The 60,948-nt window shown below is 38.0% G+C and overlaps 1 protein-coding gene and 1 long non-coding RNA gene across 2 annotated transcripts in view; both read left to right on the plus strand.

Moving 5' to 3' along the window:
- LOC124281332 overlaps positions 1 to 27,920 on the plus strand; it is a 165,385-nt gene extending 137,465 nt beyond the window's left edge. The window contains exons 4-5 of the long non-coding RNA XR_006899904.1: positions 18,554 to 18,748; positions 27,738 to 27,920. This is a non-coding gene — a long non-coding RNA (uncharacterized LOC124281332). The remainder of the gene's footprint in view (positions 1 to 18,553; positions 18,749 to 27,737) is intronic.
- A 3,177-nt stretch (positions 27,921 to 31,097) lies between these two features.
- LOC124281312 lies at positions 31,098 to 55,937 on the plus strand. Its single transcript, XM_046717335.1, has 6 exons — positions 31,098 to 31,112; positions 31,843 to 31,958; positions 36,554 to 36,648; positions 38,836 to 38,953; positions 45,290 to 45,339; positions 51,376 to 55,937. The coding sequence occupies exons 1-6, from the start codon at positions 31,098 to 31,100 to the stop codon at positions 51,471 to 51,473; spliced, it is 492 nt and encodes a 163-aa protein (XP_046573291.1). The 3' UTR covers positions 51,474 to 55,937.
- The last annotated feature ends 5,011 nt before the right edge of the window (positions 55,938 to 60,948 follow it).

Genomic DNA, 60,948 nt, shown 5'->3' on the forward strand with positions numbered 1-60,948 from the left:
CCTGTTAGGAATCGAACTACGACCCTTCTGCGTGTCTGCTGTAGCCTACCGTGGGGCCACGGCCAAGTCCGATCCAGATGTTCGTTGGGGTGCTGTTTAACGCCGCACTCAGCAATATTCAAGCTATATGGTGGCAGTCTGTAAATATGGTCCTATGATCGTCCTAGAAGGAGATTAAATAGATCGGGTGGTCAGTTTCAGTAATGAGGTGGCTCCCTACCCCAATGCCATATTGGTCACAATATTAATCATCGGACTGTCTGATCCATTCTCTATTATTTACACTCCGCCACTACATAGTTGCAATAAAAACAACAAACAACAAAAATGGAGGTTGAGGGTTAAAATATCTCCACGCCAGCCCAAAGAAACAAAGTAACCACGAAGCCCACCATCCGTCCATGTAATATTGTCCGGTGAGAACCCACGGGCAATATCATTTTGTGTCCCCCCTCCACACCCACGTGTAAATTTGTAATACGGGGACACACCAAGCACAGTCATGAGGTGGTGTGGCAGGAACGACCCGTCGTGTAAAGCACAGCTTGTTAAAATATGGCCGTCTGTTTGGGCAATTATGGATATTATATCTGACCTCGAATGCGCCATCCGTGCAGGCACCCTTTGATCTCGTGTCGTAAAAGGCGACTGCAATAGCCGCGCACTCTGGAAACTAGGTTTTAATGGACGAGGAAGCTCCATTGAATCGTCATAAGAGCAACCTGAAGACTTTACGTTTATGTAACGTCAATATTCAACCAAGCGTTCATTAACTTCTAACGTCTAAGGGAGACAACTCGTATAACGTTACGTTTGGATTCTCAGAATTTCCAAAATGGCGGTCAGAGGTAAATATAGAACCTGATTTTACACTTTATTAAGAACTGGTGCTGTTATGATATGGACGCCGACGCTTGGGCTCAAAACGCGCATGAATACAGTTTTGACCGTGTAGCTGAACGAAATCTCAATAACCGTGGTCTCGGGTTGAAAGGTAATTAATTCTGTTAATCGATGTCCCCTGTTGGCTTTGTTTAGAATCAAAACATGTCGGCAAATATGTTTGACCATGTGGTATGTCCATAAAAAACTAACTTTGTTTTGTTAGTGGGTTTGAAGTATTATGGTTGAAATTTGATATGTTGGTGGAAACAATGTTTTACCGCCTCGTAGATAGACGCTGACACATACACGTATTTATTTAAGGTGTGATGACGGTAACATTACCATCATCCGGCTGGGATGGACGCATAAATGTTGGGATATTGTAATTACTTTTCAAACTGGTGTAAGTGATAGCTAGGATATATTAATCATATAGTTGTTTCACTTTCGTGTTCGTGTGTTAGTAGTGTTACGCTATATTACGTGTCGGTATTTAATGTCATCAGTATATGTATACAGTACATACTCATACACCAAATGAATAATTTGAACTTACCCGTCTGTAGGTATCACATAAATTGATGTTACTTGATTGGTATGCAGCCATAACTTGTGGCAGAGGTTTATGTGTCATCTTTATCAGTAGGACTGAACTTTAATGTATGCAGTCCTTGTGACAGGAGACGTGCGTCTGGTATGAGAGTGTATAGAGAGAGAGAGAGAGAGAGAGAGGGGGAGGGGAGGAGAGAGAGAGTGTGTGTGTGTGAGAGAGAGGGGGAGAGAGTGTGTGTGTGTGTGTGTGAGTGAGAGAGAGAGAAAGAGAGAGAGAGTATGTGTGTGTGTGTGTGTGTGTGAGAGAGAGAAAGAGAGAGACGTACACATGTGTACCCTGTATGTAGATAACGTATGCACTTATCATTCTCCACACTTCATTGTTTGACTTTTACGCTGGAGTTAGCAAATACGATCGAGTCAGACAAGCGAGCTACTGAGGGTTTGAACAACATCCCACCGAACGCAGTCAACTTGACCAGTTTACACGTCTGTTTGGTGTCTTACCGGAGGTGGCCGCATTACACCTTCAGTTTAAGTATGCTACGCCTTCCTTCACAAGCGTATGAATACAAGATGGCTACAGGCTTAACAAACATAGATCATTCACTAGGCCCCATGCGTAATACTTTTAACACAATTCATGCTCAACCTTAAATGGTAGTACCAGTAAATGGTAGACCCTTTAAAACTCCAATCATTCAGAAATCACTACCGACTTCTTTGAAAACGCTGAAAATGTCCAGTGGAACACGAATGTTGAACCTGAACAGCCTACACGAAAACACGATGACGTCGATAATGACGTCATCGCTCTACCTCTCCTACAACTAGCTAAGCACATTATGTCTCACGGTCAAGAGAATACTTTCATTGGGTAGCGTTATTAACTTGACTCCAAATCAAAGCAATGGGTCCTGTATATACCAAATACAATGAAGATGTGGCACCCTAAGATGGAATATCACGGATCCAACCAAAGATAAGCCACATTCCCGGATTGTCTGAATCAAAATCTCTGCCCATATGTCCATCTATGAATGGTGTTGAAAACTTTGAAAGTCCATCTGAGTACATTGTCCTACCCACCGGGAAAACTCGTCCTAACAATGACAATGTAGTACCCTGAGTTAAACCAAACACCAAACGGTTAAACCAGAGGTAAGCCTCACTCCCGGATTGTCTCAATCCCTGCCCATATGTCCATCTATCCATGATGTTGAAAACTTTGAAAGTCCATCCGAGTACATTGCTCTGCCCAGCGAGACAACTCGTTGGAACAAAGTGCTCATTAATTAACCATCCCTCCCAATGCCCAACTGTTAACATTCCCTGTTCTGGATGTCCGCCTCTCTTTCATGTCCTTATAGACTTTATGACAACAAGGGCAGGTTGCACCATCTCTGGCGCTCACGATGAAATAGATCCATGTAAATTACAAAATGATTAGCCAATAAAGTCGCGTGCTGCCGTCAGCTGGTGGTTCGGGAGCCGCGGAGTATCTTCTATAGCTTCATTAATTAACAGGCACTTCTTCCGCTCGGACCAGCCACACACTGGGAGCTGGGCTCTCGTTTAAGGTAGGTAAAAGTTGGATTTGGTGGTCACTTGAGGATCCTGAGAGCTGGACACGGGGTTCAGATTGGTAACAGTTGCTTCCTTGTTCTGGGAGCAGCAGGAATTGATCGTAAGCGACTTCATAAAGATGGACTGTTTGTCATCTGAGTACATGTAGTTTTGTTGCGTCTTTTGAACTGTATCAGTTACAGATATTGGCGAGGTCATGCAGAATGTCGGAAACGTTGGGCAATTAAGTATGTCGTTCCTTAACGGTATCACTTACAGGTTGGCCAGTTCTTGTCCAAATTGCGAATGTTTGGTGTTTAGTCTTTTGAACAATATCAATTTGGAATTGGGAAGTCTGTGCAGAAAATTGGAAATGTTTGGCATTGATGGAACACGTTGTTTATAATATTTGACACTTCATCTACACAGGTACACATTAGTGTTTCCTTTGTTCGACTATATCAGGTTACTTGTATTGTTCCTCATTAATTGTTTCGTCTCTTGAATGTCATCTATTTGAAGGTTGTTTTAGGAAGAATGTTTGCCATGTTTCGTCTTCCCAACCTTTTCATAGAGTTATGTATCCATTTGAAAATATTTGTTGAGACTTTTCTCTTTTTAATACATCCATTACCGATTCATGTTTATGCAGATGTTTGCCATTTAAGCGTGTCCTCTGTTAAAACATATCAACTGACTAATCGTGTTTACGAAAATGCTTGTCATTTTGTGTTTCTTCTGTTAAAAATACACACTTGATGCATCACTATTTTTGTTTTTGAAAAATTGTTTGTAACTTCATTGTTTAATTCACTGGAATTTATTAAAAGAAAATTGGAGAGTTTACATGAGAGATCTGTGAATGTTTCGGTTTTACTGTTTCAGTTTTTTCCACAACACCATCAGGTTAATGAAACGTTGTTTTGCGCCCAGTGTAAGCAGGTTCGCGGATAATCGAGACTGGTCCTTCTCTGGCACTGACGCCCAAATGTCTAGCATTGTAGTGCTTTATTTTATGAATTAAATCAGACTACTGGAGAGTTACCTTTATATACGAGGGAGTGGGTGGCATCTCTCTGATAGTTCTCTGAGCTATATACTTACTGAATTAGGCATTGCTATACCAAACGTCCACTTGCCCGTTGTTTCACTGACTGACTGACTGAGTTTGGTTTTACGACGCTTTTAGCAATATTCCAGCAACATCACGGCGGGGAACTGCAGAAATGGACTTCACACATTGTACCCATGAGGGGATTCGAACCCGGGTCTTCGGCGTGACGAGCCAACGCTTTAACCACTAGGCTACCCCACCGCCCCTCGCCCTCAGTTTGCATTGTCTGGATATAAGAATGACACGCTACGTTGAAGTGGAAAGGCAGAACTTTCAAACGAATGATTTTGTCCTGAGAACACCTGACAACCAATAAATACGTCTTGGGGAGGTGGTTTTATTTCAAATCGAGAAGAGGGGGTATCTATTTGATTTATTCATAATTGAAGGAGTTGCATATTTACTATTGACCGATGTGATTCGCGTGAAGCATGTATGGGTTTTTTCGTCAAGTAAAAAACAGAAACTATCACGTGGAACACTTTTCTTTGTCTTTGGGTACTGAAAGACAATATAATCAGGACAAGGTTGAAATCCAATGCTAAATCTATCATGACCCCTGTTAAAAGTTTCAATTTCAACGTAAGAAGTAAACTGTTTAGGGGTGTAAGAGGTTCCGAATGGAAACCGCTATAGAACACGTGTAGATAAGTAGAACATGTAGAACCCGTTAGTGTTTAGATCTATAAATTGATTGGACGTTACACAGCTGTACCGGTGCGATATTTACCGATGGGGAAATTCCCCACTTTAATATTTTCAAAAATGGGGACGTCCTTTGACTGTTCTTTGACCACCATATTAGATGGTACATGTTTTATTCTCAGGACCACCCTCATCGTCCACATCATCAGGGTCTTTTAGAAGATATTTCAATTATATTTCTGTTCGGTTACCATGGAGAGACGTTAGCACCATGTCGAGGCACTGGCCTCTAAGACTGTTATACTGAAGTTCAGAAGGGGCATTGCTTGAGTGTTGGAACTAAATTGATTAAAATATACCTCGTGTGATACCGACACTTCGAATTGGATTTTGATTGACAGTAAAGCAGTTATTCTAATATGGCTTTGATAAGACTTTATTCTATAACAAGCATTAGAAGCTGCGTGTATGATGACGAGGGGCCATGGGGCATGTGCCTCTGCTCCGGAAGGTTGACACTGTTGACGTCCCTCACTATTTTTTGACGAGTGAGTGAGGTATTATGGATGAAATGGCAAGTGGAAGGTGAGGGAAAGTTGTATTTTATCGATGCTGTCCCATATAGTCATAATTTGAATTTTTTAACACAATCTACACATTTCTGTTTTTATCATATTTGAACAGGCCTGTCGAAGTCGTAAACTGTTAACGTGGCCCCAAAGAAACACGTTCTTGACAGTGACGTAAAGTCTTTATTTGCGTAGGATACATATATTGAATACTGCAAAGGCGTTGATCATGTTAAATAGCTTACATTATTGGGTATTTCGCAGTCATACTCAAATAGCGTTGGCCACATCTGTTTGTTCAGCAATTTATTTGTGTCTTTTGGGCAGATTACACCAGTGGAAAAGATTTGAGTTATTTGCATTTTTGTGATAGTTTGCATTTTCTGATTTTCAGATAAAATTGAATAAAGATCAACAACTTAGCCCAAGAAAATCACAACGCATGTTTTAAAAATAAAAATAAAAATATAAATTACACAGAGTCCGAACAATGGATTTGAATATTTTTATATGAAACTGTCCACGAAATGTATGTCATCAAAATAGAAATCTCAAATCTGAAACTGAAGCGCTTAGGTATTGTAATGAAACATCTGTCACGGGTGTGTTGGGGATATTTGATCTAGAAACTTACAATATCGTCACGTTGGCAAATATTAGCATCGATTATACACTCAAACACTGAGCAAGCCGTCTCGATCCATATGTCCAGTCTGATGTAATATTGCATAGTACACCAACCACAAGTTGTCCGCCATCAGCCACACGATCCAGCCGTCATGATGACGTCATCATTTTAATGGCGGAGTTACATAATCCAGACCAGCTGAGATTATCTCAAGCACCAGACTCCCGGACGCGCTCCCTGCGTCCTAAGTCCGCTTTTATTCTCGGATCAATTATAGTCTCCCTAGGGAGACGGCTCTGTGTCTCTTGCCTGCCTCGGACACGGCAAAAACATGGCCGGGCTGCATAGAGGGCGCTGTTTGTATTGATGGTCACGTGGTGTGCAAACATGGCGGAGTGGTTCATGGATGGTGTTTGGACTCCAGCTATGACTCCCCAAACTTGCCCTCTTCAAATTGAGCGATATTAATGATTTCAGCGTGTTGGAGACCGCGAGGTGCCTTCGAGGTGTCTGACCGTGAACGGTGTGTTGGTGACCAGCAGAGAGCGTGTAATACAACGATATGTCACATCAGAGATCGCGTGCACTAATGCTGAAGGGGTCGTTGCCGGCACAGGCACTACAGATACGTTTCTGTATACAGATATGTACCCTAAACAAAGTGAAAATACAGAAACGTACCCGGTACCCTAAAAGGCGGACGAGTCCATATTCCGCAATCCAAAAGCGAAACCGTATGTAGTTGTTCCCGTTCAACTGATTCCGAGTGGTATTCATGTGCATCGCGAAATATCCGTTACTGTGTATTCTCATTACTTACGATCAAATGTATTTAATACAACAGTATGACAGTTCCGATCAAGAATACGACACAGTGGGAATGGAATCGTCCTAGGGTACGTTTCTGTATTCTCATTATGGCCAGGGTACGTTTCTGTATATATATCTGTAGTACCCTTGCCGACAACGACCCCTTGAGCTGCAGATGGTGTTAAGGAGAACCATGACCCATTATGATACACGTTATGATCCACGTTATGATACACGTTATGATCCACAGTATGATCCTTATCCTTGTATACGAAATAGCAGCGAGACATCTACAACAATCATGGGTATGTTCCACCAGTGTACGATTCCGATTAGTCATGCGCATGCGCTGATGAATCACTGTCCAACAGTGAAGACTCCCGCAGACTCCAGCATTCAGCGTATCTAGACCCATAGGTTGTACCTGTCAACCATGCCCAGTCAGTGTCATAACCTTGCAATACAGAATAAGTATTTACTGAAGATTGACATTGACATTGAAAATCAAGTCATTGAAAAATTAAAGGACGTCTAAATATATTCAAAATGTAGTCAAAATGTTCACAGGACGTAGAAATAGACGTTCGAATCTGGTTTCTCACATCGCCACGTTATTGTCTCGCGAGACTGCTTCAACGAAGCTCGGGTCTCTCTCTCTCTCTCTCTCTCTCTCTCTCTCTCTCTCTCTCTCTCTCTCTCTCTCCTCCCAAATTATCTCTGACCACGCCGATACCAGAAAATGAAGCCTAACAATTAAGTTAGGTGTGGATGTAAGCTTAGACCTTGATAGACTAACGCTTAGTCTCTGAAAATATATAATAGTCATAGAAATCGGCAAAGTCATAGAAATAAAGAAAGAACTCCATTTAATCGGAAAAGGAGACCCAAAGAAGGGGAAGATTCGGAACTTGAGGAAAATCTATTCTGGCTTCATTTAATGGTTTTGCGTTAGAGTATAGGGCTGGGTGGAACTGAAACATATGGTTCAGGGACTGCGAGACAGGCTGTTTCCAGTCTTCTGCAAACGGACACAGGTTGATAGTGTATCCCAGTCAATGAAGCGTTCGCTCGTCACACCGAAGGCCTGGGTTCAATTCCCCACATGGCAACGACATCGTGATATTCCTCTAATAATGTTTACTGCTAAACGCAGCGCCAAACCCAGCGCAATCACTCACAAGCGGTTACAGATATCTGATTTCCAGCGGAAAATGACAACTGTCTTTGAATCATGCTCATCGTTTCTTTAAGTCGTTTTGAAAAGGTTTGATTTACTGATGTATTTACGCTCTAAAGCCCTGGTAATATTTATCTTCAGCTTTCCCCCATTTCATGTTGCCCTGATGTACCGATTCATTTTAAATTGGATGATAAACTGTTTTAGCTATGTTCTTGCACGACCTTAAATTGATATTTAAGTCCGCAGTTCACAAAGGAGATGTAAATTGTTTCTCGTCAAAAATAGATCCAAGAAGGGTTAGTTTTGTTAACAATTGTGCGGAAGAATTGGAAGAATTTTCAAATGTCGCATGTAATGTGTTATAATTGGCAGACACGTGATTGTTATTTGGCGGAATGGTTATGTATTCCAACTCTGACGGAACTTAATATTTCCGTTTGAAAACATCATTTTGAAGAAAAGGTACTGTCATGAAGAGTATTTCACTGAAAAGACTCGAAATTGGAATATGTCTACCATATTCTTTCCTCTTCAACTCCCTTTCATCTCTCTCCGAGAATTCCTCTCACAGAAGGTTCCTGGAGTAGGAAGGTCATTACTGCCTTGCGTTTATTGAGCACCTTAAGAGAAGCGCGTTCCATGCAAAAATTGACCACTCAAAAACTCCCCTTCGGAATAAACGCTAAGCCTCGTGGCGAAGCACGTGCCGAAAGTGATATTGTCTGTTGAAATGCAACAAAGGCAGGGCGAAAGGTTAAAAACTTAATTTTAAGGTCTCATTTCAGTGTAGCGAGTGCCTGTCGACATGTTGAATGTGGCAGTCTTTAAGGGAGAACAGATGTATCGTACATATCTACACGTGTTTATTTACTTATTCTTATCATCAATCTCAGACCACGCTGATATGACTTGCCATTGTTTAGAGTAGCAGCATTTTGTGTATATAGCTAAATGTAAGGGTATACAAAAATACTCTTCCGTTGGAGCGCTGGCGTTTTTTACGTTAAAAACACCGTGCACTTCGTGTTACCCAGAAACTCTTTCTTTCTTCTCCATATGGGATTATAACAAATCTTTCCTCCGGCGAGGTGCAGTATAATATTTGCCTGCTATAAACGTGTATTTGAAATTATTATTAAAGGAAAAAATCGTCCAAGAGTGAATTGCCAAATTCATTAGACATGGAAATCCGTTTGTTTCGAAAGTGATCATATATGTTCAATTGATTGAGAAAGTTATATTTTTCGATTTCTGAAAAAAGAAACGCCGGGGTAGGGCTTGACAAACGCTTAGTCATATGAACATATATAATTTTTGATAGAAACAAATAATTAAATTGAAAAGGCGCCCGAGTGAGATGGACATTCAGAACCTAGGGAATATCTCGGCTTCATTAAGAGCCATAGTATCACAGTAAGGGCTGAATGGAAGGTAAAATAATATAATATAATAGGGACTATGACAAACTGATGTAAAACTTACAGGTGAGGAAAAGGTGATCTTCCCGAAACAAACTAATAGCAGCCTTTGACACAGCAGATTTTCTTTTCAAAAGAGATTTTATTCAGAGATTGTACACGTATGGTGAACCTTTCATCATAGAGACATTGGTGTCCCAACAGTGACATCGGCCCTTGTCGTTCAATAATTCCAGTTTGCTTTTACCCTTGACTTGTTCTTAGTTCAGATATTACGAAGAACTAAAGTCATAGTTAATCAGATAAAACCCGATAAGGTAATAAACTTCAATGGCATATCCATGAATTAAAATGTACTGTTTTCAGACACTGAAGATTCCTGGTTAAAGTATGAAAGTAGTCGTCCATTTCAATATCTTTGTCACATATCAGCAATAGTTCAACTATATTACCCCACACTGTACATAATCGAGTCTGGATATTGCAGTATAGTGAGTTTGTTTTACGCCGCACTCAGCAATATTCCAGCTATATGGCGGCGGTCAGTAAATAATCGAGTCTGGACCAGACAATCCAGTGATCAACAGCATGAGCATCGATCTACGCAACTGGGACACGATGACATGCGTCAACCAAGTCACCGAACCTGCACACCCGATCCCATTAGTCCACTGTCTCGACAAGCATGGGTTTCTGAAGACCAGTTCTATAACCCGGATCTTCACGGGTTCTTCTCAATAAATGCCATGTGCGTAATGGAACCCACATGCAGGTGCGTGTGTTCCATACACATAAATATGACCTTATGCGCGTGTAGTATATAAGAAGAAACTTTCCATTGTTGCAGGCATATATAAGCAAATAATGAGCACAGTGCATCTCCCGTCCGGCCTAGAGTAGCCAGGTGACATTTAGTGAAGATGCTAGGAGGAGACACGTGGCCCCAAATCTCTTCTGAGGAGGGGAGATATTACACTATGCCGATGGAGTAGGTTAACAACTGGGAACGGAAAGGTTCCTGGGATTGCTAAATGGCAAGTTTGAACGCTTCTTGACTCTGTTGAGTTTTTATTCTGCTGCGGAGCAATCCCAGGTCCGATTTGTCTGTCATACAGACCCTGAAACAAATATATCCAAACAGCCTGTGCAAGTCTAGAATATGGCAAGTCTAGATTTCCACATTTTCAGGAAAATGAAGAAAGTCTCTGGGCTCCACAGCATTATATTTTATGGTTATCATTTATGAACCATTTTTTCTGTAAAATATGTTCATTTCAGAGACTAGATGTTAGTCTAAGGTCCGATGTGAATTTAAAGTTTAGTTTGGCTAAACGTTTAGTCACTTGAGGTACACCTTCATAGAATGCACAAGGCCACACATTATTTGCATGTTTTATGGATACTTTGGTTGGCAGAGACATAAAAATATGGGAAACTTAATAGATTCCAAAATAGATATTTAATACAATAAATAATGGGATAAGCACATAGGGTGTCTGAAACCCGGGGCGGAAGTCTGTTTTATGTAGCAGGTATATTTTTTGGGGAAAAACGCGAAGGAGCAAATCTGGTTAAGTACAATCTCATTAAAACGCGATCTGAGTTTTTGTTATGGCCATATGTTGGGGTAGCGAGCATCAAGATCTGATTTTAATTATATTTGGTTTAGTTTTTAGTTAGTTGGGGTGCGGGGTGGACCGGTGCTCAAAATTCCGTTTAGAATATATGCTTTATTTAACAATACCAAGTATAAGCACGTTGATTTATGCTGGTTAGATTTTGTTTAAGTTGGTCTGGTGGTCAATGCGTATTTTACCAATAAAAAAACTTTCGTGAAGCAAGAATATTGTTCGTTACATACTAGGCTGCCAGTGTGGCAACGCAGGTTGTGCGTTCGCTTGTCACGCATAAATTCCATGTTCAAATTCCCCACAGATGATTCTTACAACCGGGGCGTTGCTCTCTAGCATTTTCCAGTATTCCGCCTGGTATCTGTTATTTTAAATGAAATTGGATGATGGCTGTATGGCTAGAGGTTCACTCTATCAAGCAAGTATAATGTATAAGAACTAAACATCATTTACATAGCACGAGGTACAACATCGTCTGAAAGGGGTTCCTGAACCCGAGTCAATCCACGTGCTCCGGGCCAGCACAGAATACAGTATTATACTGTTACGCTATATCTTAAAAGCATTTCTTCCCAGAAAACCGGTTCGCCAATGACATCAAACACCATAAGAGGAATCCTAATTATGTTTACGTCCTTTTCACTGAAAGCTAGTTCCTTCCATATTATTTGGATAAAATTCAATCCTCTGTATTATGCTCCCCGTAACATTTGCAAGAAAAGCGTAAAAAAATCTACCACTTTCGGCGCCGTGGTCCCACTGACGTTGGCCCGAACAATAGGATTTGACTTGAGCAAGCTATTAAGATATTGCTGATCCCCTTTCCAAATTCCTGACTCCGAGCTGAGATGACAATGCTTATGGTCTTGTAACGAGAGATAAGACACGGCGCTTAATACCGACTTAGAGTAATAATGATAACAGCTAACATAATTCGATAGTTCCTTTGCCGCAAGGGACGGCTCCGGGAACCAGTGGCCTTTCGCTGTCGCTTTCACTCTCTTCTCGTTGTAATTAGCATGGTAATCCTAATGTTACACGTGTCTCACAAGACCCCGTAGCTTACATGAAAATCGAAACTTTAAGTAAGTTCCCCGACAGGGAATTGGATTGTCGCGTGAAAACGAATTCCAAATTCCACACACGGAGCGACCTGGCCACGCGAGACTTGGAATCCGGTTTGAGGTTCCCGCGAGACTTACTGTACGAGACTACCGACAGCCATTTTGAACCCCTTTGGCACCCGTTGTGATGTATCAAAACAGAAAAGGCAATTTTGCTTTTATGGAACGTGGAATGTAGATACCATTCCAAATTTATTTCGTGTTTTCTACACGAATGGAGAATGCTAATTTCCGCGACACCCAGAGAAATTGCCTCAAGCCATTGCAATAACCAAATATCACAGTCACGAACCCAGGAGAATAATCTCGCGCGTTCTGTTTCTTGACGAATTCAGACTCGTAGAGGAACATAAAGAAACCACCCAAGATATCGATTTATATCTTCCGTTCGGCTCATCCCAACCCTTCGTCAATACCACGTGTTTGCAAAGACACATCCTCAAGTATTTCTTATATTAGGTTAGTATAGAGGAACACAGCGTTACATTATTTGCAGGAAATGATTGCAAGACTTCGAATTGAAAAGGTCTCAAGTGTACGTTTTAACAAGACGATAACAAGACGTCTTAGCGCAAGGTGGCGCTTAACTTCATGCACGTGCGATGTGTAAAAGAATGTTGTTGCACGTGCGTTGTACCTAGGTGTGAAGATCGTATTTACCAAGAAACAATTTCAATAGTTACAGATCGTTTCCAATATTATCACGGCACGGCTAACTTCGTGGGAGTGTTTTTGTATCTTCTTTACGGGTTTACTTTATCTTCGATTTCTTCGTGGGTTCTGTGTGTTTAATGCTCATAAGATTACATGGTGTGTGCAAAGTGTCAAGTGTGTAAACCGTTTGTAAAATATTATTTCAGTTAAACTGTCCTTTATCTTGGTAGATACCATTTAGCACACATAATCCCTATTGATATTGTGATTCTGTACGTGGCATCCACGCTAACTTATTGATAAGTAACTGCACGCGATTATTGTTACACCGCATCAGCAGCCGGCGGCCATTCGCGGGATTAATAATCCATATGAATTAAATGCACATCAATTACTCAACTGTACACTGATATGCATGCAGGCTCTCATACAGACTGTGAAACTAACATATACGAAATCTACCAAACATGTCTACAATATTAAGCAAGGATGGATTTCTTCATCACCTGAAAACGATTGTCTTGACTTCTCTTTATAAGTGAGTGAGTTTAGTTTTACGCCGCTATTAGCAATATTCCAGCAATATCACGGCGGGGGACACCAGATACGGGCTTCACACATTGTGCCCATGACGGGAATCGAACCCGGATCTTCGAAGTGACAAACCAACGCTTTAACCACTAGGCTACCCTACCGCTCCTATAATACTCATGATAGTCGGGGATGTCATGTTCAGTGCGACTTGGCCATCGGAAACCACTCAAACATAGCCGTTATAATGTAAGTAGACGTCTAAATATACTTTATAGACATTTGTTCTCATGTCTGCTTGAAGTAAAATCATGTAATACAGCACAATTATCCGTATTTTATTGCAACATAGATATGAAGATATAGCTGCGTGTCTGTCTGAAGCTGTTCTTATCAGATATGTATATCAGACTGTAGCGAATCTCTCCTGTGATTAGATTGTTCTGTGGTTTATCCAGCTTTGACGCAGTCGCCATTCCGCCTGGCGAAGGAATTGGTGGTTTAACGGTTGAAGGACGTCGTCTTTGCGCCGTCCCCGTGTAAATCCCCAAACGTGCAGGGAGATGTCGCTTGTAATTATCATACGGATTAATTAAGACTTATTTCTTCACGTTTCATCTCAATCGCAACGCTGACTATGGTTTCTATGGTTACGAAAACATAATGAACTTTGCAAGTTCTGCTGCCCTGTTGATGAAATTTACATTAATTTATTTTTAACTGACAACTGTCTGTCAACGCCATTGGCGTCTCTAATTACTCCACTTCACACTGTCACCTCACATCCGGGTCCTGCTCGTGTATATGCGCAGTAAAAGGGTTCTGGTTTTAATTAATCCCGTCACTTGACACCAAAGGCGTTCGTACAAGATTCGTTCCAGTGTGTTTACTTTATGCGTAACGCCAACTCAAGTTTAGAACCCTTGATGGAAGAATCGTGTTCGGGAATCTTCCGTATCTTTTGAAAGTATTTCAGGTCTGTTCTATGCATTACTTTGTTTTATTCAGAACAGATGGAGAAGAAGATGATTTTTTATAGACCTTCAATTTCATTTCCGTGCGATGAGTATCTGAAGCTATAAAGGATTTTTTTATTTGGTAGTTCTGAGAACGGCGTCAGTTTATATAGCGTTTCATTGGTGGGATATAGTACCGCTTGCAATGTTGCCACTACCCTGTCGTTACCTACCCCTCTCTGAAAGAGAGCGGGGACGATGGGGTAGCCCAGTGGTTAAAGCGTTCGCTCGTCACGCTAAAGACCGTGGTCCGATTCACCACATGGGTATACAATGTGTGAAGCCCATTTCTGGAGTCCCCCGCCCTGATATTGCTGGAGTGTTGCTAAAAGCGGCGTAAAACCATACTCACTCACTCTCATTGTATGGGACCAACAGGACATTGCAACATGACAACATCCGTCACATATGAGTGTATGAAGAGTTATGCCCCTTGATTCAGATTCCGGCGCGAATGCTTTTTATTCCAGTTACGGTGATTGTTACAGGTATTATTTATATTCATTATTATGTTTCCATATTTGGAGTTCAATAACAATGATAAATAATATGATCATGGTTTGATAACTACAGGTCTAAATCTGTATTAAAGGTTATCATAAAATATTTTGCATGGTCCTTGTTACAAGTTCGGACATGTCCTTTTTTGACAACATGTGACAAGATTGGCATCACCTACAACATGACTGTGATAATATGCCTTTACATTTAAGTACAGCGAATATCAATATATGCCAGCCATGTCCATACTGGGACAGAAGAAATGGGCTTCTCTCAATGTAGCCGTATAGTTAATCATAACTGGGTCTTCAACCGGAGGGCGGTGGGGTAGCCTAGTGGTTAAAGGGTTGGCTCGTCACGCCGAAGACCCGGGTTCGAATTCTTTTTCTGTGACTTGAATCATCTTATGTTCAATGAATAGAGTACAATTTATGTGCATATTCTACTGATAATCATATTTTCTACAGTCCACAGGTGACCATAAACAGTATAGGGGCGGTGGGGTAGCCTATTGGTTAAGGCGTTCGCCCGTCACGCCGAAGATCCAGATTCGATTCCCCACATGGGTACAATATGCATGTGAAGCCCATTTCTGGTGTCCCCCGCCGTATGTTGCTGGAATATTTTCTAAAAGCGGACGACCGAACGCTTTTAACCACTGGGCTACCCTATGCACCCTTTAAAAATACTGTAACGGGTGAGAATATGGTATTAAAATACATCATCGATATACTACTGTATGACCTACGTCAAATTATCGGGTGATGATATACCAATATAGCTGTATGTCGTTTACTTTAATACCTATAAGATTACCTATATTTCCATTTATAGGAGCGCTATAGTTGAGTACTCTTGTCCGTAAATATTTTAACGCGCGCTTATCAGAGTCTTATACACTTGTATTTAAAAGGTTACACCAGCGTGAGCCTTTATGTACATTTATGTTGAAATATATCAAATCGTGTTCCAACTGTGAAGTGCCGTGGATATGACAGGAAATAAATCACAATATCGAAAATAGCACAGCTGTCGAATATATAGAGTGGATATACATATTTGGACCGAGTTCATCAAGACATATATTTGTACATCGAAATGTGATTATTTATAATATACAGTGATGAACATGTTCCAATATATTGAATATGTTGCCATGCAACCAGTTATTCATGACGTAGTACTAATTTATACATGACATAGAAAGAATGAGGAATGTGTCACGACATTGTCTTGGTTAAATATAGATGAACCATTTACCTTTTTGTCTGATATGAGGTGTAGTTGATTATTTTTTTACAAAACACGTATTTCGTCGGAAAACTGATACTGGATACGATTTTGAAAAAGGTTAGTTAAATAAATGTATAGTCACAGAAATATATAACATTTTTAAAACCTAACATTAATCAGTGTTACTCTTAATCTACCATATACCCGTGAAGGTCCAGGTTAGAATATTGATCTTCAGTAATCCATGCTTGTCGTAAGAGGCGACTAACGGGATCTAGTGGTCAGGCTCGCTGACTTGGTTGACACATGTCATCGGTTCCCAATTGCGCAGATCGTTGCTCATGCTGTTGATCACTGGGTTGTCTGGTCCAGACTCGATTATGTACAGACCGCCGCCATATAGCTGGAATATTGCTGAGTGCGGCGTAAAACCAAAAACTCACTCACTCACTTAATCTACCACAGTATTGAATTCAAACTGTATCTGTACTACACAGTACACCAAATCATCAGATTTGCAGATGTGACGTCCGATAACATACTCGGTTCTGTCTGTGCATATGTGGAGAGCGGAAGGTCGTGGGTCAGTATACTGTGTCTGAGTTGGGTATTCATGCTAACTGCGGCAGGGTATCTCAGTGAGCTAGCACTATAAAACCAGTTTAAGTCTAGGCAAGTACAAGCAGCCACACATGCACACGCATGCACGTCGTCATATGAGCGAAATATTCTTAAATCGACGTCAAACCCCATTTCACCACCTCACCTGTGCATATGTAGGTATACGAGTAGAATACAGCTCCGATGTGAGCATCTGTGCATGCAATGCTTAGCATCTGAGGATCTTTTCTGGGTGTGAAAAGATATTTGAATTGCGCCATATAAGGGACTTTGGGTGGGGAAAGAGTGTTATTAGATTGATAATTTGTTCACAATCAGTTGTAAAAAAGATCAAATTTGCTCCAATACAGAAACGAATCGCTCTAAGCTTCATCTAACCTAGCACACAGACACTGAAACATATATATCCAGCACAGTCCATGCAAGTCCATGATATTGGGAAAGTCTAAATTCCGATGCAGTTTCTGAAAATGAAGAAAGTTTCTGAGCTCCTCTTCATAATATTTTATTCAGATAATTTACGAACAGTTTTTGTAGGGTTATTTTGTGTGAAATATTTGTATTTCAGAGTCTCGATGTTAGTCTAAGCTTGACCCTACGTGCAACCCACCAGCCAATGTAGTCCGTTATTCTAGTTGTCCACGTTACCTGAGGTTGAACGGGGACTAGATAATTCCCCAATTACATATTACAGCAAGTTAAGTCTTATTGTGAACGATAAATTATCACAATGCTGGATTGACAGGAGCGGGGATCTAATTGTTGTTTATGCCCCGGCGGTCTATAAAATGTCCATGATTATCGTGATTACCGGGTAATTTTCGTCAGGTTGCGGACATTGTAGAATAAACACTGATAATGTGGTCCAATTACCTCGGCCTACAATTGGTGGTAGTTGTATGTTAATCGCAGACTGGAAGCCAGAGCGTCGTTAGTGCAATATCTGTATGTTGTTACCTAAATAATTGTATTATGGTTTTTAACATAGGATTATATATATCAGGTTTGATTGTTACCTTTGATGGATAATTACATGTTTTAGTCGCATCTCATTACTTTCTTGAGATGATGAAATAGTCTAGGTGTAAAGACAATAGGCTATTCAGGATTTGGTATAGAAGATAATTTAAAGGTCCATTTTTTATGATTTGATTGTGAAAATATTATAAATTTTAGTTTTGTACGTAAACACTGAAAATGGATAATGGGATATCATTGTTAACGTTAAACAATAGACGGGTCTACATTTAGGCTAGTTCAAGCAGCGCTTTATGTAAGATGTGTAAAGAGATACATGATATGGGCCCAGCCAGCAAGCCTGGCGTTATTCAACGTTATAGTATTCTCGCAGTAATATCCTAGTAATTGAAGCAGCGGAGAAAATCACTAAACCAGAGTTACCAGACCTAATATTTCTGTAATTAGGCAAATTTTCTTAAGCTATGCCTATTTGTGGTTCCTCTGCTTCTTCCACAGCCGTTTACCTCCCCTCCGCATCCGACATCCACAGCCTAAACCGAGATGCTCCCGTGCGCAGCATCCTAACGCATGTTGCAATGCTCTTATTGATCTGTGTAAAATTGTTCCGCCCTTGTGACCGACGGCACAGTCGCTTCATCCGTTCATTCATTCACATCGGTCGGTGATGTTGATTCAAGGCTCTCGCTTTATTGTGGCAAGCTCATGATTTTCTACGAATCTTCTACATTTATTGAAGTGACGCGTGTTGATTCAAATGCAGCGCTGCCGAAAGGGTATAAATATTTACGGGGTGCAATTTGGGTATACACCTCGCACCTGTCTTGTAGTTGTGTTGGAATGGTAAGCAAGGTAAAGCTTAGTCAGAATTAATGATTTTCGTTTCCTTTGTCACAGATTTGACCTACAGTGCCAGAATTGAACACGCGGGAATGGATACGTTTTGACATTGGAGCAAGAGCATTTCATAAAACTTGTGAGGTCAGGCGAGAGGATTCGTTCGGAAGCAGACGACAGAAGTGGGAATGCGAGCAGCGGTGGAATTTGTAAATACAGCGATGTTGTGTCGGCCGCGGCTTGGTGCTTGTACAGGTAGGTGCATTTCTCCTCACTCGTCGGTAATGTAGGCGTCTGTTGATGATTGTGATTTGTATTATCCAGAACGTGGAAGAAAAATGTAAAATTAACGTTCCTTAACATGCTGTAATATGACGTCCACGCAAGATCAGCATTGAAACACACCTGCTCTCACAGTACTGTTCAAGGGAATGGTCGTCTTCTGTTGGTGCAATCCTGACCAGACGTTCCTGATACTGACAAGAAATGGTCTCGTTTTGTAACTTTGCTTTAAACGTATAGCTATAATTCTACATTTCCATTAACTTGTTCTGTTATTATCGATGTCACAGCAACGAAAGTTAGGAATAACATCAACGCAGTGGGGCCAAGGTTTGTAGGGCTTGTGTACAACAGTACTATTCCTTAGGCCCATTTCACACCGCACATCACACATGATGGGGAAATTGCAGGTCAAGTAATTTGTAGTAAATGTTGGGAAAGCCTTTTTTCATCCATTAGATCTAGTTACGTTGGAAAAATTCCACAAAAACATAAACATGATTATTCTGTTCTGGTACAGCTGTTGCTAAACTGAATTTATGATTCATAAATACTTATATGACATTACTCACAAACTTAGGTTAGACGAGACTCTGCTATATGTATAAAGATGGCAATAAGTAAATTTTTTTACAATTTTAGGTTAGTTCATTAAATTAATTACTTCTTGGCACATCTACCCCAAATATTGTTGTAGATAATTATATAAACAATCCAGATTGTTTACAGGTGAAGAATAACAATAAGCATGTATTTCCTGATAGTAATACACATTCATGCACGCGTGTACGTGCACACACATGCACACATGCTGACACAGTAAACTACACATTGTATTGGTTGTGTGAAGATGAATTGTTTTGAATTGTTCCTGACTGATTTTTTATCTGTCTTTCAAGAATTTGCCAGTTATAATAAAACTACAGATCTTTCAGTCACAATAAATCTAAGGGCTGATGGAGTTTTGATTTGAAGACAGACAGACAGATATTTTATTTAAAAACATCTCAGGGCTTGTGCCTAACTAAACCCTATGGTCAAATAACTAGTGCATTAAAACCCAGCTGTCCTACATGTACAAGGGTGCCATTGTGGTGTATAATTATTAGTATTCTTGCTTCAATTTGGCTCCAATTAGAATGGTAGTAGTAGTGGGACAGTGATCTTTGAGGTTTTCTTTTGAACTGTCTGAATCTATGGTTCCCAAACCTCTTAACATTTTACACGATGGCAATGAAAAGGTCTCCTTAACCATGCTAACTTTTAGATACTGTATGGTAAATACTTGTTGAGCTTACTACATTGAGCAGTACAGTGAATTCCAATTAACAACAATGCCTAATACACACTATCCCACTTACCAGATGCTAACCATACTTGACAATGTTTGTTTTGCAATTGATCACACAACATCCACATCAAAGGGGCAAGTATCATGAGATTGCCGTGTTAACTTAATCCTATTAGTACACATACTAATTATAAAAAGTATTCATTGTATATCTGGATGAATGGTTGTAATATAGTGTATTAATTTTATTTTAAATTTCAACCAATATTGTTTACGTTAAGTAATCGCAATGCTGTATTCAACAAATGTTTTTTTCTGATATTTCACTAGAATGTTATATAATACAGCATTTTAAGGCTGTGCAGGCCTCTATTCCTCCAAGCACAATACTGATAATCAATAATCATGCCAGCACAAATTGATAAACTATAATTGATGTCAACACTCAGTGGGGGTAACCAGGCATTAAATATGATTTCCAGCTGTTTAAAGCCAATGGATATATCACACTGGGGTTAAGTGTTGCCATTGCCCAACGTCAGAGGGCAGTATTAACCTTTACCATATTTGTAAATAACAAATCAGACAGTCTACTGCACTGGACAGGTGGTCATTACAGTTGTTCCTATCTGGCATGATCGTGATGATGAGGGTGTGAAGCATTTGCCGAAAGTAATGCGATCTGGTCATAACCTTGATGTAAACTGATATATTTTAGGGGGGTCCATAGATTAAAGTAGATGTAGATTGTTGAAATTGAGGGGCATCCTTGAGGTTGATACCATAGGGCTTGATGCAAATGACCCTCAGAATCTTTCAATTTTAGCGGAGGAGTAATGACTAGGGCACTCGTACCATTTCTAATTAAATGCTTAAGTTTTAACACTGTTAACTGCAAACCATGAGAATTCCAAGACCCCACGATTCCACAAACTGCCTTTGTACTCAGTTTAAAATTATTATTAAAAAAGCCAAGTGTAAAATATTCCTACTATCAATTATAAGACCACGAGATTTAAGAGGGTCCGGGGATTAAATTAGTGGAAAATCTCAAATACCCATGGCACACAAGCGACCTAATGTCTAACACCATATAAGGCATCAAAACTCTCCAATTCGCAGTTCCGTACCAACAAGAAAAGGGTCTGCCTTTTACCCACATAGTATTTTGAAATTGGTTTTAGTGCTATCAAATATTTTAACAAGGCCACTGGTAAGAGATCAACATCTTGTGCAAGTTCCTACTCTCCTGGTTAGTGACAATCAGACATATCAAATAGTTTCAAGCAAGTTAAAAATAATAATATCAATTATCAAAGATGGTGAACTTATCATATTCTATTCAAGAAGAGTTGATTGATAATACCAAGATCATATAATCAGTCTATAAACAGCATCAAATTCTTATCTCTGTGCATTAAGATTTAGAGTCTAATGTAGATCTACGCAACTTGGATTTCAATTGCTGAAATACACATACTTCGCAATATGGATGAAAAAGTGTGTATCCAGTGACAATGGAGACAAATGGCACGAGGATGTATTCATGATTTTATCAACCTTTGCTACTGCATTCTTCTATATCATTAGTATTTCCACATTTGACAAGTATCTTCTGATCATTCAGGGTGACAAACTGTATATTCGAAAATGAACCAATCTGAAATCCTTTGATGAAACATAATGAACAAACTTCACTTAAATGTTGCAGCAGAATTGAGTTCAAAGTCCACTAGCAATTAGAAGACGGTGTGAAATAACCTTAGTTCAGTATTCCAATAAAATATAAGGAAATCATTATTTTAATAATAGTGCTTCTTATGTCGTATATTATTCGAAGACTCTGACCCTCATAGACAAAAGAAACCCCAAGAAGATAAAAGCCTGATTTTCTTTATGAGCTTTAACAATATGTTTATGTGTCTGATACTGATTATTTATCGACCAGTAAGCGTCTTGTCATTAGAATGTTGATTAAGGGATATTTTTGGCCTGTTTTACCATAGGAATATGTTTCTGATATATGTTTTCATAACCTTTGTCTCTTTGAACTGAGGATTATGTTTTTCAAGCATAATGTTTTGATCTTTACCATTCCTGTGTAAGACGTTTCTTTTCTGACTTGTCCTGGAAAAAATTAATCTCCGTCTCATGTGTTCAAACATCTCAGGCTGTATGAAACCATGTCTGTGAGTTGTCTCATGTCATCGTATGATGAGCGACTCATTCTGGCATTGTACTTTCCATCTTTGTGGTTCACAGAGAGTTAAAAGATATCAAGCACAGTTGTTTTCTTGACATGGAAATGTGCTTCAGTGATTTATGACTGTAATGTGACAGACCTGAGTATTTTATTCAAAAGACCTCATTAAAATGTTGATGAAATCGTAATGAGCTAAGGCAAAGAACTTTCTTTAGTTTCTGACTCACGGCTTGATCATTCCGGAATTTGATAAAAACAGTACTGCTTTTATGTTGTTCTGCTTTATCAGTAGAAGTATTCTTAACTTAAATTTTAAAGTTTAGAAATAAAACAAAAAAATGTAGAGCATCATGTAATTTGTTCGTCTAATGTTATATAATTACATTGAAGAAAAAATTGGCCTGTAATCTCAATCAAGGGCTGAATGTGATAACGGGCATCTATTTTAATGCACAATAAGCTACACACTCTGTTCTTGCTTTGAATGATGTACTGGCCGATAAAAGGACTAAGCTGCAATATTTTTCTGGAACTTTATACAAGATTCTCTCTGTTCAAGTTCAGTATTTGATGGAACAAAATACCGGCCTTAGCAGGACATTGCCAGGCTAAATCACAAGGTTTTTTTTCGCATTATCACATGGATTTGCTACTTTATTGGAAATCTGTAGGTCCGAGACTGTATGCCGGGTTGGATTTGAGATTGGAGGTTTTTAACTTGTTTGAGCTCTCCGGATGCTATCACTATATCAAGTAGGGCTCCAGGCATGTTTTATTAAATCTATCACTAACCTGACTGCTATCCTAGGTAGTTGTTCCGGCTATCGGGGCATACTGAAAGTGGTTGTGTCAGCTTTGAAGCACTCTCCAGTGCGATTTAGAGGCCCATTCTACTGAAGTTGTATTCATAGAAATGATGGATATCACTGTGTGAAAATATAAGTCAACCATAGTAGGATATTGGATGTAGGATTTAGATGGGGTTATGTAAACTGTAGGTTTGGAAATGATGTAAGTTCAAAATGATGTGCTGTTTTAGTTGACTTAGTTCGGATTTATCAAGTTCTTGGTTCTTTACGATTTCTGCTAGTGCCGCCATCTTTTATTTTATTCATTAGTCCAAAGTTTGTTATAAGAATAAAACAAGCACTCTCACAAGTTGTCTGCTAGTGCGCATGGCCTGTATGTTTTTAGGTTTTTGGAAACATAACAACAAAAATAAATGCTTTGTTAACCAATCAAATGCTATGTAATCACCTGCAATATTATCATCCAAAATTCAACACAAGCTTCTGTATCATGAAATTGATCACCTCATTCTAGTGATTATAACATTGTAACTCTGCACCATTGAGTATATGTCAGTGTGGTAAAGCAAGGGCACTCTCACTCACTCACTCGCTCACTCACGAGCTGGAAACGGCTTCTGATAGTTTCGTAGCAATAAATATACTGAGATACATCGTTCTAAATATGTGAACACTTAGTAACAGCAAACAACTATATAAGACTGCTTAATCAAAACATGTTTCTTTGTCACATTTTTCTCAATGACAGTTGTCGAGTATGTCATTCTATGGATATGAGGGTATGCTTCTTCTGTCGCAGAAATTTTTACAAACGTTTCTATCGAGTAAATGGCAGTATCAATACTATGAATGACTGAGATGCAGGATTAAATACGACAAGCGGGTAACTCAAAAAAACATTTCTTTTTCATCTTATAGCCATAAGATTAATGATCATCATGATTTACGGTTTTAATTTACCAAGTTGTTAAGAACCTATTCCAAAAACATATTTTTAGGTCGGATGATTATTTTTCACATAAATTATTTATCATATGCAATGAATACCATCTGTGAGCTCGGCAAGGTTGCCGAGGGTGTGTGGATTAATGAATGCCACATGAGGGACAGGCTACCATTTCTTGGCACATGCTTGTATCACCATATATGTACACTTGCAGTGTGATTAAACAGCTGTTAAATATGTTAAGAAATGAGGGATCTCACCTGGCATGCCTGCATAAAAGGCATGCTCATGAAGTAAATTTGCAGTTTCTTGCAGACATTTGGTTCCTTCAACTTGTGCAAGTATGGCAAATTTAAAAATACATCTTTTAGTACATCTGCAAGTAAAATATTAGAAATTCACAAGTTGATACTTACGGAAACAGCCTGATAATGCTTCCATGTTTTATACAATAATCCTTAGAAATGTCCTCTTGGAACATTAATACTGTTGATGTTTTTCCATTATATGATTAATCTGACAAATGCTGAGAAAATTAGGGTCTTCTGTCATGAGAGGGAGAGCATATACCCTCCTGAAGCTATCTGCTATGTTAAAGGTATCCTTAGGCAAGTGGAAATGTATTCAATATTTAGCCTGTTGTATTCAGTGTTTAGGCTTTATGTTAATGATTAAAGAGTTTAGAAGTCCCAGATTAAAACAGAATCCTCCAGGACCCTAGGACTTCCATCACTTTCTAATTGATGTTATTATTCAGGCTTGTGCTCAGAAAATTGTGCTGACAGGTGGAATAATAGGTGCTCACCTGAAGCAATCACTTTAAAGGTACCTTTTGTCAAATAGAAAGTCCTTATTTTTTATCTGTCATGATTACAGGTATAAGGGAGAGTGCTACAAGAAATACTTTTTACATATGATGTGGGATATACCTTTATGCACAAAACTTGAAACTAATGAGCAAGAGAACACAGATTGAAGTGGTCATGGTCATTTTCATTCTGTAACAATGAGCTCCGAATGTGAGCAGGGGAAGCTACATCTTGGGATGAGGACAGGCATGTGTAACAAGGCTGAGTTTAAAAACAGCCCCCAGTTATGGTAGAATCAATGAGGACCGAAATAGCCAAGGCCAGTAGAGTGAATAGCAGGGTTCTGTCCGAATACACGGATAATAATCTACAAATGTTCAGACTGACAATGCTTTTGGATACAAATGAATGGTGTAGAAATAAGTGGTAGACATTGAGAGGGTAATACAATGTGCTTCTTTGGATATTCAGACCTACAATGCAGTTAGATCAAATAAATAGTGTTGAACTAGGTGGCAGGAATTTCTAGCATGACCCAATGTGCTTCCGCAAACATTCAGTGTTCACAAATCGTGTTTCAAAGGAACAGGACATTGGGTCCTGTAAGTTTCAGATGTCTGTCTGACCCGTTGAAAATTCACAGGACCCATAGAATAAAAGTAAACACACATTTCAGATTTAGCATTTCTTATAATTGGCGCTGAAATTATAAACAAACATAAGATTTATAAACAGCAAACAGTTGTCACATGTCACATATAACAACTTCAGTCAAAGTCATTATGAAATATACAGTCAGACACTGGGGCCGGCGGGTTGTAGACTTCTGTCGGACCGTTGGCAAATCTGCCGAATTTGTCAGAGGGTCAGACACTATTCGTGAACACTGAACATTCAGATCGACAATGCTGTTAGATACAAATAAATAGTGAAGAAATAAGTGTGATGTCTGGAGGACCAAGACCAGTGAATTTTCAAAAGGGCTGGCATTAATAACATGTTCAAGGTCCTTCAGACCTGTTCATAAATTAGTACAGTAATTTGTCAAAAATTTAAAGTTTTAAAATGTTTTCGAAACATTTTCCAAATGCACCTCAAGGAACTTATATGATGTTTTATTCATGTGTATCAGTAGATATTGTGTATATGTCAGCTGGACGATGACAACTTAAATTTAGGTTAATTAAAAAAATAATATTGACAAGAATACTAATCTTGCATTACAGGAAAATACAGGTATACCTCATCAGTTGCAGTTGAATACACCCATAGACATAAAACAGTTTCTTCATAATACTAATGCGATAACCCGTGAAGGTCCGGGTTAGAATATTGGCCTTCAGTAACCCATGCTTGTCGTAAGAGGCGACTAACGGGATCGGGTGGTCAGACTCGTTGACTTGGTTGACACATGTCAGTGGTTCCCAATTGCTTAGATCGTTGCTCATGCTGTTGATCACTGGATTGTCTGGTCCAGACTCGATTATTCACAGACCGCCACCATATAGCTGGAATATTGCTGAGTGCGGCGTAAAACTCAACTCACCCCCTAACTCACTAATGCAATATATTTGTGTTGATTATCAGATAATGCTGTTTATATACTGATGTCTTTTATATTGTTGTGAAGTTATGAATACTGACAACATCTTAAGGACAGCAGATTTGAATAGTTACTGGTCCTACAGACCAGTGAGCTGAAAGTTTAGTCTATATTGTAACACTGACAAGGTGATAGACATTTGGAAGGTAATGCAGTGGGCTTCTTTGTATGGTCAAACCAACAAAAGCTGTTAAATATGAAGAAATGTTCCCGGTTAGAATTGGTCTTCAGCAACCCATGCTTGTCATCAGAGGCGATTAACAGGATCGAGTCATCAGACACGCTGACACATGTTATCGTATCCCAGTGCGTAGATTGATACTCATGCTGTTGATCACTGGATTGTCTGGTCCAGACTCTATTATTTACTGACCACAGTCATATAGCTGGAATATTGCTGAGTGTGGCATTAAACAACAAACCAAACAAAACTACAAATATATGTTATACAGCCAGGTTGTATTATACATACCAGTGTGTTCAAACCATGTCACATAATTACTTGTAAACATGATCAATGACTGTTGGAAAATGATGCTTGTAGTTGAAGTCCATGATATGGACAATTAGAATTAATGTTGTTTAATGTCACAGGCTTTTGGCTTTTTTAAGTGTCCTAAAACAAACAAGATGAAGATACACACAGATGTGTACCAGGAAGTAACCTCAGTAGTCTCGATCGTTGTATTAATCGGTGCCTGTTTCGTTAGCACAATGTTATGATACATTAATTTTGTGGGGCGGTTTACAATTACAATTGATTATTGATTGATTACTTAGCTCCAATTATCAATCTGCATATTGTGAGAGTTAACAAAATAATTTAAACACTGCTGTACATATATGTGGACATGCACGCACACACGCTCACACACACACATACTATACATTCTTGGCAACTTAACATGAATACGTGAATGTCAAGGGGTCCTTGTCAAATACCTAAATGTTAAAAATGAAAGATTTAAAATATCCCAAGGTTCAAAACTATAGCTGAAGACCTCAGCAACCCCGGGGAATGAATCTCACTTTCTGACAATGATATAATTAATGATAAACACATTAGCCTTGTATTATATGTTATTTGATATACACCGGTATGTACATGCATTCATCATACTAGTCTAGTCACGAGACAAAGCCAATTATTACTTATGTGTGCACTTAATGATCTATATATTTAAGTCCGACAACACTTTTTTTCCACTTTGAGTATGGCTGAAGCAAATGTCATTTTTAAAATTGTCTGCACTGACAAATCCCGAACAATCTATCTAATATACTTGACATTTGTTTTTCAGGGGACTTCTAGCCGGTTCTACTTCAGTTGGTGTGCTCACATCAGTGCTGTGCCACAAAATGTTGCAGATTCCATTTTGGAGGGCCCAGCGGTCTCTGTGCATTGCCTTACAGCTCGTCATATTCCAGAGTTTCAATGTGCTTTCTGTGCTGGGGGTAGGAGGCCTCTGCTCTAAAGCTGTCGAGTAAGTCTAGTGTTCCTGATGTATGAATTATGCCTACAGGGTGGGATCACCCACTTGTACAAAGCAATCTGCCTCATGGTTAAGCAGGGATTTATGTAGGCTTTTCCAAAGCTTGATATAATTTGGCAGGGATTTTGGATACCAGTAGTAAGTTAGAATTCAGAATCCTTTGGATGAAATTCCTTAGTGTTTTAACTTACCAATTGATTGAACTTCTATGCTGAATTTCAGTGCTGCAAATTGATTTTTATTCTTTAAATGAATGTATTTAGAAGAACATTAATTCCTCAGTTTAACTAAGAAAACCAGTGTTCCCATTCATTATGCCACAGGCATCAAGTGCAAAGTCCTGCTTTAATCCTGTAGGGTATACTTTGGGCAGTTATTTTACTTAAGTGCAATAGTTTGTTTACATGGTGGTGTTATTCAGTTGGTTGTTAGTTTGTTGTTTAACGCTATGCTCAGCAATATTCCAGCAATATGGCGGCAGTCTGTAGATAATCGAGTCTGGACCAGACAATCCAGTGATCAACAGCATGAGCATCGATCTAAGCAATTGGGATACGATGACATGTGTCGGCCAAGTCACTGAGCCTGACCACCTGATCCCGTTAGTCGCCTCTTACGACAAGCATGGGTTACTGAAGATCAATTCTAACCAAGATTGTCATGGTTTTGTTCAGAAAATATTAGTAAGCTGTGCTTTACAGTATAGAAAATTGAGTTGTTTTCTCTACAGCTTCAACTTCTAATTTGTATTCAGGGGAATCATGGGGCCTTCTTATCTTTATGGTGTAACAATAGGGCGGTACAGCATTGTATCCAATACCAGGCTCATGATACAATACATCAATTTAGATTACAAGTCACTGGTATGTGTATAATGTGTAAAACATGTGAATAGTGACAGAAACTGTTCAAGAACAAGTGTAAGCAAATTCTCTGGTATTGCCTGGTTCGCTGTAAATATCAGTATCGTATCTTAGATGTCTGAAATAGTAATTAAATATGATTCAGGGCTTTGATTCACCTGCAGAACAGGAGAGAATATGAACTTATGACATATTGGGATACGAATCGTATCCCACTGTTATTATCGGGATACATATTGCATCTCTGCCTCATCATTACACCTCTAGTGGTTGAAGCAACAGTATTGATACATAGTATTGCATTTATGATGCACATCTCAATATTAAGGTTTAATGTGAAGATTAAACATTCCAGGGTTTACGTTTTCCTTATATTAAAGTGTTAGTGAGTTAGTTAAAAAATTAAAATCGTAATGGCTAAAGTAAATATCATGGTGTTTGATGACACTGAAAGGTAACATTTAGAAAGTAGCATTGTTCATTATATATTATTTGCGATTAAATTACCAGTACATGTCAACATCTGAACAGGTTAAATAATTTCTTATTGAATTATCAATCTCAATGAAAATGAAGACGTGCTATGGTAAAATTGCTTCTGATTACTACATTTTCAAACAATCAGACTACAGCACAAACTCAAGTTTACAGCACTTCTATGAACCATTCCAGCTCAAAAAAACATTTAAAGCATGTTGCCAGATGATGTGTCATGTTTCTTTAAGAAATAACACATTCTGTGATATTCCATCATTCAATCTTTTATCTGAAATGGATATTTTGACATTATGATTTGTAGTCTGTGGAACTGTAATGATATACTCTGTAGCAATATATTGTTTAGCTCTTGATCAATATTCAAAATAACTCCACTATTACAGGATTACAAGTAGTGGAAGCAACTGAATATAGTCGCATTGTCGGCAGTTCGAGGAAAGGTAGATGTTTCCAGAAAAAAACAGTGTCTGGCATGTTGATGATGTTTGGTTGGTAATGCTTGTTTTTAATGTGGAGGTGTAGACACATTCTCTCAATGTTAAATACATCAAGGTTTTTTAACTTGACTTACAAAACTGGGGGTCCATATGACCCATAATAAATAAGGTTACGGTCTTACAGGAAATATTAAGGACCTGTAAGATAATGTAATGTTGTAGTGCACTGGGCTGTAAGATTTGGTAATTATTTTAATAAGAGGAGATTATAGTTTTGGGGATGATGAATACATTATTCAGCATCCCTCGGATAAATAATTGTTTTCTCTGCATCCATGCTATACATGTGTGGGAAATGGATGAATCTCTCTGTGTCTTGAAAAACCCTGCACCTATATTTAGAATATTACAGTATAAGTTGTGAGTGTGCAAAATACTTTGGCAACATATCCCAAGCCCAAGTTATGTAAACTTCTATTCAGCCATGTAAGCACAGCTAATCCATATCAATATAGTAACATAAAAATCAACTGAAAATGATGTTGAAATTCATGGTCAGGTAATTAGGCTCAGAAATGTTTGGCACAGATTGTAAAAATAATATTCCTAAGTTCAGAGTTCACAAATTATGTAACAATGAGGTAACTTTGTAAACAGCAGACATGGCAGTGTTTTAGGTAAAACTGTTAAACACAAGGCTTTCCAGCACATTCAATGTTTTTAATCTTGTCTCTCATAAGTCAGAGTGTTCTTGCAGATGTTTATGAAGTGATGTCAAGTATTTCTGGTTTATTTCCTGAATATTCATGAATTTTGCATGAAATTACCTAATGTTTCCTTGTAGTTAGCAGTGAAGTAATGAGACAAATATACCCAAGGAAATGTCAGCCATGAGCTATGACAATGTTTATGGAGTGTACAAAATCTTTTCTGCAGTCTAGCAGCTTTAAACACTTTTCCAAACACTAAAGTCTACAGGAAATAATATCAACTGACAAGTTTGGGTTATTACGCAGGAACACAGTCTGATAATGGTACTGCCGTTGTCAACCAGAAAATGGCACTTTCACTTTTATACCACTGAACCATATCCTCTGTCACACACAATGTTATCATTGTAGTGTGTACCATTATCGAAGATAAACAATTAACATCTTACAATACAATGTCAGTCAGTGACATATGTACAGTTGTAGACTATAAACATATTTATAGTACAATGTTGATAAGTGTGTACCATTATAGAGGATAAACAATTAACATCTTACAATACAATGTCAGTCAGTGACATATGTACAGATGTAGACTATAAACAGATTTATAGTAGAATGTTGATTAGTGTGTACCATTATAAGGTATAAACAATAAACATGGTACAATGCAAAGTCAGTCAATGCCATATATAGAGTATAAAAGTGTTGCAGTACAATATTGATCATTGTACTGTGTACCAATATAGTAATGATGGGAATTGGTTGAAGTCTCACAATTGATGATTGGTTCATTACCAACGAGCAATCATCGAAAACAATTGTTTACAATCATTTTTCAGATTTTCATATTCAGGTTAAGTTGTTATTGCAGATAAGTATATAGAAACAAACTTGTGGTTCTCTATTGTTGTTATTTGTTTAATTTGGAAACTGCGCAAACTGCATTGACTAATTTCACAGCATGTGTAAAATTATGCAACTTGCTACTTTAAAGTGTTGACTATTATGTCATGAAGTTCAGAACAAAAAGTTTCCAGTGTCTTCAAGAAATATTCAGTCATGACTTTTCAGCAAGTGAAGTGAGTTTTCTAGGAATTAATCACGGATTCAGGCCCTGACAACTGCTAAGATATGTTCCTTCATCAAGTATTTCAAACACTAAACCAGTAGTTCCAAAATCGTTTGTGTTCGAGTATGAGAAAATGTAATCGATTGCTTGGTCGTATGGTCACTGCGACCAATCTTCGATTATTTCAATTAATTGGAACACCACTACAATATAGAGTATAAACAATAAACATCTTGCAGTATAATGTTGATCATTGTACTGTGTACCATTAAAGAATGTAAACATCTTGCAGTACAGTGTCAAAACTTACTATGTGTACACATTTTGTTTCAGTGTCCAGAGAGAGTCGAAGAAAGTGCATGTGCTACGCGCCGTCTTCCTGCAGCGTGCTCCAACTGGGATAAATCTTGGGCATGGCTCACCAAAGTAGACTGCGGGACAAAATATAGGTAAGCTGATTATCATGGGGATACAGGCTTCATCTGGAGGGTATTTGAAATGTGTGTGTACTTAGTTTGTTTCCCATGCAACAATCCTGCAAGGAACCAGTTGTGTCCATCACAAAATACCAGGTATGTAACCAATTAAGTATCACAATGCATTGATGCATTCGGTAACTATCACTGTCTTCACAAGGAACAGATGTTCAGAGTTGTCTGCCCAAATCTCGATATTTTATAATGACAAGTGCTCAGAGAGTCAGTCACTGATTAAGTAAAATATGACATAAGGAATGCTTTAATATATATAATAATGCATGAAATCACACCAATATTGAAAGTTAATTTCTAAAATCAAACATTTTGTGTTTGTTAACCTCTCTTCATTGATACCAAGGCTTCCTAATGGCACATGATGGATTTACACAAAGTGTGTACATATGTATTGTTTAAAAAGACAAAAAAAGTAAACCAATTCTTATTAATAGATACATCAACCATAACAACTTCCCAAACTATGAGCGAAATATTCTTAAGTACGATGTTAAACCCCATTTCACCTCACCTTATTGAATTATTATCTCAAGAACTATAGGTAGACAACAATTCAAAATCTTTGACATCCTTTGACTCAAAAATGTTATGGCAGTTCCACCCATTCTATTATCAGCAAATTAGGAAAAGTTGTTTGTTGTAGGCCTGCAATGTTTTTTGTTTTTTTGTTAATTATAGCATAAAACCAAAAAAACATTGCTTGGTTTGCCTTTGAAATGCTTCAGAATGCTGAATCACTTAAGACACTTAACTTAAATAATCAAATCCAGTTGCAACAAAATGGTAGCATGCATACTGGTAAATAGACATGCAAACAGTGTTTAAGTTTCACAGACAAGATAAGGACTTAGTCTTATCATACAAGTTGGCTGAATCATTTCATGCCAACATAAAAGGGTTGTTTGAAAGCAGGGGAGTTTATTGGAATCAATATTCAGTCTTACTGTCTCTGATATATCAAGTAATAACCAGGCCTTTGCTTCCAACCCTCAGCTTTTATGCATCTCATAAACATGGCAGCAATGTTATCTTTGTTTCACTTGCTCCCTCATGAGACAAATATGACATCAAAATATAATTGTTTTTGCCTGGCTGTTATAATGTACTGGTCTCAAGGCCTGGCCATGGCACTTCACAGCAAGATTCGGCCAAGTCTGGGCCCTGCCACTTCACAGCCCCTTCGGGAGTTTCAGTGAACATTTGCCAAGCAGCGAACCTTTTTGTGTATTGTCGAGTAATACATATCATACACAAATCAATATTTATGAGCTATTCATATGGATCAATAATTATTCATTGCTCTGGGGATGGTGATTTCAAGCAACTGGGGCTGGAAATACAGGAAGTAATTAGGAGCTGGATGTTGTTTTGTTGCATCTGTGCCGTGTTGATACAACAGGACAATGAAGACTGGTCATTTGGATAAAACGATGCTGAAGAATTGTTGATAATTTGAGAGAGTTTAATTGCTCTGATACAGTAGAATCAAGAGCCGTCTTCAATCACTATTAATTTGCAAATATTTTCTCACCATTTCTTTTTCACGGCAGTCAGGTCCAGAAATGTCATTTGCTAAAAACAGGCTGCAGCAGATTGTTAATTAATCACTTGACTAATGGATGTGCGGACATGCAGAGTAATGACTACATATTGATTATAGGGAAAAGGATTAGCCTTGATGCAGTAACTCACAGGTGTTTTGTTGATACAATATTGTCATGCAGATATGTATTGTTATATTGACAATCATTTCACATTTCCCAAGTCAAAAACCTGTTTTCTATTTGTTTGCAACAACCAAGATCTATTTATATAGTTTGTAATCATGTTGGTGAATATTTGGTTAGAGAAATATATGTGTCAAAATATGATGTTAATAAAATATTGTGAAAGCTGACCATCAATATACTTTCACCATGATTTACATAGTGCAATGTCCTTACACATCTACTGCACAGTTTCTCTGTTATCAAGTCAGTCTGAATACCCCAAATTACCTAAGATGTTTCCCAGGGTTGGAATCAATATAAACAAACATTACATGCTATAAAACATAATGGATAATGTTCAAGCCACAAGTAGGCATGGCGCCAGTGGAGTTTAAAATTACAGTGAGTCTTTTCAATGAGGTTATCCCCCAGTAATAAATAGTGTACAAATTTTCAATAAGGTCATTGCTTTTCACGTTCTTGCGACCCCATAATTTGAAAATGTGCACCAGGTTGAACATGTTGAAGAGAAGGTTGTCACGGTTATAGTGTCTGAATCTCCCCATGGTAAGTGCAAGGGTTGTCATTGGCTGAGAGAAGTCAGATTTATTCTGTAACAAATTCTATTTTATTTTTCCATTAGTGAGCTCCCATCTTCAAAATTCATGAATTTTGTTGTCAGGAAAGCAGCAAAAAGTAACCATGGGATTTGTACTCTAATCTTGATGAATTGATGAATCCAAAGAACAGATACCTGATTCTCCCATGGCGCTAAATACAATGAATACAGATACTTTGGTCGCACATTGTGTGGTATTCAAGCTGGCTTTATAGGAGTTTCTGTCATTCAGTTCCATTTGCCGAGCTACTTCAGAAAGCTTCTGGTGTATAATGACCTTGTTTGTACAAGTGAGTCATGAGAAGTGCATTGTGGGATAGGATGCACTGATATCAGTCTTGCGTGTTCTGTTAATAAGAGTTGATCTCCTATAATGATCATGTTTATATTGAATTATGCATGAATATGCCTAATCAGAATGTTACTTAAGTGATTCTAGCAAATAGACAGAATTCTGTTGATAGCGTTTGTGTATCGGCTAATCATGATGGATAAGTGATCTTTCCCAGATAATCACACTGTACTGTTACTCCAAAAACTAGAGCTTTACCCTATGTCAGTATCTTCTTACAGGTTAATACAGTATGCTAATATATAGTTTCCCTGTAAATAGTAGAAAATAGAATTGAATGAATTTTTATTTGTGATCCAACATTGTTTGAAAGTTATATGATTCAGTGAAGTTATTGACTACAATATGATTGATGCAAGGAATTAAAGTATATCTTAAAGAATATCTACATGAGTGACAGCTAACAGATCTACAGTCATTGGTCTAATAGCATTATGAATTAGCATGTACCGGTAGGTCAAGCTAGGTTTCCAGATCAACAGCAGTCCTTAAGTCTGTGCTAGTGATGTAATGATACAGTGATACAATATTGTACCACAATTTGTGATCCATGATACAATACGCCGGTTAACAACCTGTGTACCGCTGTACATAAGATACAGTGCAAGTCATGTTGGTGTAAAAACTGGTGAATAAGAACAGTATAAAGTGCTGAATGAAACTTCAATCAGGTTTTTCAACCTGATTTGCTAGTATTTACGGACTGGCTGTAACATTCTGAGTGCCTTCTAGCCAAAATGTTTCTAATGTACAGTATTTACTTTTCCATCTCTTAAATTTCACTGGATTGTCTGGTCCAGACCTGATTACTTACAGACTGCCCCCATATAGCTGAAATATTGCAGAGAGCTGCATAAAAGCTCACTCACTCACTCACTTAAATTTCAAAGTAATAATTCAGGATCCTCATAAAAGCTCACTCACTCACTCACTTAAATTTCAAAGTAATAATTCAGGATCCTTTTCCCATTCAATAATCATTAGAAATCTCTGCTAAAAGTAGAGTACATTGTACAATTATCTACATTATAGACAGGTGTTTATTAATCACCGTGATCAAATAATGATGGTACTAGGTATTCTCAGGGATATATATTAGCATGAAATTGACACATGGCATGTTAAGGACATATCTCTACTCATGAGTATTTGAATGAGGGGCATCCCCAAATCTGATCAATATCAGTGGATGATTTAGTGACATTGCATCTGTACACTGCAAGAAGTTAGTGAGTGAGTTAAGATTTTAAGTCACATCTGCAATATTTCAGCCATATCGTGACTAAAAACAAGTTATAATTTCATAATAAAGAAAGGTAAGTTATACAAACCTGTCAGCGAAGGACAGTAAAAACAATGAGAATATCACAGATATAAATATAACACTAGTAATTAAATCTAAAACATTTGAACTACTGATGACAAAACAATATAAAAATAGGCTATAGATTGCCAACAACTGAGAGTAGATCACCACACTAGGGACAATTGAGACTTACAGTATTTGCTTCCTGAATGGACCCTAGCTGGATTTACACCATTCCTTCAGATATCAGCAATTGTCAACTAAGCTAGCCATAAAGTAAAATAACATAGTTACTATGATTAAAAACTGGTAGATATAAAAATACTTTGAGAGACATGGACTTACATACACTTCAATGAAGCTGGTTCCAGCCACATAGGTCTTACATACAAAGCATTAGTGGACATAAAATGGAGAAACTCTCAGGAGATTCAGATATCATTAACATTCAATTAGATGTTTCCGGATTAGAAATGGCAGTCATTAATTGCAAGATCTTAGATTTTTCTAGAGCTGTTAGAATAGTTAATCATTGTTCAAATGTTGTTGGTTTCACATTTTCAGATTGGATTATGTGACGGTGCCACCGCGGGAAGCCGTGACATACAGGATAGAATATGTGTGCTGTGCTGGAGATACCAAGTGTGAGTCTGCTAAAGGTGAGGGCCACGCACAATGGCATTATCAAGTCTGCAAATATTGGATAAATGAAATGATTTCTTATTTCATGGATTTAGTTTTGAAGTTTGTGTAGCTATTAATTTGGAGACTTAAAATCATGGTTTTTTTGGCCAAATGTTGATTCTTTGCTTGAGATACATTTGAGTGAAATTTGAAAAGACACTGAATGTGTCTATCATTTATTTATTATCATTGCATCTCAACCTACCTTTATTATCTTCAAACTGCAGTTTTATTAATCAACTCAAGAATTACACGGAGAACACTCGATTTTGTCCAGCCCATTGTCGATTTATCTTAGTAGATAATCTATTGAATATATCATAATATCGAGGGGCTGTGGGGTAGCCTAGTAGTTACAGCGTTTGCTCATCACGCCTAAGACCCAGGATCGATTCCCCACATGGGTGAAAATTTCACTGAAATGTGTGAGGCCCATCTCTGGTATCCCCTGCCATGATATTGCTGGAATATTGTTAAAAGCGGCATAAAATTAAACTCACTCATTCAATCACTCATAAGATCAATAGCCTGAGGTACGGTACCAAGAACGGGTTTTCTAAAGCCTTCAAAATATGAGTCATGATAACTCACAAGATTATGTGTCACAGATCAGAATTTGATATCTAAGAGCTTTACACCACAAAGGTTTTGTCAATAAACATGATGACTGTTTGCAGACAAATTATTCATCAAGACTAAACACTTCATGTTTCTGAGAGTAGTGAACTTGATATTTTGGAATACCTTTCCGTCCTGTTGCATCAAAAATGGTTAAGTACATGGATGTTGATAGTTTCATTAAACCAGTTAGACAAAGGTTCATTGAGGGCAGACACATCTTTTAGACAACGCCAGATTCACTATTATTGGTCCCAAATGAGCAGTGATCTATCTCTTGCTGCATTTACTGTGTAACAGGAGCACAGTTGACCTGGAGTTTTTTCAAGACAGTATTGATTTTGTGAGATGAGATGTGTATACTTTTTATACTGGTTTCAGTATATTGTATAGCTGAGACTAGCTTAGCATTGTCTTCTACTGTTTATGACCCTGGAGGAATTTGAACTTTGTCATCACCCTGTTAGGCCAAGTGAGTTTTGTTTCTTGTGTAACTCTCTTGGTAATATGTCAAGAAGCAAGAGGCAAACTAAATGAAATAGGAGGAAATGTTATTTATTGAAATTACTGAATTTCTCTTCAGCAAAAGCACATTTTCCAGATATTTTCTTTCCTTAACTTCAAAAACAATGTGTTTTTTAAAATCTGCATTGAAAGTTTGCCCAAATGATATTTTGAAATTTTACATTCATTCCGCAAAACAAGAAAATCAGTCTAGTCTAATCGTGACATTAAAATGAGGAACATTCTGAATTGTCTCAATTTGAAATTTTAAAAGGAAAAATTATGCAAGTGACCACTGAGTTGAATATGAAATGCTCATGTGTTTAATCCTAAAAATGATTAGAGCCATGTTTTACAAGATGGTTAACTTTCAAGTTGCCATGGAAAATTCCATAAAATCAGGTCTGTGGTCTTCATATGTTCTTTGCGCTGGACAACCATCTGCAAAGGTTTGTGTATAAAAACTAAAATCTTCTAAGAAGGGCTGCTGGCATAAAACTGCCTATTAGAGAAGGTAGCTTCATGTTGCTAGGGAGCTGAAGTCTGGACTTTGTGGTTTAAGGTTATATGTCTACTAAAGTATACATAATATTATAGCGAAATAATCAAGTCTGGACCTAAGTGTCAGTCAGACTTGTAGTCGTATTTGAAGGATGTTTAGGTAAAATGTTGAATTTTGGAAAAAATAAATCAAAGTTGTCAGGAAACATCTTCAGATTGAAGGCAATTAAAGTGGGGATTTTTTTATCACAGAATCAATTTTTTTCAATTTCGTTTAGAGTTGACTGATGTACTTTCAAGGTCTTATAGGTCAAAATGATGAATTTGAAAAAAAAAAAGAATTAGTCTTAAACAGAATCAAAATGCAACCCTGGCTAGTAGTCATGGGCTGTTAAATTTTTTTTGGATGTTTTTGAAGAATCAGTCTTTGCTGTTTTTATTTGGGTGTGGTAATATTGCTGTTCAGGAAGCTGTGTTGTTGTATGTGATATACTCTACTTACTAACTGTTGTTCACGATCCCCACGTTTATGTTGCCAGGTTTAGTGACCTCAGATGAGAAGTTCCTGGCCATCGTCCTGGGCTCCACGGCCGCCGCCCTCCTCATCCTTGTGTTAGTCATCACAATCAGCTTCTGCCACAAGAGGAGACAACTAAGGTTGGTACATAATGACATGGTACCCATGAAGATGCAGGTTAGAATGGGTCTTCAGCAACCCTGCTTGTTGAAAGAGCAACAAGATTGTGTGCTCAGGGTAGCTGATTTGGTTGATTCAAGCCATCATGTCCCAGGGGTGTAGATCTCATGCTCAATCACAGGATTGGATTTTCTGATTATTTACAGACGGCCATCTTATAGCTTTAATATTGCTGAGAGTGGCGTTAAATGACAAACATATTGACATGGGCCCTGACCAACATATTCACCATGTTCTATGGCCATGTTCACTCTTGTTTATCTATACTATTACTTCTATCAATATGAACCTGTGGAGCTCCAGATTAGAATTTACCTTCAGTAACCCATGTTTGTCGTAAGAGGTGACTAATGTGATCAGGTAGTCAAGCTCGCTGACTCGTTAGCTCTTGCTGTTGATCACTGGATTATCTGGTCCAGACTCGATTATTTACAGACCGCCACCATATAGCTGGAATATTGCCCGAGTGCGGCGTAAAACTAAACTCACTCACTCACTACTTACGGTTAGGCTCGTATGTACTAATGGTTTGGCTTATCCTTGGCTCATAGGTTGAGTAGGACACCAGCAACATATGCTGGTCAAAGCATCGACTTGGATCAGGTTGTCAAGCTCAGTGACATGTCAGTACCGTGACAGCATGGACACGGTTGTTCACAGCATTAATCACTGGATTGTGTGACCCTGACTTGGTTATAGACAGGCCTCTGTCATATAGCTGTATATGAAATATAGGTGGCACATACACACACATACACACACACACATGCACACACACATGGAAAAGTTGGCTGGTATATTACCACCCTTAATTTACTCTCACTAAGGGTGCATAGTTTGACTGTTTTAATGTTGAAAAACATTTTTGCGCTGGTGATAGGTAAAGGTATGATGAGAACCTTGACCTTCGAAGGGAAGATTGTCTGTTTTATGGAAACAAGATGTAGGACTATGTTTAGTCTTGTTAAATCAAAGGTCTGGGAACCATGGGCTCTCTGTGGAGACAAGTTACATCCTCCTAACATATGTAATGTCCCACTGATACTCGTATAATTATTGGCCAACATTTGAGTACCAGTACATATCTTGACATAGACATTGTGATCTGCCATTATGTCTTGATATTGTAGGAGAGATATTTGAGTTATCAGATTTTCTTCCTCTGCCGTTAACGGTCATGACCACCAAAATTTGCCTTGATGGCCGACTGATGAAATATATGCAAAGTTAATAGACACAGGGGGCTCATATTCCATAGCTCCTTCACATGATTTCTGAGTGAACTCTTGTTAAGACACATGGCAACTACAAATGGGCACTTCAAGGGATGATTGGCATGTAAAAGCTTTCCCAAATAACAGCCTGGCTGATGGACAAGGGTTAGACTGGTCACCTTCCGCCCATCTTACACATTAGCCTCGGAATTTAATTACATTCAGACAATAATGTCATTATCACGATTATTCAAATATAGGTTCAGTATTGGTATTTTGGTCTACGATAGCTGTGTTCAGGAAACATATTCTGAACATTTGAAAGTTATTAAATGATGCAAGTCAGACCTCTACCTCTTCTTGATTTCTATCACTAAGATCTTAAGCAGTGAATAACTCAAGAGTGCATTAGCTCCTTCAGAATTATTTGATCTTCTACCATTGTAAAATCAATACTGAGGCCTAGGAACATAAAAGATATCCTGGTTGAACTTAATGCATGTTACTCAAGAGTGTGTTCAATCAAATACTTCAGTAAATAACTGCTCAGATCAAACATCAACCCACTCCCTTCGAAAAATTTATGAGATAAATATGTGTGCAGCTTAAAGAAATCACTTCAGAAAATACAAATTTTGTTTCTTTGATGAAAGATATTTTCTGTCATATTATTTTCAATTGTCATTCATGTCCAATAACAGCAGTGTTTCTATATACTTGGCATATGTATTTACCCGGGATATCTGTTACTGCCATACTTACTTTGACAGCACTGATTTACATTCAAATCACTATAGTAACATCATGATTCCTAAACGCTTGATACCACTTATTTTAGGTCATATTTTGCAAAGGTATTGAAAGTAGAAACTAACCAAAAGACATGTAGTAAACTTGAATCTAGCCTTGCTCCCAGATTCTACTGAATGATAAGTCCATTAATGTTGTAATATCCAGTCTAGATAAGCAGATAGTACAGGGATGCAAGCCTTGTTTAGGGACAGCATGTTCTTATGTTTACTATTTATGATTTAAACTAGTAATTATGGCTTTAGGGACTTTTGCAAGTCTAGTCTTTCAAGTAACAATGGCTTGAAGACTTTCATTGGCTGTAGTAACACGACTGAAACTAAACCTAAGAGTAGCAAAGAAACTTTAATATTTTCTTGTGAAACTGACAGTGGTCTGTGCCTTTAGGCACTAGTCTGTCAGGTAGACTTCGAATTGGTCAGGTAATCCCAACTAACAGTCCATATTATAACACTGTAGATCCCAGTTCGGGCTTGTGGATGCTAAATAGTCATAGATTTTAACAGTGCAAACCATCAAATGTAATCATTCATACTTTGACATAGACTTTAGCTGCTACTTTCTGGGGCGGTGGGGTTGCTGAGTGGTTAAAGCGTTCACTCGTCACACCGAATACCCCAGTTTGATTCCCCACATGGTTACAATGTGTGATGCCCATTTCTGGTGTCCCCCACAGTGATATTGCTGGACTATTTCTAAAAGCAGCGTAAAACCATACTCACTCACTCACTCACTCACTCACTCACTCACTCACTCACTCACTCACTCACTCACTCACTCACTCACTCACTCACTCACTCACTCACTCACTCACTCACTCACTCACTCACTCACTCACTCACTCACTCACTCACTCACTCACTCACTCACTCTGCTACTTTGCACTTCTGTTTCCTCCCTACATGCATAGCCTCCATTCACTTTGTATTGACACACAAAGATCCAGATAAGCTACGTATTTGCATAAGATATGCAAAATTAATCACTATTACCCAGCTAATTTGAGTTGCTTGCGTACAAATATGCATGAAACAATTTAAAACCCAACAACATAATTATTACCTAACTGTATCCTTTTCAAATAAGATACCTGTATTACTTGACAGATTTGTGCTGGTATTCTATTGATTGAAAGCAGGCTTCACACTCACATGCACTCAGCAAATAATGCTTTGAAATAGCTCTGTGTCTCGCTTATTGTAAATTAGATATGTGTATCGCTGTTTTGAGTTAATGCAACTTGTTACACACCAGGGGCAGCATACAACCTGATACAAATTAGATGTCACTTGTAACAGCATTTTAAGTTTTTAAAAATTCTGCTGTAAATAATAAGAATGCATTTGTATAATGCTATTTCCATACATAAGGAAGCTCAAAGTGCACAATGTGATTATTATTACCCCGGATAACCCAAGATGCCTGTGAGGTGCTAGAAGGTTAATAGTCACACGACTTATCCCACTGGGTACCCATTTTCTGCTGGATGAATAGAGGCAATTTTTAACAAACTCACTTGCCTATTGTGGGACATGACTGAAGTCTTAAAAACTCTTCGGAGTCAAACTGCCAAACACGGTTACCCATTCAAGGACTCTCCGCGGCCAAAGTTGCTTAACTTAACTGATTTGTGACCTAAGCACTATACACAGGACCACACACCACCACTATATGGGAGGGAGTGAAACTAACTGTATATTTATTTAGAAGTATGACTTGTGATTAAATGCTTATAACTTCAAAATAATATCTGGAGCCAAGGACACAATGAATATGATACATTTCTACTCTGGAGTCGATTTAAGGAGTGAGTTTAGTTTTACGCCACACTCAGCAGTATTCCAGCTATATGACGGCTGTCTGTAAATAATCGAGTCTGGACCAGACAATCCAGTGATCAACAGCATGAACATTGATCTGCGTAATTGGGAACCAATGACATGTGTCAACCAAGTCAGCAAGCCTGACCACCCAATCCCGTTAGTCGCCTCTTACGACAAGCATGGGTTACTGAAGATCAATATTCTAACCCGGACCTTCACGGGTTTGATTTAAGGAACACACCAGGTGCATGTTCATATGAAAACCTAGTTGCACTGGACAAAAAAAGAGGTTGCTCCCTGGTCCAATAAATATACTTATGTTGAAACATAGACATGATACATGCCTAAGATAGTCTAAATAACCCAAATCTCAGATCTCTGAAGTAATTATATTGCTGAAAAACTTAATAGGAACCTTAATCTGGCAGTACTCACATCTTGGTAATGACAAGCTCAAGAAAGCATATTAGCTTATTGCTCGTAACGAAGGGATGTGGTATGTCACATATAGCTTAGAGAAATCCAGTGTTTTCCTAGATCAGTGTTATGTGGAAAAGTAAAGGTTAGTCAGACACTAATTGGAAATGCTTCTATGTGCACTGGGTGCATGTAGACATAGATATCAGGTTCCACAGGTTTTCAGTAATAGCTTCCAGTGATGTTGGTTGAATTATATAGTTGTTGCGCAGTGGAATTGAAATCTAAACTTACTAAAATTAAAGTATCGAAATATGCTATTTGGGGAACTAAACGTGACTCTCTTGATTAAACTGATGAAATAATTCAAACAATACAAATGGGGAACTAACATGAATCTCTTATAACAAATGCTAATGAGGCAAGAAACTTAATGTGATACCTTAAATTCTACTATCTACAGTATCTAGCTCTATAGCAGCTAGCTATATGGAGCTTCTTTTTCGATGCACTAATACATTCTTTATATCAGTCTATCTAAATCCTATTTTGACGAGCTGTCACCCAACTCAAGAAACAACCGAACTCAAGGGAAACCGGAACTCAACTGACGTCTAAACTCAATTACGTCTTAACCCAAGCATAACCTGTACACAACTGACCGATTTGACCGTTTCCCACGTGGTCAAGAGCACGTGGTCTGACCGCAGGTGGAAAGTCATGCTTCTCAGTGAGCCGCGAAGCATGGTGCGTTTACGCGATCTGTTCCAACTGTTTTGTCTCCAGACCAATAGTAACAAAAAAGCCCTGTTCTCCAGCATGTTGTTTTAACTGGAGTGCATGGGTAGCAAGTGTAAAAGGCATATTTATGATCAGGAGTTTGAATCCCAGAATGTCCCAAGGATTGTTAGCACCATAGCCATACTTGCGGCTTTCATTGATCAACACCTGACTCAATTGGGGCTTTCGTTTCACTTCAAGCTGATACGCTTTGATAAAACTGAAGTACATGTACTACTGTTTATATGTTTTATAACTCACCGTTGGGGTAGCCCAGTGGTTAAAGCATTTACTCGTCATGCCAAAGACCCAGGTTCGATTCCCCACATGGGTAAAATGTGTGAAGCCCGCCATGATATTGCTGGAATAATGCTAAAAGTGGTATAAAACTAAACTCACTCACTCACTTCAACTCACTGTTACCACTGTGAAGGTTAAGCCAGTACTAAATGCCTTTATTTTAACACTATCATGCTCAACACAGAACATCATCTGTGTTGTTGTCAGGTACACGTCGTCAGGAAGTTGTATTCCTGTCAGTGCTTCCTGTGTAGACCCACCAGTAGTGTGATTTAATTCAACCACCCTGACTTCAAGTTCAGACATTCTCATCGAAAGCTGATGTAGTTAATCTGTCTTTGGTGTATTGAAATTACTTTGAGAGCTGACTTGAATTTTCAAGTGTTTGAGAAGTGGATTTTCTCCGAAAAAACAAGTGAAGACAAATTGACGTCAGAGACACCACTAATGAAGGTGTGAATAAGAGTAGATAGTGATGACAAATTGGTCTAATGCAATCTCCAAGGGTCTGTATTCGTAAGCCTGGTTGGAACTTTTGTAAGGCAGCGCTGGTATTTGTAGTTGACCGGGCCCATTACTGTTGGCCCTGCCTAGGTTATTGTAGTGTTTCTGTGCCTAATCTGAAGGGTGTTCATCTCAAGGATCGAGTTTGCGTGTGTTGGAAATATTTGTAAGCTTTGATTAGAGAGCTTGTTTGAAACCACACAGTGGGATTTGTAGGTTTACGCATAGTTTACTGCTCTGGATATATGTAAACACTTGTGTATGATTGATTTTCATGAATATTGATTCACCTTGTCAGGTTGTTTTTTTTTTATATAAGCAGACAGTTTAAAAGTGGAATGAATGTATGTTAATAGTTTCCACAATGAGTGAGAACAACTTATGTACTTGATTAATATCACATGAAAAAATGTATCAGATATGTACAACATTTGTGTTTTCATTGCAGGTGCCCTGTGGTGTGTGATAGTGGCAGCCACATATACGAAACTGCTGAAGGTAATGACCTACAAACATTCAGTCTGTAAATTAATACTCTTGTCTGAAGCCAGGGTTTTGTCAAATATATTTTGGCTTATGTATAACAACTAAATTCTGCTAAAGGGCATGGAGTCTGGTAGAGAGTAATGTTTGGGAAATGTCTTACAAAGACCTTTTCTATGTGTTAATAGTAGCATAAGGTTATAACAATTCTGTTAAGTTCTGTCAGTAAGTATATGCCTGCTGAAAAGCAGTCTATTACAGAATGGCATATGTGGTATGTTGCATAATTTCTCATCTTATTCCTGGCTCAATCCATACAAAAGTGCACCTGGTGGTACATCATTTCCTAATGACTCTTGTTAAACTTATACACACATGTGTCCCATCTGTCAATTTCTACCCTTCTTCCTTAAGTAATGTGTGCAGTGACAACTTGTGATATGTCAGCTGAAGTAAACTAAAAAAAATACTGGTATAACATTATTGATTTATGTTTGTGTGAGAATTTTAAAAAATAATAATAATCATGGTACACAAAAAGGGTTCTGGTCTAGTGAACTAAATAACAAGCTCTGTCTATTGTAATTATGTGATCCTTGTCAGTGCAACTGGATGTAATATCTCCACATCCATGAATTGGAAAACATGTGAGCTTTTCATACTGTTATTGACATCATTTTCAAATTGAAAATTGGTTTCATTATGTTTTAATTTATTAGATGAAATAGGGCACAACATTCCCAATACATTTGTCAGTTTAAAGGTTGGTTGGGGTTTTTTCAATTGCTTGTAATTTTAATGAACATTTGCCCCTCCCATCTCAGTTATATACTTGGGTCATCCATTTGATACTCAGTGTATGTACTCAATCTACTCAATGTATGTGATAAAGATGTGTTGCCAATATGGCCTACTAAAAAGATTGATAATTAGAAATATTGTGGATGAGAATCATTATTAATGATTATCGATATGAAAAATTGTGTCATGGATAATAACGTGGTGTGGTGAACTATTGTGGTGAAATAACGTTTAAATTTACTCAGACGATACAGTGATGAGGTTTTTATTCATGGGCTGGTCCTAAAGTATGTTCAGGGCAGTGTTTTGTTGGTAATCCATACTTAAATATGTCTTCACTCACCACTGATGTACAATATGTTGATTTCTTTCAGTCATTTATACTCTAAGTTATTTCTCTAGTATTTATCAATAATCACGTGATATTCCTTTGATGATCAGTCTCTATGATCTATATTGTCCTTCTGCATGTAAACCTATTGAAATTCTTTAAATAAGAAGTTTGCTCTGACCTAAAACATGATCTAATAGAAATTGACTTTTGAGACAAATCAGTCTCCCATATTTCTTCTCTATGAGTGATACACTATATTGTTCGTGACCATCAAACCTCGATCAATTGATCCAAGCTTCCTGTATTTAGAAGTTCATCAATTTTCTTTCTTCAGAAAGTGATCATGGTGATAAGAAGAAAGAATAATCTGAGGATAAGAGCCATTAGGCTAAAGTGCATTTTTTGTTCCAAGTATTGAAGTAAACAAATGTGTAGCCTTTCCCTTGATTCATCATGTACAACCCTTTTCCCAATATGTCAATAGCTGTCGGCTTCTGTTTTAAAATATAAAAAATATCATATGAAAACTCCATACATCTGCTTTCTGAAACAGATTTGGCGAAGGTACAACGTTAAAGCATTTTCTTGTTTTGATGTTTTTTATGGATTCATAAAAATGCTAGTCTTTTTTCTCCAACTGACATTTCTTTACAAAGAGAGTTTTTAAAACAGGGGTCCGACTGGCTGAAAGCTATTTGTGGTAAGAAAATACTTTAAAGTACATAAGATTTCATAGGGATCAGCTACATACAGAAGGGAATGAAAACTAGCTTTAAAGTGGCTTTGAAAGGGTTTTTTTTTTCGAACTTTGTTGCTATGCTATTCTTTACTCTGCCATCACTGACCATAACATTTCTAAAAGTAACAGTATCAAAATCAAGCAAGTTTCATGGACTTTTTAATGAACCTTCTTTCAAAGTAGAAAAAGAAAGGTTTAACAATAAACATGAATGTTATTCTGTTAACAGTTTTCTGAGGGATTTTTGTTTGTTTGTTGTTTAACATTGCGGTCAGCAATATTCAAGCTGCATGACATCTGTAAATAATTGAGTGTGGACCAGACAGTCCAGTGATTGACACTGAGCATCAGTCTATGCCATTGAGACATAATGACAGGCATCAACCAAGTCAGCGAACCTAACTATCTGGTCCTGTTAGTCACCTCTTATGACAAGCACAGGTTGCTGGAGATAACTTCTTCATAGGGTCACCTTTGTAATCACGTAGTCATGTAGTCATGCATGAGCAGAAACTTTTGTACAAATGTAAATTGGTATTTTTTATGTCATTAACGTTTAAAGATTAACTGAAAACCAGTGAATTACCCCGCCATTTGTTGGATATTTTTTTACTAAAGCAAGGAATGATAGTAAGATCTAAATCCAGCTCCTGGTCTTTCAACATTTTTTCATTTTAAATGCTTTGTGGCTTTTCATTAGTCTAGGTCTGGTTATACTTGTGGTTTCAGAACATGGGATGTATATTTGTTTAACCCTCAACACACACATTGCCATTCCATCTGCATCGTTTCTTACTTGATTACAAAAGGTTAAGTGTACAACGGAATGAATGAAACAGTATTTGCTGAAATTGAATTACGCAGCTGTATGATTGTCGCCCATGTAGATGATGTAGTTCTTCCAAACAGGTCTCAGTCAACATTGGTTTATAGCTCCGCCATAGATACTTCGGATGTACATGCTGTAATATGATGGGGTATCAATGTTACCTGATGAAGTTTTACAGGACAAAGACATGGATATTCAATGAAGATCCATCTTTCAGGAATAGCCCATCAAATTCCACAGATGCCTAGTGGGAGACTTTTTTGCGTGATCTGTGTCAAAAAGTCATGTTTAAACTGTTGATTGATTTGTGATCCGCTTCTCAAAGGAAATGAAATTTTGATTGATTCTTGTTCACCAAACAGAACTCTCTCATATTCTCGCAGTTTTTATACAAGTTATATGTTCTGCATTTTGACATGTTCTTTGATACCAATGTGGTTGGTCTATTGGAGACATGAGGAAAGCCTTGTTCCCCATCAACAGAATCTAGTTTAAAGCCGGTGATTTAAATGAGAATATTATTGTAGCATTTACTCTTGGGGTGTTTTTATTGGGAAAGATGTAGTGTTCATAGATACAGTTGATGACTAGATCGAGTCAGTTGGTTCGGTCCATTGTTAACACTGATGCTACAGAACGGTGGTATTTCTGATTGAATAAATGATATTGGTATTGTGCCTGGCATGTATAGTCAAACAGTTGAGGCCCATCAAAGAAGTTTCATGTTTGGAAAAAAATGCTAGTTCTTTGATATTGAAACTATGGAACACGTATATTTGTAGGCATTTGCAGGCATACGTAATCTGTCCTAACATTTAAAAATTTGAATACTTGCTTGGATCTGTATCCTGACATAATCCTTGTTACGACAAGTGGGGATTCATCCCAAGCAACCTATGCTTGTCGCCAGTGGATCATGTGGTCAGGCTAAGTAACTTTGTTAAGTCATGTCGTCGTATCCCTATTGCGTAGTTGGAGCTCATGACGTCAATCACTGAATTGGCTGATCCAGCAATCTACAGCTGGAATAATGCTGAGTGTAAAAAACATATTTATTATTACTTAGATATATTGTCTGTAAACATCTACATTTGGTGTCTTATTTCACTCAGACTTTGGAGTAATTACTTAATTAAGGCTGCATATTGTCAGCGTTCAAAATACCTGCCTGCCCGACGGCCCGGGACGGGTTATTTTCAACATGAACTGCCAGATTCTCAAATTCACCTGCCCGATGGTTGGGTTACAATTTAGACATGTATATGAAGATATTTTGTGGGCAGTTAAGTTTTGGTCAGGGCTGGCAAGTTTTACATCTAACCAGCCCTGTGGTCTGGCTGAAATTTTTGGGAGTTTCATACCCTGATATTGTACTTTATGGGTTTCATGTAGTATCCGGGGCGGTGGGGTAGCCTAGTGGTTAAAGTGGGTTTGCTTCCTCACATGGCTACAGTGTGTGAAGCCCCTTTCTGGTTTCACCTGCCGTGATATTGCTGGAATATTGCTAAAAGCAGCGTAAAACTAAACTCACTCACTCACTCATCTAGGATCCCGAAGCTTCTTTGTTAGATATATGTCTTAAACAAGGCTTCATGAACAGATCTGTGTGGGACATGACATCATGACATACAAACCAATTCAGTATCCTCATGGTGGCAGGGTTTGATTTTCTTGTTAAGTAGTTCAAAACCATTTCCATTAGGTGATAAAAGGAAAAGGAACATACCTGAAATTATAGCTCATGAAAGGCATTTAGAAGCTGGACAAACATAAATACATGACATGTTTCAGAGTTAATTCTTGCTCCTTCATCAGGTGAATGAATCCCCACATTATCCCAAGGGATTATCCAAGTCCTTATCTTTATGCAAGGCATCTTTTCATGAGCACACTTGTAGAGAGTTCAGACCATTCTTCTTGTGTGTAGGTCTGTCTTGTGTGTAGGTCTGTCTCGTAGACAGTTAAGTGTTGTTCAGTGACATTCTTTTTCTGTGACTTGAATCATCTTATGTTCAATGAATAGAGTAGAATTAATGTGCATATTCTACTGATAATCATCGTTTCCACAGTCAACAGGTGACCATAAACAGTATAGGGGCGGTGGGGTAGCCTATTGGTTAAGGCGTTCGCCCATCACGCCGAAGATCCAGATTCGATTCCCCTCATGGGTACAATGTGTGAAGCCCATTTCTGGTGTCCCCCACCGTGATATTGCTGGAATATTGCTAAAAGTGGTGTAAAACTAAACACACTCACTCTCCCATAAACAGTATAATTTACAAAACATAAGTTTTCTTTTATATCCTGTCCTTTTTTGTGAAACGACTACAATAATGAACATGATAATCCCATATCTCAATGCTTACATTGTCACCCAAGAGCATCGGACAAAATAGCTGATTTCTTGAGCTAATAATGACCTACTACCACATTGATCCTGACAAAGAATTCCTGAGAATCTCTTTGATTCTGTGATCTACTCTCTGATACTTGTTTGAACCCAAGAAAGACTCAGGAAGATGTTCTTCTTGTGTCAACTTTGGTCGAAACTAAGGGGGAATTATCATTAGGGCTCTGACACGGTCCCTCATGATTTTGAAGATGTGTCAGTTATGGAAATAAGTCCGGATCAAACAATGTGGTTTGGTCCATTTAAAAGCTGCCAACAGAATGTATGTTATTGGTGGGATGCTCTCTTATGTTTGCATTAACAGGCTTCCTCTGATGTATGAGATGGAGGTCCATTAGGCAAAGTGTCTTGCAAGAAAAAGCCCTTGACTTATGAGTTTTGTTTTAAAGGGACGTAAATTGGAAAATACCGTGAAAAGTCATTGAATAAAGACTAGATGGCATGAAAATGTCCTTCATGAGAAGAATTTAAGAATCATGTTAAATTTACACTTACAATTACCTTTAGATTTACTGGGAATGTTGTGTATATAAAGTACTGTTCGTGATTTGGGGATGTTGGGTGTCTTGAGTGTTTTTCTTTCAGTATGTTTATCTAAGAGCCAGATAATGTGTCATTTTATCATTTGCACAACAGAGAAAGTAGTTAACAGCCTAATTTCAGGCACTGTTGAGCACAAGCCTGATTGGACCGTTGAAAAGAAATGTTAACTGTGCAATAAAAGAATATTGTCCTGAAATAACCCAAGATGACCTTGAATTGATTTTGTACCAGTGATTATGTTTTATTTCACATCTGTGTACTGTAGTCCCTTAGTTCAGGCTGGTTTCTTTCCCTTCCTTCTCGGTCTGACCATCTGTTCCACTGAAAAATAATTCAATTCCTTACACTTTGAGCAAAGCATACTCAAACTTAATTTCCACTGATCTCTGTTTCAGATATTGATGAGGCAGCCGAACTCCAAGGCACCAGAGGAACGTGTGTCGATGAGACAACCAACAAGATCTGTGAATCGGGAGTACGAGGAAATCCGTGACTGTAAACGCGATATGGGGGACAGCGGTGATGGTCTCCCAAGATATGCTGATATCTTTAGTGACAAGAAAAAACTTGCTCAAGAATTGGGAGTAGACCCCCCTTTTGCAGGAGATGCATTTAACCGAGCCACTGCACCCCCCGCTAACCAGTGAGGACCCTGATTCCGTGTCTCAGAACTGTGATGTACAGGACGTGTTGAGTGGCACTGCCAAAATTCTAGCCACGGAGACGGACACTTTACAGTGCACTGTGGAAGATAGTGATAGAATTTATTACAACATTGCCCCTGAGAAGGACAGTGTGGATATGCAAGAAAGTGGGCCATGTGATGAGGGTGCTACTGTGCCTAATGGGGAAGAAACAGTTTGTGGTAGTTCCGAATGCAAATCAAACACTGATTGCTCAAATTATGATCAGCTTATAGAACCAGACACTCTCAGTGATGTGGACTGCCATGAGTACCAGAAACTTGTGGATTTATCAGAAGCTGCTTCACAGAATGCGAATGCAAATGACAAGTGTATAGTAGAGCCTAGCCAAACCCAAGTGACAATGAATGGACACCTGGAAGCACAGAGCTGCTAACCCTGGGTTGTAGGCACTGTGCGATGTGTGAATATGTTGAAAGGTACTGATCACCGTAACTCTATGTACAGTCCTTCCTCATCCACTTAAGCTCCTGTGTAGTCATCAGGAATAGGCACATACCTAACGAGCGAGGAGCAAGGGCTGGCCGTGTGCATTCTGTATCATAGACTTCTATAGTTCGATAGTCATGGTGCACAATGTCTGTCTCACTGTGAGGAAGCGACTGTCATCAATTATCACCCAGGTTCTTGTTTTCATTATCTGAAATTTTGCTACTGAATATTTTGAAAATTATGCCATGGCTTTTTATCCATTATCAGCTCAATAGTGTCAATGATATTGTCCTTCCGATACACTTGTATTCATGGTCCATTAGACAGTTTCCATAATTGAATAAGTTGCAAAAAGGATTCCTGTTGTTGAGTGAAACAGGGTTCCAGGATAATTCATTTTACATGTCATTGACCGATTTGTTTTATTTTGGTAATATAATAGTGAAAAATGCCCCTTCAAAAGTGGATAGAACTATAAAAATGGCTACCAGCATTTTTCATCAATTCTTGTCATGAAATAATGTATGATAAATTGCCAGCTTAGCCAGCCAATGATGGCAGCTCTTCCTCATTTCCATGAATAAAAGGACACCATTTCTATCACTCGTCCAAGGAGTCCATCTTGGAATCTGTATATACTTCAAGACACATTACACCATGACTATCTGCTATACAGCATCACATTATGGTGAATAGATCTACTCCATGTCTCTCCTGGATAGGATATATATTCTACATGGTGACAGCATGAGCCATATGTGAGGAAGACTTCTGCTGAGTGTATAGATTTATTTTATCATCTCTGTGGAGAATTTAAATGTATATGCTTTTATTGGTTTGTGTTCTGTTTGTAAGTTACATGTTTTTCTAACCTACAGGAATTCTTGATGTAAATAAGAGTCCAAGAGCACCTGTATATGTATCTTACAGACGCAACTAAGGGTTGCAAGGCATTTGATGTTAGTACTGAAATCTATATTTTCTTTAGTACTATAATCTACTTTTAGATTGTAACAAAAGAAATGACTGTTTCCTTACTCTTCATGCCAAGAAAGATGAATTTTTTTATCCTAAACATTTCTCAGTTTCTTCCAAGGCACAGGTTGCCAGGTGGTCTATGATGTTGCAATTACATTGCAGAGTTGCATCCCTTGGTACTGTAAGGATATGCTCATCATTGGTGCTTATACCAAATTCACCAAACTTGTGATAATTGGTCTGTGAGCACTGCGCTGTGGGTGTCAGTAAAGTGACAAATGTCTGTCCTGAATTTATCTGACATGCAGACACATAACTGAAACGCTGTTTAATTCTGCTATTATCCTGATTCACTCATTCTTTATCACACAACTGGTTTTATTCTAAAAGCCTACTTCAAAGTAAATGCAATCTACAAATATTTTGTTTCTGAGCAGAAAGTTCAATGTAATCCATCATGAAAAGCCAAAAAGTCTTATTTACTTGTTCGGTTTTGCCTAATAGGTAATACGTTTGGTTATTACAGCTTGGTTATGATGACACGATGCTGCGTGTGTAGCAGATGTCGCCATCATTAGCTGAACGTAAGTTGATACCACACTGCCAGACATCATAAGTGTGTCATTTCTTGTGCAGGCAATCACGACTGCACCGTCGTCATATGTGCAGGCAGTCACAACTGTGTTGTTGTCTAAGGAGGTGACAACGATTGTCACTGATTGTAAATGTGACAATAGACGTGTCACTGGCTGTGTCATTGACTGTTGAGGTGATAACAGCTAGTTCTCAGAGCAAGTCATGTGTGACGTACAGCATCTCATGGATCTTCTGTTATCATCTTCAGAATTTATCATAACACAAGTAGATACTTATCCTTCATCTGGAACAGCATCCAGACCATAGATGAATGCTTTCAAGTTATCGATGTGTTCATTAAGAAAACATTGAGAAAGTGTACTGTACCATGATGCTACCGTAACTATGGAAACCAGCCCTAGGTGCCTACCAACATATTCCATGTAGGGTTGTCAAGCACTGCAGTGGAGAACTCGGACAACATGATTGCCAATTCTTAAATTCTCAGTATTTTATAGTACAGATATGCCTCTGTTGCTTAATAACAAAAACAATTTTGTTTTGCTCTTATAGAATTTGTTGGACATTAGTAGTCACAGGTGTTGTTACATATTTCATAGAAGAGTAATTGTTTGAGTTACAAGCAAACATTTGTTGAAGATATTTTTTGTAAGATTGTTAGTTTTAATTAAATGAGGATATGCTTAAACCTTTGGGGATATTTATTGAACAAAATGACACACAATGTGATAATGTATAAAACCTATGTATTTATTTCATTTGTATTTATGAAACAACTAAACATTCTTTTCTTCATTGATGATGATGTTAGGTTGGTGTTTACATTGTTACTATGGTTACCACAGGATGTGATATTTATTGGTTTATTTTTGCATTTCATTCATCGAGGGAGGACTGTAATGTTGTTCCACTGTAATCTAAAATACATCAGTGTTAAATTGTTACCTTGAGAATGTTCAACTTAACATTGAATTAAAGACACATGGTCATGCTGGTGCACCAAGACTAATCATTCAATGTGTGCATGATCTGTGAACAAATGTGTGTGGCTGTTGCACATGATGACAGAGAGCCCAAATATGTGTGTATAAAAACACAAACATTCCAGGCGAATTGATCAACATATTTGGGTAAAACTGCCTTTGATTTTAACTAAAACATCATCATCAGAACCATTGAAGTACAGTTGATTCCATGTGCATATTTCCTTATTTGTAGTCATGTTTTATATTACCTTTTCTTAGTTCGTAGCTCACCTGGCTGAAAGTCAAGTTAGCTCATGCATTGGCTGTTTGTCTGGCATCAGCTTTGGTCATCTCTTAAGCAAATTAAGCATCTTCTGCAGAAATCTCTGGACCAATGAAGCTGAAACTTTCCATATTGATCTAAGCAGTGGGAATGTAGGTTCCATATTTGGGGTATATTTCCAATTTTGATCTTGACATGCGCTTGGCACAGCAACAATTTTGCCAGAGCGAGAAGCTGAAATTATAAATGTTTTGATATCCTTTCATTGACCTATGTTGTTCCAAAATTTGTGCTTTTACCATATTTATTTTAATCAAGCTTAAGAAATATAGTATTAATTTAGTCACTGGTTTCATATTTGAATAGCAATGCTGGCAGCACATTTCGGATGTCTTTGTTAACCATTGACCAATACCCAGGTGAGCTACAGTACTGTAGGATCTGTTTTTGCATATGTTTTGAGACCCCGCTGACTAAAATAACTTACCTGTAACTGCATACTGAAAGCAATGATATGGTGTCATATTAAAAAGGGCTTTTAAATCATATATTAATTGCTTAATATTTCCATAAATGGTAAGACTTATACATAACATCATTCCTCAAATGTCTCAGCATGGCAACTGATACATTAAAGAATTATAAAAAATAGGTATTTAGTTTTCTGTTGCATACTGGAACTTGTTAGAGGTTAAAAGAGTTTTACATTATGTTGTGTTCTTCAGATATAATCCAGGTAAAATATTTGTGACAAAGGTATGCAGTGACTTGACTGAACTACAATGTCATGGTTTATTTTGTTTCTTTTCATCTTGACAAATGTGCATGTGTTCATCATATTAATTACTTTTGGATCTTTGACCTCTAAGGTCACAGTAAGATCTCGTGCAATATCTTTTCCTGTGCAATTGATCATGTTGATTAAATATTTAATCTGCAAACTGCCTATCTTTGTACTGATCGGCTTTAAAAATCATTAAAGGTGCAGTGTTTTATCACTTCATTGAGTTGCTTTGATTTATTCTTCCATGTGTTTTCAATGTTCTTGTGTTAATACTCCTTGCAGACCCTCACAGAACGTCCAACATGGCCATCATAACGATTTCCTCACAAGTCATTCCAAACCAGCATCCTTATCATCAACAATGTTGACATCTTTGCTAGAAATGTTAGGAAGCCAGGATGGATTTACCTAGATTGTGTTCTTCAGCATTTATTTTGTTAATTGATCTTGTGTTCCTAGAACAACGGTGTCAACCAAATGTAGTAGTTGTTCTCTTCCAATATAGACTAACACTTAGTCTCTGATTATTTATGATTTTGATAGAGACAAATATTTCTTTTACAATTGGAAAGGAACCCCATTGAGATGGGAGATTCAGAACCTGAAGAAATCTAGACTTGCTTCATTTAGAGCTTTAGCTTTGCAGAAAGAGTTGTGTAGAAGAGAAAATTCAAGCAGTTCAGGGACTGCCAGACCGACTATTCCAAATACTTTTGTTTTCAAAGCTTACCGGCTATGTTGTTCAAAATCATCAACAGTAATTCAAAGAAATGGGTTAAACTAAAATAGTTTTCAATCTGGATTGAACATTTAACAAGGTAGTTACTATATATTACTATGGTAAACTGGTTTGAAATAGAGGTCACCAAAACAGGCATCCATACTTTTCAGAAAATGGTGTCAAATGGCTGCATTTAGGCAGCAGATATGTCTTGTTTGGTTTAAATATGCAACAAATCCATTTCCATAATAATCACAAGGAATCTATGCTGAAAGCAGAGTCTGTTGTACAATTCTGACAGTAACGTAAGCATGTGTCCAGAATCGCTAATAACTTGGGTGTGTTGGGGCAACCTAGTGGTTAAGGTATTGACTAAACTCAGTGGAGTCCAGATTTGATTCCTCACATCAGTGAAATGAGTAAAGCCACCATATCTTTACTGGAATATTGCTAATTGTAGTGTAAAACAAGGATCATATGCTCGCTCGACCGTCCAACCGACCCCGACCCTGAACCCCACTCACTCACTCACTCACTCAAAATAAGAACATAGAACACTTTCATCCAAGTTGTGATGTTAGGACAACATACACCTTTTACCTAGCACTATGTGAAGATATTGGCCATTAAAAATAATGTTCCAGGGCCTAGATTTTCGATAGATAGATAGTCGTAAGTTAATATTAATGTATGGCACTTACGACCATCTTAACACTAGGAGAGTTTCGGAAATCTAGGTCCCTTAATAGATTATACATGTATTCAGTATGAGTCAACGTGTACCTCAGCACAGATCAGCTATAACCACATAATCAGTTGGTGACAAATATGCTGACCTTAATCAAATATTTGTTCACAGCATTCAACAGATGGTGATTATTCCTATTGCTTGTATGTACAAAAACACAGTCGCCAATAACCAACCAAGCAATAATTTATACATGGACCAAGATTCTTAGAACTTCATAATATTTTTTATTCTTACAGGTTTTTTGATTGAAACTACAGCAAAAAGTTGTTTATGACTGATTGGGATGATTGGTATGAGACCAAACCTCCAATCACCAATGAATGATAACATACCAGGGAGTACTACGCCTTATCCATCATCACCATCGCTAAATATAGATCCATCAGCATAGATACACACACTCCATCACTTTATCAATCAGGTCTTTATCTCATCAAGGTTGGAGCTGGTGTTACCTGTGATGAGTAGCTGCAATAGATGCTCTCAGTTTTTACACATTTTTATCTCGCAGCAGCACAGAAATACAGACTGACTGACTGAGTTTGGTTTTACGCCGCTTCTAGCAATATTCCAGCAACATCATGGCGGGGGACACCAGCAGAAATACAGAATGATAGATACACATTGTGTTAGGGATAACATAACACCAGGTCTACATTTAGTGAGTGAGTATGGCTTTATGCTGCTTTTAGCAATATCACAGCAATATCACAGCAGGCGACACCTGAAATAGGCTTCACACATTGTACCCATGAGGGGAATCGAACAAGGGCCTTCGGCGTAACGTACGGTTTAACCATTTGGCTACATCATGGCTCCATGACTACATTTACTAGGTTTGTGCTTTATAGGATTTAGAACATATTTACAAGGTTTGTGCTTAAGTATTGGAAACACCACTTTTAGGAAATGTTACTAGTCTCCTATGTAATTCATATTATAGTTCATACATTGTCTTTGGTATTGTTCTATATAGAGAGTGTGCAGGGAGTTGAGCTTTGTCTCCATCCATAGTTAATGGGAAAACGTCTATTACATGTTCTATGGCAATGTTCACTCTTGTGTATCTATACTACTCCTGTTGACTTCTATCAGTATACGAGGTGGTGTGGTAACCTAATGGTTAAAGCATCCGCTGGTGGAAGACCCAGGTTCGATTCCCCACATGGGTACAATGTGTGAAGCCCATTTCTGGTGTCCCCCGCCGTGATATTGCTGGAATATTGCTAAAAGCGGGGTAAAAACTCACTCACTCACTCACTCACTCACTCACTGATCCAATTCCTGACTCATTTATTGAATGTGTATGCTCCCATAAAGGGTATCTACAACATTTACAATTTACAGTTTGGTTTTGGCTGCTAACCTTACACCAAGGAAGTGCTTACAGGAGATACACAACTTCCATATTGCCAATTTGATAAACACTTTGTATCTAAGGTCCAGATACCTCTATTTCTCCTCTATATCTGCTCCGTGGTTTAAGTTCCAAAACTGCAAGTGAGCCATTTACTGCATTGGTGAGAACCATGAGCACTGGTGCTGACAAACCTAGAAATATATTCAGGGAAAACTTGGATTTGAACCCACAATCAGAGGTTTCCTGGAATGCCAAAGGGAGGAAACTCTGGACAGACATTTTGTTCACAAGTGACAAAGAATAATCTTTTTCTCAAAAAACAGGTTTGCACAATTTACAAAATGTTTTGCCATGATATGTTTCAATTAAGGCCAATTTTCAGTGACCACTGTATAGAATGAAACAGCCCCCAATCTGGCGACTTTGTGTAAAGCACACAGGTCACAAATCAGTAGAGCAGGTGTGGTCTGTCGGATGGGTGACCAGCAGAGACTCCTTAGAGTTCACAGAACTTCAGTCCTGTCACCCACTCTACCACATGTAGCACATGCGCTGTCTCCTCGGTAAATGACTACCTTGCAGTGAATGGGTACCTGTAGGATGTGACTATTAACCTTTTTGCTTGACACACTGTTTATTTGTATTATCCCCAGGGAGTTGAAAACTGAGGTATGATGAGCCTTTAACCAGTGTAACAATGTAGATTCCTCAAGGTCTAATCACATTAACAGCTTTAAATTAGTGTCCTGTATAAATTCATGAATCAGTTTTTTAATTCATTTTAACATATTCTGGTAACTTTTATAACCATTGTTCTTGTCTAGACAGTTGTCAGCATTTGACTTTTTCTAAGATGATTATGACATGGTCAATCAATAATGAAAGAAGCAACTCTAGATCAAGATGAAGCTGGACTCCTGGTGTGTCTGTCTGTTCAAGTTCTTGCACCAGCTCATTACTCATATAAGATGGTCAATAGGAGGAGACTTAATACAGACCCCTGATTTACACCACATGATCAACAACATTTCAGTAATAAAATTAGGAAATATTTCACTAGATTTAACATTTATGCATATAGACAAATATCATGAAGTTGTTTCAGTGCAAGTATAGATTATTATTATCATTAATATTTACATGTTGGGCTTCATAGCAATTTGTGTTTCTGATGGGAACAACAATGTATGGTATCACGTGAAGCAATTCAGTGTACACAGGTTGAGTAAAAGTCTGGTCTTAGATTAGGACTCCTGTTTGACACTTACATGTAACTGAGAAAAACATTTTGTACAACAAACCCATAACATATTACGTTAAAATTAAAGTTTGAGAACTAATTGCAGTTTAATGGATATTCAAATTTAATTTTTTAATGCCCTTTATTTGTTAATGACAGTTCAACCTCAAATTTGAAGTAAGGTAATGGAAAAAAATTATAAATTTTTAACTTCAAGATAAATACAATCCTGAAACGATACCGTAAGCAAATGTATTACTTTTGTTTTAATATAGATTTTGATGCATTATTCACCATGTGTCAAGAACAACAGTAATAATATCTTGTGGGCTTTCTTTTTTGTCTTGCCTAGATGTAAAATAGCGTTGGCCTACTAAAAGTGATTGTCAATTTCCTTCATTTTTCTTTCCATTTTCACTGATTATTTCCTGGTTAGTTTCACAAACCAGTCTTATGAAAGTTAGATCTTTGTGTTCACTACCACTTTTGTTTGCAGAAGTGACAATTAAGATTTTATTTCAGTGGGACAGTCTGTAAAAATACCCAAGAAATATAAGGTCTAACATTAGATGTTTTACTTACCGGTATGTTTTACGGTACTTTAAACATAAGAATTTCATGAGGTTGTTTTAAGGTCTGGAGCAGACAAGGCTGTATGTATTCTTGTCTGTTTGACACGGCCTAATGGTTAGGTAGCTTATATATTAAAGCAGGTTTGACAATTTTTACAGCACTAATAGTAATGATAATATGTTCCAAACAACATATGAACAGTTGTAATTACAAAACGAGAAACTGTCTTTTTGCCAAATGAGTTTGCAAGAAACTGTCATGACTTTAATTAAAAAAAAACTGTTCAATTTAGATTACAATTAGAATATTGATTATTTGACAAGATCTGCTTCCAATCTCATTTATATTGTCAAGTATACAAAGGAATCATATTTACTTGAACTTCACTCCCACGGGATTGATAATATACGCCGAGAGCAGATCTACTTAAAATCCATATCAAAATAATATACACCCATCCAGCGCAGACGTAGCACGACTTCATAACAGCCTTCTATTCCAACAGACACAATAGCTCCGACAAGGTAGTATTGATTTCTATAGAGAACCTACAGGGATGCCTACGCCATATAAAATAATG

This window comes from Haliotis rubra, unplaced genomic scaffold, assembly GCF_003918875.1.
Source record: "Haliotis rubra isolate DU_JTF1 unplaced genomic scaffold, ASM391887v1 Scf282, whole genome shotgun sequence".
NCBI lineage: Eukaryota > Metazoa > Mollusca > Gastropoda > Lepetellida > Haliotidae > Haliotis > Haliotis rubra.

What these genes read in the sequence shown, in the direction of transcription:
- LOC124281312 (XM_046717335.1), top strand. An exon ending in CAAGTGTGAGTCTGCTAAAG is followed by an intron (nt 36,649 to 38,835) that starts GTGAGGGCCACG and finishes TTATGTTGCCAG; the next exon opens with GTTTAGTGACCTCAGATGAG. An exon ending in CATATACGAAACTGCTGAAG is followed by an intron (nt 45,340 to 51,375) that starts GTAATGACCTAC and finishes TCTCTGTTTCAG; the next exon opens with ATATTGATGAGGCAGCCGAA.